General features: G+C 45.7%; 2 protein-coding genes across 4 annotated transcripts in view; one reads left to right on the forward strand and one right to left on the reverse strand.

Annotated features, from left to right (window-relative positions):
• FKBP6 (FKBP prolyl isomerase family member 6 (inactive)) overlaps positions 1 to 1,041 on the reverse strand; it is a 22,913-nt gene extending 21,872 nt beyond the window's left edge. Inside the window, exon 1 of one of the 3 annotated variants that reach the window (XM_075854134.1) lies at positions 891 to 1,041. In XM_075854134.1, coding sequence (XP_075710249.1) covers positions 891 to 1,013 — 123 coding nt within the window. In that variant the 5' untranslated portion in view covers positions 1,014 to 1,041. The other 2 variants (XM_075854135.1, XM_075854136.1) reach the window with 2 other exon arrangements.
• Positions 1,042 to 13,323: 12,282 nt separating this feature from the next.
• On the forward strand, positions 13,324 to 46,303 carry TRIM50 (tripartite motif containing 50). Its single transcript, XM_075850800.1, has 6 exons — positions 13,324 to 13,728; positions 19,603 to 19,698; positions 26,843 to 27,073; positions 43,509 to 43,531; positions 43,610 to 43,734; positions 45,132 to 46,303. The coding sequence occupies exons 1-6, from the start codon at positions 13,324 to 13,326 to the stop codon at positions 45,695 to 45,697; spliced, it is 1,446 nt and encodes a 481-aa protein (XP_075706915.1). The 3' UTR covers positions 45,698 to 46,303.
• Positions 46,304 to 72,089: the final 25,786 nt, after the last annotated feature.

Below are 72,089 nucleotides of genomic sequence, written 5' to 3' on the forward strand. Positions count from 1 at the left end.
TCCAGGAAAGCTTTTCCGAAAAAAGGGATTTCCATCAAGGGCCTGTGCACAGATGTTGACCTGCCTGCATGCGGTTTGCAGGGTTTCTCGTGGCGTTTTCCATCCGCGGCCATTGAGTGCCGCAGGCAAAAAAAAAAAATGCAGTGAAAACCGCTTTCTGTCTCCTATTATTGTCAATGGGAGGTCTGAGACGGAAACGCCCAATGATGGAGCATGTCGCTGGTTTTTACCGCTCGTGGGAAAAAATGCCTCCAACTCACATTTAAATCAATGGGAGATTTCAGGTGTTTTTTGTCGCGGTTTTCAATGCGGTTTCCACGTCCAAATACCCTGTGTGCACATACCCCAAGGGATCTGATCCTGTGCTTGGTAAAAATTATAGCGCTTCAAATACAGCAGTCTGAATGCAGCCCTATGTGTATGGCCAGCCTAAAATAATGCTCCCCAAAACAGCAGTTGTGCCACACAGTGCCCACATAGGTGCAATACAAGGCTAGAAAAGGCCTGTGTGGTGAACTGCATGGCTATCTTGCTAATCATCGTCGGGACAAAGACTGCCTGGGGCTTCTGTAAAAAAAAATAGACGCATTTTGCTGGATAGCGTGTAACGTATATACACGTGTAAGCAGAGTGGAGCTGTTGCTTGTAGCAACAAGATTACAGCAACCAATTAAATGCGACTGATTGTTATGGGCGACTACGCCACTCTGTACCTGAACCAGGTTGTATATATTGATCCCCACGCACTAATGAACATACAGCGTGCTGGACTAGACTACAGTGACTGCCGGCCGCGCTGACGTACTGCGGCCCGCACCTTGTGATCAAGTACAGGAAGACTAGGGACACGCTTTTAACGTTGAGCTGACACCCATGCGCTGTGGGCTCACCAATCCACGGTTGCCAAGTGCCCGCGGGGCACAAGGATGGCTCTGGGTTTGTTTGCCATTACTCCCCTCAGTCTCCATAATAGCTCTTCCCGTCGCAAGGTGACCCTCCAAATCCAGTCTCATCTAGTAACTCGTGAGTACTCTCAGCCAATCAACGCTCAGTTATTCACGTATTGACAGCTACTCATCCAATGAGGACGGACTCTGCCTTCCCGCTTGATTTGAGGATGATGGTGTTTCTGTCAGTCCGAGATGAACTCTTCCTATTTGCTGAATTTATATTATATTATATTATATTATATTATATGAATAACAAAAATGATTAAAAGTGTTGTTTTTTATTGTCTTTAATGGTGCATGTGTAACTGGTGATGTATCACATATTAGGCCAGAACAACATGGCAATACATTGCAACTTTATGGCTTGTCCACAGGTAACGGAATTGCTGCAGAAATTCCGCAGAAACTAGCAGGATTTCTGCTGCACAGAAACCGCAGCATTTCCTGCGTTTTTTACTTCAGAAAATGGTGCCGATTTTGCAATGTTGGGAGATGGTGACACTTTCCGCAGCAGGAAGTGACATGTTTCGGTACGAGAAACACCGCAGGTCAATTTCTGGTTGCAAATTTTCCGCAGCGCGTGTATGAGATTTGTTAATTCTCACCCACTTTGCTTCTACTGTATTCTGCTGCGTATTTTCCAGATGGAAAATACCCAGGAATTCCGCTACGTGTGAATGTGCCCGTAGGCTGGGGCTCTACAAGACATTAAATGCGATTTTGCATGCAATTACATGCAGGAGCCTTCTTCGAAGGTGAAACTATTAAATCGCATTGTGATATAATCTTGACCTCATAATAACGCATTCAATTTTAACACCTTCGCGCACCCATACGTGCTATTACGTCCAGGTGCGGGGAAGATGTTTGGAGGGCGCTCACGTGCTGAGCGCGCTCCATATGCTGCGGGTGTCGGCTGTATTTTACAGCGGACAGCTGGGAGCAGCGATCGCGCTGTTTCTGGCTGTTTAACCCCTTAAAAGCTGCGGTCAATCTGAGGTGTTGAAAAGAGGGGGTGGCCCACCCCCGACAGCTCATCGCCACCCCCCGCAGTGAGATCGAGGGGTGGCGACGGTTGTTATAGCAGCAGTTAATACGTTAGTATTGCAGTATATTGTTCTAACGATCGCTGGTTCAAGTCCCCTGGAGGGGCTAATAAAGTGTGTGGAAAAAAAGTGAAAAAACGTTTTTAGTAGTGAAAAAAAAAAAAAAATATATATATATATATATATATATATTAAAAGTTAAAAAAATCACAATTTTCTACCTAAAGTAATGTAAAACATAAAAAAGTTTAAAAAAATTGGTATCGCTGCATCCGTAAAAGTCTGAACTATTACAATATAGCGTTATTTAATGCGCACAGTGAACGCCATCAAAAATTTAAACCGCCAAAATCGCTGTTTTTTGGTCACCTTAGCTCTAAAATTTTTTTATAAAAGGTGATCAAACAGTTCTACATACCAAAAAATGGTTTCCCGATAAAAACTACAGCTTGTCCCGCAAAAAATAAACACCGCTCAATCGGTGAAAAAATGTAAAACATTCTGGCTCTCAGAATGTGGCGACACAAAACATTTTTATGTTTTTAACAAAAAGATTATTATCAATAAAAGTAGTAAAATATAAAAAAAACTATATAAATTTGGTATCACCGTAATCGTATTGAGCAACAGAATAAAGATAAGTTGTTGTTTTTACCGCACGGGGAAAGACGTAAAAACAAAACCCAAAACAACAATTAATAATCACAGTTTTTTCCAACTTCAGCCCGCAAATAATTTTTTTTCAGTTTCCCAGTACATTATATGGAACTATAAATGGTACCAAAATAAACGACAACTCCTCCCGCAAAAAGTAAGCCCTCACACTACTCTATTAACGGAAAAATAAAAAAGTTATGGCTCTTGGAATGCGGGGAGTGAAAAACAAAAATGAAAAATCAAAAAATGGCTTCCCAAAGGGGTTAATACAACTCTATCAGGGAAAAATTGCATGAAATACTGCGATCGCGTGAAATCACAACCCCGCAGAAATGCATTATACTTGATACTACATTATAGCCTAAGAAATGCAAATTTCTTTCCCCTATAGGTGTTATAGCATGATGGCATTGCGATTTTTTTTTTTTTCGATTTTTTTTTAATCTTAAATAGAAGACAAGGATAAATCTCAAAAATTACACGTGATGTCACAGAAAATCACAATGTACTTATCACATCTATAAAGTACAGTGAAGTTTACCGCTCAGATGGCACTGGTAACAGTCCAATATCATTCAGTATGGGCTCTCTCCCAGAAAAATGCAGTGGACAGTCCGCAATCCAATGAGGGTGTGGATGGTAATTCTTAGGCCTCATGCACACGACCGTGTTTTTGCGTCCGCAATTCCCCCGCAAATCCACGGGAGAATTGCGGACCCATTCATTTCTATGGGCCCATACACACTATCCGTGTTTTCACGGGTCTCCGCATGTCCGCAAATCCGTGCCGCAGAAACTCAGGACATGTCTTATTACGGCCCGCAAATTCGATGCGGACATGCAAATAGAAGTCAATGGGCCCGTGGAAATTGCGGATACACCTCCGTGTGTCATCCGCAGTTTTGCGGATTTGCGGAAGTGTTGCTAGGCAACGACCGGGAATGAGTTCTGTCGTCATCCTGTTTTACCTAGGCTTTTTTTTTTTCATCCGCATTTTGCGGATTACATACGGATGAACTGCGGATTACATACGGATGAACTGCGGATGACATTTCACGGAACGCGGTCCTGGAATTTGCGGACCAGAAAAACACTACGGTCGTGTGCATGAGGCCTTATCCTTGTAGTTCCACCAAGCTCCTTATCGTCTCTCTCCACATTCAAAGAACTCCTGGTAGGAAAAGGATCTTATGTCTCTAATAGATGGAAAAAGGAAGACACATAGTGCAACACCCTCTGCAAAAAGATTGCTCCACGCCAAGTTTAATACATACTCACAGAAGTAACAATGCCCCAGAGGAAGCCGGAAGGGCGAAACCCAGGGTCGGGCGAGAGTGTTTGGCGTGCCGCCTAGAAATTTTAAAGATTTTTACTTACCTTGATGCTTTTATTTCTTGTTACTTCTGAGAGAGATTTTGTGGGTATTTGAGCCAAGAGAAACCACCATTATATTTGTACTTATCACATCGCTTTTCTATGCGACAATCGCATTTTCGCATGCCTGGGAAACGCATTGCGATATCCCAGGCAATGTAACCCTAAGGGGTCGCATAACATGGCATGTGTACATGTCATGTCATGCGTTTACGATATCTTAAGAAATTCCAAGTGTTGGAATTTTTGCAATAATTGCTTAAAACCAATTGAGTACTCTCCCCCTACTTACAAATATCGCAGCTAGAATATCGAATGCGGGTTTGTGCTGCTGTCTGGTCATCTGCTGCCATCTCTGGGTCCTCACCACCATCTTCCTCTCCCTGGTAGTAGGGACTAGAAGTGTTGATGACTAATAACTATGTGCTTCTATCTAGGGTAAGTGACAGTCCCCTCAACTTAAAGGGGTATTCCGGTCTCTGCAAATAAAATTTAATTCATTGTATAATGAAAAGTTCTAACATTTTCCAATATACCATCAATTACTCCGCTCTTGAATGGGACAAGGCTGTTATACTGTGAACCGCCGCTACAAGTGTATCGGCGATTCAGAGTATGAGCAGTTTAAAATTAAGCGAAAGCAGCGTCGTGGCTCCTTCAAAACAGCTGATCGGCGGGGGTGCCTGGAATCACACCCCCACTGATCATGTATTGATGGCCTATTCTGAGGGTAGGCCATTCATTTCTTCATTTCAGGACTCAAAAAACCCTTTAAAAGAAACTTCAATCAAAGATACTTTTTACCTACAAGCAAAACGTTCCTTGGCTCTCATGAGATCCCACATAATACCCCAGATTTTTACCTGAGCCTTACCTACCTGAGGATAGACTATAAATTTCTTAGGACTGCAAAACCCTTTAAGGCCCCATGCACACGATCGTATTTTTCATCCGTAATTACGGACCCATTCATTTCTATAGACCACGGACACCTTCCCGTATATTTGAGGAAAGGTGTCCGGCCCGTAGAAGTATACGTCAAATTATGAAACATGTCCATTCTTTTGATTTTTGCGGGCCGTGCTCCCATACTTTGTATTGGAGCAAGGGCCAAAAATACGAGTGGCTGTCCGCGGCCGTCAGCGGCCAGCCATGCCCATTATCGCGGGCCGTGATTACGAGCACGGCCGTGTGCATGTGACCTTTATTTCTAAAATGGAAACTCAAACTGGGACTTCTTTTTCCTTGCTCGCTCTGATGGGGTTAATGTTGGTTGGTGTTCTACAAATGTATTGTTCCTCACAGTACCTGCTCACCACTATTAGCTCAGAAACAACTGCACCCGCCTCACATGACTGCAAGATAAGGAGGCTCTGGAGTCGTTACACAAACGTGCAATCCGTACATTTCCTAGGACCGTGCCGGCTGCTCGCTGACCTAACAGCAGGTATGTTCTTTATAGACTAGGCAGAAGCCATTCAGAGGTACTTCACATTTCCTCTACTTATCATAAATGTGACCAGTGTTTGACAAAAGTTCATTTTAATACAAAGTTGACCAACACATCACATATATTGCATATTGGGAACAATAGAAGGAACACTGGGCAAACTGCAGCTAAATATATCAGTGTGAGGGTATGTTCACACGTACACGTCCGCTACGCCTGAAATTACGGAGCTGTTTTCAGGAAAAAACAGCTCCTGAATTTCAGCCGTAATGGCATGTGCAGGCGTTTTTCGCAGCATCCATTACGGACGTAATTGGAGCTGTTTTTCTATGGAGTCAATGGAAAACGGCTCCAATTACGTCCCAAGAAGTGACAGGCACTTGTTTGACGCAGGCGTCTTTTTAACGCGCCGTCTTTTGACAGCAGCACATAAAAAAAATGACCGTCGGCACAGAACATCGTAAAGCCAATTCAAATGACTGGGCAGATGTTTGCCGGCACTTTGGAGCTGTATTTTCGGACGTAATTCGAGGTTAAAACGCCCGAATTACGTCCGTAAATAGGGTGTGTGAACCCAGCCTTATATATGTAAGATATCAATGACGTCTATGGTTGGTGGCAGTGCTCTGAGACCCACCTTTACTGCTGGTGGCATTTATGCATTAGGGCTCCCATGCACCCTTTATCTCTTTGAAAGTTAGTTGTTAAAAAGATTCCGTGGAAGAACATATGTTAAAAAACTATGTATGAAATAAAGTGCTTCACTCATCAAAAAGTCAGTATCTCCCTATACATGACCTGATTCTTGGTCCATTCACCCACCACTGGTCATTAAATGGGCCAATTGTAGCCACTGTAAGTAAAGTTTATTTAGTGTTTTACACACTAATATTTTGTGAAAATCTGACTTGTGATTTCATCATTATGCTGAATGTGTTTGTCATTTAGAAGTAATCGATCTTTGAAATGGCTCTCATTTCTGACTAATAGCTGGGGGGTCTAAATAGGGATTGATCCACTATAGACTTATAATACCCTTTTGGTGGTGTAGTAAAGGGCACCTGTTAACTCTCCTGTGGGGTGCAGCAAAGATTACTTTTCCGCTCTCTTGAGTGGTGTATTGAAGCGGTCATGTTAGCTCTTCTGTGTGGTATGGTAAAGATGACCCCCATCTCTCTGCGGTCCCCCGTTCCTCCATTAACTGCTGCTATTGACTGGTCCTCACCTAATTTTTTTCTCACATTTTCATCTGAAAAAGGAAAGGCTGTTTGTTTAGTGTTTGTTTTCGATTAAATATACTTACTGTGACGTAATATATCCGTGTGTTTTTGTTTAAAATTGACCTTGTACACTTGGTACTGATGTGCTATTTACTCTGTATAGGATTGTTTAATACTTTTGTACCGCTCTTTGATATGAGGTCTTAAAGAGGCTCTGTCACCAGATTATAAGTGGCCTATCTTCTACATAATGTGATCCACGCTGTAATGTAGATTACAGCAGTGTTTTTTTATTTAGAAAAACAATCAATTTTGACGGAGTTATGACCTATTTTAGATTTATGCTAATTGCTAATGACTTTCTGAATGCCCAACTGTAGTGAATAGGTCCTGTCAGCTCTCCTGTCTGTTATAGTAAGATGACCCCCATCAGCTCTCCTGTGTAATGCAGTAAAGAGGTCCTGTCAGCTCTACTGTGTGGTGTAGTAAAAAAGACGTGTCAGCTCTCCTATGTGGTATATTAAAGGGGATCTGTCAGCTCTCCTGTGTGGAGTATTCAAGAGGACCAGTCAGCTCTCATGTGTGTTGTGTAGTTTGGAGGAGATGTCAGCTGACCTGTGTCGTAAAAAGGTCCTATCAGCTCTTCTATGTGGTATAGTAAAGAGAACCCCATCAGCTCTCCTGTGTGCTGCTGCAAAGAGGTTCTGTCAGCTCTTCTTTGTGGCGTAGTAAAGAGGACCGGTCAGCTCTCCTGTGCAGTGTGGTAAAGAGGATCTGTCACCTCTCCTTTGTGGAGTAGTCAAGAGGACCAGTCAGCTCTCCTGTGTGGTGTAGTTTGGTGGATAGGTCATCAGTTGTCCGGTAGTGGACAACCCCTCTAATGTAGGTTGGATAGGTTCACACATGATGAGACTCGTACATACACCATGACAGGCCCCAATAATTCCTGTGACATCAAAACAATATCCCACGTGCTGTCAGATCATTTGCAGTGAAATAACTTTCTGGGTTGTTGCAATGTGCACCAATATTCCTGAACAAGCATTTGTAATAAACTAGGCCTCCATGACCCACTCCCCATAGAAATAACCAAGCAGTCTCTAATGTTAACTTAATTATCTTTAACCCCTTCCCGACATTTGACGTACATGTACGTCATGGAAAGCATTGACTTCCCGCAAAATGCCGTACATGTACGTCAAATGTTTGGCACCGGCTCAGAGTCGGTGCCATCATCACCGGATCTCAGCTGTATCTTACAGCTGACATCCGACTGTAACGGCGGGGACCGAAATTAGCTTCGATCCCCGCCATTAAACCCCTTAAGTGCAGCGCTCAAACGCGATCGCTGCACTTAAGGTGTTTGCAGCTCATCGGAGCCCCAGCAATGAAATTGCCGGGGTTCCGGTGGCTGCAATGGCAACCGGAGGCCTAATACTGGCCTCCCGGTCTGCCTAGCACCGAAGCCGGTCAAGATCCGCCCGGCGGCGGAGCCTGATCGGCTTCCGTAGCTGCCGGCAAGATGGCGCCGGGTCAGGAGCTGATCCGGCGTCATCAGCGGTGGATGTCAGCTGTACTGTACAGCTGACATCCACCTGTAATGGCAGGAACCGGAGCTAGCTCCGATCCCTGCCATTAACCCCTTCGATGCAGCAATCGTAAGCGATTGCTGCATCGTAGCGGTTACTAGCAGATCGCCAGCCCTGACAGGCAATCGGGACTGGCGACTGCTGTAATGGCAACAGGAGACACAATGGTCTCCTGCTCTGACATTACGGAAGCCTATTAGGCCCCGCCGGGAGGCGAAGCCTAATCGGCTTGCTGTCAGTGAATGACTGACAGATCTAATACATTGCACTACATAGGTAGTGCAATGTATTAGAAAAAAAAAAATCTGACCGTTGGACCTTCAAGTCCCCTAGTGGGACTTGAAGAAAAGTGTAAAAAAAGTATAAAAAAGTGTAAAAAAAAGTGCAAAAAATAAAAGTTTGAAAACAATAAAAGTTTCAAGTAATCAAATAAAACACAATCCCCCTTTTACTCTTATCAAGTCCTTTATTATTGAAAAATAATAATAAACCATATGTATTTGGTATCGCCACGACCGTAACGACCTGAGGTATCAAAATATTGTATTATTTATTGCACGCGGTGAACAGCGTAAAAAAAACCGTAAAAAACGTTACCAGAGTTTCTGTTTTTTAGTCACTTTGCCCTACAAATATTAGAATAAAAAGTGATCAAAAAGTCGCACGTATCCAAAAATGGTACCTATAAAAACTATAGCTCGTCCCGCAAAAAACAAGCCCTCATACACCTCCGTCGACAAAAAAATTAAAACGTTATGGTTCTCACAACTTTGCGACAGAAAAAAAATACATTCTTTTTACAAAAGTAATTTTATTGTGAAAAAAGTTGTAAAACATAAAAAAATGCTATAAATTAGGTATCGCCAGAATCGTACTGACCCACAGAATAAAGTTAACATGTAGTTTATAACGCATGGTGAACGCTGTATAAAAAAAACGAAAAAAGCTGTGCCAGAATTGCATTTTTTTGTTTACCTGGCATCCCAAAAAATAGGATAAAAGGTGATCAAAAAGTCACATGTACCCCAAAATGGTACCAATAATAACTACAGCTCATCCCGCAACAAACCAGCCCTCATACCGCTACGTCTATGAAAAATAAAATTAGTTATGGCTCCAATAAGTCAGGAAATAAAAAAATATGCAGTTGTGCCCGAGGGGAACATTTCTTCTGTTTGAAGAGGCGATTTATCAAGGACCTAAAATTAGGGAACCAGGAAAGGGAGGGCCCAAACATATCCGCTGGATTCGACGGTGCCCGTATTATACCAGGACAACACTTCCCAGCAAAATTCCTCAAACTACAAAGGTGTGGACCAAAAGGGGGATAAGAAATTACACCATTTATCAGTGCGACACTGGCCTGTGCGGAAAGGATTGCTTCACAGCGTAACACACATCTATGGATTATTATTTTTTTTTCATACCACCTGACTATGCCCCTTATATACTCCGCCCCGCTTACATGTACCCCCACATTATAAAACACCAGCAATACTCAAACAAATTTAGTACCAAGCAAAATCCGCTCTCCAAAAGCCAAATGGTGCTCCCTCGGCTCTGAACCCTACAGCGTGCCCAAACAGCAGTTTCCTTCAACATATATGGCATCGTCATACCCGGGAGAACCCTTTTAACAATTTTTGGGGTGTGTGTCTCCAGTGTCATAAGCTTGGCATGACATATTTGCCACTGAATGGCATATCTAGGGAAAAATATAAATTTTTAATTTGCACCATCCGCAGTGCATTCATTTATGGAAAAGACCTGTTGGGTGAAAATCCTCACTACACCTCTTAATAAATGCCTTGAGGGGTGCAGTTTCCATAATGGGGTCACTTCTCAGGGGTTTCTTTTTATTATTTCACATCTGAGCCTCTGCAGTTGTGAACCAATACTTTGTAAATCGCCAAATTAGGCCTCCACTCCGCATGGTACTCTTCACTCCTGAGCCCTGTCATATGTCCAGGCAAAAGATTAGGGCCACATGTAGGGTGTTTCTAAAACCGGGAAACACCGCATAATAATTAGAGGGCTGTCTTGTTATGGTGGCACAAGCCGGGCACCACATATTGGCATATCTATGGAAGAAAATCCCATTTTCACTCTGCAACATCGAGTGAACACTAATTTCTACAAAACACCTGCAGGGTTAAAATGCTTACTACACCCCTTGGTAAATGCATTGAGGGGTGTCGTTTCCAAAATGGGGTCACTTCTGGGGGGTTTCCACTGTTTTGGGCCCACAGGCGCCCAGAAACCAATCCAGCAACATCTGCACTCCAAATGGCGGTCATTCCTTCTGAGCCCTGCCGTTTGCCCAAACAGCAGTTTATGACCACATATGGGGTATTGCCGTACTCGGGAGAAATTGCTTTACAAATTTTGGGTTCTTTTTTTCCTTTATTTGTTGAGAAAATGAAAAAATTTGCGCTAAAGCTACGTCTTATTGAAGAAAAAGGACTGTTTTTATTTTCACTGCCTAATTCTAATAAATTCTATGAAACGTCTGTGGGGTCAAAATGCTTACTACACCCCTAGATGAATTCCTCAAGAGGTGTAGTTTCCTAAATGGAGTCCCTTTTTGGGCGTTTTCATTGTTTTGTCCCCTCAGGGGCTTTGCAAATGTGACATGGCCTCCGCAAACCATTCCTGCTAAATGTGATCTCAAAAAGCCAAATAGTGCTGTTTCCCTTCTAAGCCCTGCCGTGTGTCCAAACAGCCGTTTATTACCACATGTGGGGTATTGTTTTACTCGGGAGAAATTGCTTTACAAATTTTGTGGTGCTTTTTCTCCTTCAGTCCTTCTGGAAATGAGAAAAAATTAGCTAAACCTAGATTTTTTTTGAAAAAATGTAGATTATTATTTTCAGGGCCTACTTCCAATATTTTCTGCAAAAAAACTGTGGGGTCAAATCGCTCACTATACCCCTAGATAATTTCCTCAATGGGTGTAGTCTCCAAAATGGGGTCACTTGTGGGGGGTTTCCACTGTTTTGTCCCCTCAGGGGCTTCGTAAATGTGACATGGCCTCCGCAAACCATTCCTGCTAAATGTGGACTCCAAAAGCCAAATGGCGCTCTTTCCCTTCTAAGCCCTGCCGTGTGTCCAAACAACCGTTTATTACCACATGTGGGGTATTGTTTTACTCGGGAGAAATTGCTTTACAAATTTTACGGTGCTTTTTCTCCTTCAGTCCTTGTGGAAATGAGAATAAATTAGCTAAACCTACATTTTCTTTGAAAAAATTTAGATTATCATTTTCACAGCCTACTTCCAATAATTTATGCAAAAAACCTGTGGGGTCAAAACGCTCACTATACCCCTAGATAATTTCCTCAATGGGTGTAGTTTCCGAAATGGGGTCACTTGTGGGGGGTTTCCACTGTTTTGTCCCCTCAGGGGCTTTGTAAATGTGACATCGCCTCTCAAACTATTCCTGCTAAATTTGAGCTCCAAAAGCCAAACGGCGCTCTTTCCCTTCTAAGCCCTGCCGTGTGTCCAAATATCCATTTATTACCACATGTGGGGTAGTGTTTTACTCGGGAGAAATTGCTTTACAAATTTTGCGATGCTTTTTCTCCTTTAGTCCTTGTGGAAATGAGAAAAAAAATCGCTAAACCTACATTTTCTTTGAAGAAATGTTGATTTTAATTTTCACGGCCTACTTCCAATAATTTCTGTAAAAAACCTGTGCGGTCAAAATGCTCACTACACCCCTAGATAATTTCCTTGAGGTGTCTAGTTTCCCAGATGGGGTCACTTTTGGGGGATTTTCACTGTTTTGGCACCGCAAGAGCCCTTCAAACCTGACATGGTGCCTAAAATATATTCTAACAAAAATAAGGCCCCAAAATCCACTAGGTGCTCCTTTGCTTCTGAGGCCGGTGCTTCAGTCCAGTAGCACGCTACGGCCACATGTGGGATATTTCCTAAAACTGCAGAAACTGGGCAACAAATATTGAGTTGCATTTCTCTGGTAAAACCTTCTGTGTTATAAAAAAAATTGTATTAAAAAAAAATTTCTGCAAAAAAATATGAAATTTGTAAATTTCACCTCTACTTTGCTTTAATTCCTGTGAAATGTGTAAAGGGTTAAGACATTTTCTAAATGCTGTTTTGAATACTTTGAGGGGTGAAGTTTTTAAAATGGGGTGACTTTTTGGGGGTTTCTAATATATAAGGCCCTCAAAACCACTTCACAACTGAACTGGCCCCTGTAAAAATAGCCTTTTGAAATTTTCTTGAAAATGTGAGAAATTGCTGCTAAAGTTCTAAGCCTTGTGAGGTCATAGAAAAATAAAAGGATGTTCAAAAAACGATGCCAATCTAAAGTAGACATATGGGGGATGTTAATTAGCAACAATTTTGTGTGGTATTACTGCCTGTCTTACAAGCAGATACATTTAAATTGAGAAAAATGCTAATTTTTGCAATTTTTCACTATATTTTCGTGTTTTTCACAATTAAATACTGAATGTATCGACCAAATTTTACCACTATCTTAAAGTCCAATGTGTCACGAGAAAACAATCTCAGAATCGCCCGGATAGGTGAAAGCATTTCAACGTTATTACCACATAAAGTGAAACATGTCAGATTTGAAAAATGAGGCTCTGTCAGGAAGGTCAAAAGTGGCTAAAGAGGGAAGGGGTTAAAGCCAATGTATTTCCATACTTGTCTGTAAATTGTGTATATACAAAAACATATGTTGCTATTACAGGCTAATAGTTCTACCACTACAGCTAGGAATGAGTGCTAATGTTTCTAAAATAGGGTAATATTGTAGATTTATTACATTGAGTGTACTTTTACCATGTACTAGTTTTGGTAAATCTTCCCCAATGTTTGTAATTAAGAACATAACAAGAATTTACAGATTACATTCTCAGTCACTATTAGTCATTTCAGAGCATAGTAACTTTTTTGGGAATTTTGTGCCTATAATCGAAATAATTACTCTATTACTATTTTCTATTGTACTGTTTTATTATAATACTTTTTGTGATGTACTTCTACAGGTCCATATTAAGAAGAATGGCTTGTAATATAAGGCTCCCTGTATTGGAAAAGCAGTTAACTTGTCCAATCTGCCTGGAGGTATTTAAAGACCCTGCTATGTTGCAATGTGGACACTCCTACTGCAGAGACTGCCTATGGGGACTGATGAAGGAATCACACATCCATCTGTTATGCCCTGTGTGTCGGCAGGAAGTGGACTACAGCTCCTCTCCTCCTAATGTTACACTGAAGCGTCTTATTGAGACCTTGAAGATGCTGAGTGAGGAGCAAGCAGCAACAGAGACATGTCCGTATCATAATAATCCACTGTGTTTATACTGTGAACAGGATCAGGAAGTCATCTGTGGCCTATGTGGAACTATTGGGGACCACCGGCAACACCCTATCAAACCACTCACCAGTGTGTATAGTAGAATGAAGGTAAATTGGGTATTTTATGATGTGCAATAGACTAGAAAACGACTTCTTTCTTGGAGAAACATATGTTTAAGGTTTTACTTTAAAGGGGTTTTCCCATAAGGGACATTTATGACATATCCACAGGATATGTCATAAATGTCAGATGCGGGTCCCACCTGGGGGTGTAGGCGGGGCATGTGCCCCAGGTGCAACTAAGACGGAAGGTGGGGGGCGCCAGGGCCGCACCGTCCATGCAGCCTCTCTGAGAGGGTGGCGGCGCCACTGAAACCAGCCGCCGCCACCCCTCCTGCACTATAATTGTACCTGCGTCTATAGGACGCAGATACAATTACAAGCATAAGCGATGAATAGCCGGGTACATTCCGTGTCTGACCATTCAGCCCCTTTAAATGACCGCTTGCGTCTCTGAAAGGCGCTGATTCGCAGGGCAGAATGACTTGCTCTGCCAATCAGCACCTTTCAACCAAACAAGCGGCGCGATGACGTCATCGCGCCGCTTGCATCTATAAAAGCCGCTGATTGGCAGGGCAGAATGATTTGCCCTGTCAATCAGAGCCTTTCAACGACGCAAGCGGCGCGATGACGTCATCGCGCTGCTTGTGTCGCTCAACCCCAACAGGCCTGCTCAGAAGAGAGCAGGTATGCATTGCCATCGGACGGCGCGGGAACGGGATTAAGGTGAGTATGTAAAGTTTGGTGTTTTTTTTGTAATAAAAGTGTGAGTGGCATTATCTACAGGGGGGGCTTTATCTACAGGGGTCAGCTCTATCTACGGGGGGGCTATATGTGGGGCACTATACACAGGGGTGGGCTATATGTGGAGCACTATCTACAGGGGAAGCTATATGTGCGGCACTATCTACAGGGGTGGGCTATATGTAAGGCACTATCTATAAGGGGAGATATACGGTTAGGTCCAGAATTATTTGGACAGTGACACAAGTTTTGGCATTTTAGATATTTAACAAAACAGATTGAATATACAGTAATATAATCAATATGGGCTTAAAGTGCCCACTCTCAGCTTTAATTTGAGGGTATTCACATGCTAATTTGAGGAAGGGATTAGAAATTACAGCTCTTTAATATGTAGCTGTCCCTTTTTCAAGGGACCAAAGGTAATTGGACAATTATCTCAAAAGCTATTTAATGGACTGCATGGGCTATTCCCTCATTAATCCATCATAAATTAAGCAGGTAAAAGGTCTGGAGTTGATTCCAGGTGTGACATTTGCATTTGGAACTGTTGCTGTGAACCCACAACATGAGGTCAAAGGATCTCTCAATGCAAGTGAAACAGCCAATCGTTAGGCTGAAAAAAAAAAGAAGAAATCCATCAGAGAGCTAGCACAAATGTTAAGAGTGGCCAAATCAACAGTTTAGTACATTCTTGAAAAGAAATAGCGCACTGGTGATCTCGTGAACTCCAAAAGGCCTGGACGTCCACGGAAGACGACCCAAGTGAAGAACACTCTCCTGGAAGTAGGTGTATCAGTATCTAAGTCTACCATAAAGAGAAGACTTCATGAGATCAAATACAGAGGGTTCACCATAAGGTGCAAACCATTAATCAGCCCCAAATATAGAAAGGCCAGATTTGACTTGCCAAACAACATGTAAAGAAGCCGCCCAGTTCCGGAACAACATTCTTTGGACAGATGAAACTAAGATCAACCTGTACCAGAATGATGGGAGGAAGAAAGTATGGAGAAGGCTTGGAACGGCTCATGATCCAAAGCACACCACATCCTCTGTAAAACATGGTGGAGGCAGTGTGATGGCATGGGCATGTATGGCTGCAAAAGGCACTGGGTCACTAGTGTTTATTGAGGATGTGACTGAAGACAGAAGCAGCCGGATGAATTCTGAAGTGTTCAGGGATATACTTTCTGCTCAGATCCAACCAAATGCAGCAAGGTTGATTGGACGTCGCTTCACAGTACAGATGAACAATGACACAAAACATACTGCGAAAGCAAACCAGGAGTTTTTTAAGGCAAAGAAGTGGAATATTCTGCAATGGCCAAGTCAATCACTAGATCTCAACCCGATCGAGCATGCATTTCACCTGCTTAAGACAAAACTTAAGGCACAAAGACCCACAAACAAGGAACAACTAAAGACAGCTGAAGTAAAGTCCTGGCAAAGCATCACAAAGGAAGAAACACAGTGTTTGGTGATGTCCATGGGTTCCAAACTTCAGGCAGTCATTGCCTGCAAAGGATTCTCTACAAGGTATTAAAAAAAACAAATTTTATTTATGGTAATGTTAATTTGTCCAATTACTTTTTGGCCCCTGAAATGAGGAGGCTGTGTAGAAAAATGGTTGCAATTCCTAAACGTTTCACAGGATAAATTTTTTCAACCCCTTGAATTAAACCTGAAAGTCTACACTTCAATTGCATCTCAGTTGTTTCATTTCAAATCCAATGTGGTGGCATGCAGAGCCCAAATCATGCAGATTGTGTCACTATCCAAATAATTCTGGACCTAACTGTATGACACTATCTGCCGGGGTGGGCTATATGTTGAACACTATATACAGGGGTGGGCTATATGTGGAGCACTATCTACAGGGGAGCTATATGTGAGGCACTATATACAGGGGTGGGCTATATGTGAGGCACTATCTATAGGGGAAGATATATGTAGGGCACTATCTACAGGGGTGGGCTATATGTGGAGCACTATCTACAGGGGGAGCCATATGTGGGGCACTATATACAGGGGGAGTTATATGTGGGTCACTATCTACAGGGGTGGGCTATATGTGGGGCACTATCTACAGCGGGCTACATGTCTACACTATCTGCAGGGAAGTTATATGTGGGGCACTATTTTCAAAAGGGTCTATATATGAGGCACTATATACAGGGGGCTATATGGGCACTATCTACAGGGGGGCTATATGGGGCACTATCTACAGGGGCTCTATGGGGGTCACTATCTACAGGGGCTCTATGGGGGTCACTACAGGGGGATATAAGTAGGTAACTATTTAAAGGAGGCTCTATGGGGGCATTATCTACAGGGAGCACAGTGTGTGTGTGTGTGGGACACAGTGTATGGTGCTATTATAATTAGAGGTGCAGTGTATGGCACTATTATATTTAGGGGCGTAGTGTCTGGCACCATGAGAACTTTATCTTCATATAAAGGTGCAGAAATGTTTGAAAAGTGAGAAGCTGAAGACATCTGAGCGGCAAAGTGCAAAAATGGGCTGTGGCTGGGAGGAGTCATCATAGAGGTCTGGACCAGATGGAGAAGAAAATAGAAAAATAACAACTAGAATCTGACGTCACCTGTGAGTCACTTAATGTAAATGTTTATTCTGCCTCTAATCAGTACTGTAGTCACTGTATGATCTGCAGCGAGATGATGGGTGGTATTATTATTTTTGTTTTTGTGAAACAGCATCTCCCAGCATACCCTTACCATTTTTTGAGCCATGCTGGGAGCTGTAATTTTACGCCATACAAACCTATACGGCAGGCTTTGCACTAAATTTGTGCTGGTGTTGTATTTATGTACTGAGCTTGGTTCTGGCCCTGTATTTATGTACTGAGCTTGGTTCTGGTGCTGTATATACACTACCGTTCAAAAGTTTAGGGTCACTTAGAAATTTCCTTATTTTTTAAAGAAAAGCACAGTTTTTTTCAATGAAGATAACATTAAATTAATCAGAAATACACTCTATACATTGTTAATGTGGTAAATGACTATTCTAGCTGCAAACGTCTGGTTTTTAATGCAGTATCTACATAGGTGTATAGAGGCCCATTTCCAGCAACCATCGCTATTGACGGAATCTGAGAGCATTTTGAATTCTGGCAGTTGGGGCAGGAGCAATGCTGTGTATAACAGCCGTGCTCCTGTCGCTGATCGCGTGGGTACACTGGCAGTACCCACGAGATCAGAGCGACGGATATATCCGTCGCTCGTCGTTAATGGTTTAATAAGAAAGGGAATAAGTTGGAGGTTCGGCCGACATTTATCTATTATGTATGGTCACCTTTAGTCTATGTTCACACTGAGATTTTTGCATGCAGAATTTCTGCCTCAAAATTCAGTTTGGAAGTTTGAGGCAGATTTTCCTCTCCCTGCACGCCGCGAAAAACCGGCCATTGAGCACCGCGGGCATAAAACTCTGCGAAATACGCTTTCTCTGCCTCCCATTGAAGTCAATGGGAGGTCAGAGGCGTAAACGCCTGAAGATAGGGCATGTCCCTTCTTTCTCCTGTGAGGCGGTTTTACCGCTCGCGGGAAAAAGACGCCTCCCATTGAAATCAATGGGAGCCATTTTCGGGCTGTTTGTGACGAGTTTGGTGGCGCGGTTTCCGCGTCAAAAACTCGTAAAAAAACTCTGTGTGAACATAGCCATAGGTTATGTTCACACGCAGAGTCAAAAACGTCTCAAATTTCAGAGCTGTTTTCAAGAGAAAACAGCTCCTGATTTTCAGAAGTTTTTTGTGCCACTCACGATTTTCGCGTTGTTTTTTACGGCCGTTTTTGGAGCTTTTTTCAATAGCGTCTATGGAAAACGGCTCCAAAAACGTCCCAAGAAGTGTCCTGCACTTCTTTTTCGCGGTAGTTTTTTTAGGCGTAAAAAAACGCTGCGAAAAACGCTCCGTTCGAACAGAATGCCGTTTTCCCATTGAAATCAATGGACACATGTTTGGAGTCTGCTTCCGATTTTTCGGCAGTTTTTCGGGGGCGTTTACTGCCCGAAAAACGGACGAAAATAGGTCGTGTGGACATACCCTAAGGCTGGGTTCACACAAACTATTTACGGACGTAATTCGGGCGTTTTAGCCCCGAATTACGTCCGAAAATGCGGCTCATAAGCGTCGGCAAACATCTGCCCATTCATTACAATGGGTCTTACGATGTTCTGTGCTGACAGTCATTTTTTTTACGTGCCGCTGTCAAAAGGCGGCGCGTAAAAAAGACGCCCGCGTCAAAGAAGTGCCTGTCACTTCTTCAGACGTAAATGGAGCCGTTTTACATGGACTCCATGGAAAAACAGCTCCAATTACGTCCGTAATGGACGCAGCGAAAAGCGCCTGCACATGCCATTATGGCTAAAATTACGGTGCTGTTTTCTCCTGCCGTGTGAACATACCCTTACTTTCTGTGTTGGTGAAGCATCTGCTTGTCTCTGTCTTCTCTGAAGAAGTCCAAGTTAAAGCAATAAGGGTATGTTCACACATTGAGTCAAAAACGGCTGAAGATTACGGAGCTGTTTTTGGAGAAAACAGTCTCTGATTTTCAGCTATTTTTATTTCACGTTTTCAGGTGTTTTTCTAGAACTTTTTGGAGCTCTTTTTCCATTGACTCAATGAAAAACAGCTCCAAAAACGGCTCAAGAAGTGACATGTACAAAATAGGAAAATTTGTTGAAGCAGAACAACAAATAAAATTAATTATTTAATTTTATTATCTAGCCTGGAGAAATTAAACGGTAGAATTGATTTGGTTGCTCTGGGCAACTGCTCCTCATGTTACCTACTCTAATTTTCATTCACGAGGACCCTTAGGCGGTGTGGGACACGTGGAGGAGTTACCCATAGCAGCAAAATAGGTTTCTGCTTTCATTTTACAGAGTTCCTCTGAAAAATGAGAGCTTGGATCTATATTTTCTGTTACTAAATCCGTAACTTTTTTCTATATGTTCAGTTACTAAATCCGTAATTTTTTGGCACGCCACAACAGTTCATTAGTTTTGCTATACCGGACATCAAGTAGTCTGCCCAAAAAAATCCCTATCTCGCTTGCACTATTATGCCAATATTTTTTTTTTAGTTGCTATATTGCTGTTACATGACTGCCACTCTGGTGCCACAGAAGACATTATTCTGTCATGATGCTTTACAGGAAGAAGTGTCTGCACTGATGACTGAGTTACAGAAAGAGAGAAGAGGCCTGGAGGAACAAATAAGCAAACTTACCAACAACAAGACCCGGATCTTAGTGAGTGGGGTGCATTCATTTTGTGTTCACAATAATATTACTAGTTTGGCCTTGTCTGGTGTCTCATGGTAACTTAAATGGAGTTACTCCTATTACAATAAATGAAGAGCTGGAGGTGCACTTTAACTATTATGTTAGAGAAAATGTATTGAGTAATTAGCCCAAAAAAAATCGAATTATCAGAATTTCAAATCAAATGACCATTCGCCAGAATACAGGTATTATAAATGGCAGCATATATTCTGTTAATGGTAATGCAGTGAGTAATGTTACCAAAAAGTGGATTTTGTGCACACTGAATCTTAAAGTGAATATGTCAGTAGTTTTGAGGCCTCCAAACTGCTGACAGAGCGATATAGGGGAGAAGGAGGAAATTGTAAACATACTTTTTTGACCGAGAAACCCTCAATTGATTTTTTTCATGCCGCGGTCCCAAGGGCTACTCCCTGCTCTGTGGCCAATCAGGAGACTGTTAGAGACGTCACTCAAAGCAGAGGGACCGAGCTGGCAGCATGTAGTGAGGAGAAGCCACAAGCTTGCATGACCGTGACAAAGGATATGTTTACAATACCCCCCCTCTCCCCTATATCACTCCGTCAGGAGTTTTGAAGCCTCAAAATTGCAGACAGATTCTTTTTAAAGACAGTTTAGCTTTTTAGCCATTAAATAAAACAAAAGTTACTTTGTAATGTAAACCTTATTTCTATTGTCCATTATTTCCCAGTTCAGAAATGTGGCCAGTAATGTACACAATCAATATTTTCATTTTGGTTGCTTTGGCTATGTCCAGGAACATGTATATATGTATAAATGTATGCACAATTTCTCCTATGGTCTATACTTGATACATACATCCCAACTGTCCCGGATTCAGCGTGGCAGTCACAGATTTTGGGCAGTGTCCCGCTGTCCCAGGCGGCCGGTGGTATGTCTCGGTGTCAACTGTATCTTTGTCCTCAGGACGCAGATATAGTTGAACCCAACGCTGAAGCAGGGAACCGTCAGCTCCCTGCTTTCGCATTAGTACAGAGCGAAGGAGCAGAGGGAGCTCCTCCGCTCGTCGAGGACTCACACACAACTCGCTACTTTAAGCACTGAGCCCGGGAAAGCCCTTGACGCCACTATCCATATATGGACAGTGACGTCAGTGGCTACTCCTGGAGCGGAATTCCCTGCCAGAGCGTGTGACATCAGTGGCTCCTGCAGGTGCCGAATCCCTGGCCAGAGCATTGCCGACGCTCTGGCTGGGGATTCCGCTTTTAGAGCGAACCCCTGATGTCACTGTCCATATACGGACAGTAAAAAAAGTAGAATTGTGTGCAGCACAGCAGAACTAGACCTCCACGGTCAAAACAGGTGCCAGCTTCCAGGAATCTGACTGATGGATGCCCACAATGTAGATGCAAAAAGGAAGCAGCACTCCAGCAAAGATTTCAAGAATCCAGATTTATTCTCCCATATGTGAAACAGAGATGATGCAACGTTTCAGCTGCTCAATGCAGCCTTTGCATCATCTCTGTTTCACATATGGGAGAATAAATTTTGATTCTTGACACATATGGACAGTGACGTCAGGGACTCCTCCTGGAGCGGAATCCCCTAGCTATGGCGTGGCCGATGCTCTGGCTGGGGATTCCACACCTAGAGGGAGTTCCAGGTATCGCTATCTACAGGGGGTGGCGCTATCTTCAAGGATGGTGTGGCATTATTTACATGGGCACTGTGGCACTATATAGGGGCACTATCTACAGGGGACACTGTGGCGCTATCTACATTAGTACTGTGTGTGGCACTATCTACACTGTGGCACTATCTTAGTGGGCACTGGCACTAGGGGCAGCTAAGGGGGCATTATACTGTATGAGGGCAGCTAAGGTGGCATTATACTGTATGGGGCAGCTATAAGGCATTATACTGTATGGAGCAGTTAAGGGGGCATTATACTGTATAGTGGCAGCTAAGGGGGCATTATGTTGTATAGGGGCATTATACTGTATGGGGGCATTTATGTGGGCATTATACTGTATGGGGGCAACTATGAGGGCATTATACAGCATGTGGGCATCTGTGTGGGCCTTATACTGTATGGGGGCATCTGTGTTATACTGTACAGGTGCATCTATGGGGGTATTATACTCTATGATGGCAGCTATGGGGGCATTATACTGTATGGTGGCAGCTAGAGGGCATCATACTGTGTGGGGCAGCTATTTGGCATTATACTGTGTGGGAGGCACTTTGGGAGCATGATACTGTGTGGGCTGAACTGGGTGTGTATGGGTGAGGATTAGAGGTGTGAGTTGGCATGACAGTTGTCCCTCTTTGCGATGCTTGAAAGTTGGGAGGTATGGGTATGTAGATACTATAATATACAGTAGGACTTTTTTGACTAGTGTCAAGTTCATAGATCTTGCCTTGTTTAGAACCTCTAAAGGGCATTCTCTCACCAGACAGGTCCATCAAATGCCCTACCAAGGTGAAGTCTATGTTGCGTTTGTGTTTCTGAATAAATTTACTAAAGTTACTGCCAAGAGAGCACTTTCAGTGCATCTGATTGGCTAAGAGAACGTAACAATGCTAATTTGCTCACAGAAATGGTGATAAAACGTACCCCGTCCTCCTTGTTCATTATGTGGTTTTTTTCAATTGAAACTTTCCATTTTACAATTTTCTGTTGTTTACCAAAATGCCTTGTTTGTGCTAGTACAATGTGAGCTCATTGTGTACTTTCTAGAAGTTTACACAATGACGCTCCCACATGGTGATTAGGTTGCAGTCACACTGAATCACAAGTGTCCTTGTGGCTTGTCCTTCATAGGGTTTGAGATAAGGCTGCTCTGGTCCTACCCACAAACTGACCCCCCTTTCCAAATCCAAGACTATAGAAAAACAAGCAAATCAATGACTCATGTCCTGTTCTAGCTGATATATCTCTTACATTAGAAAAATTATATCGGGACACAGTTCACACAGAGTTGTTCACTTGAGGACAGCAATATCTTTATTAAAGAGCATTCGCACGTATTGACGTAGGTGTAAGGATGACTATATATGAGAGAAAATTCAACCGAACCTACCGAAAGTGATCGGATCACCCCAACAATCTCATGTATATAGATAGGGGTCTGCCAACTGTAGCCCGACGGCAGATGTCAGGGGAAAGATGGATTGGCATGTTAGATATCTACCCTAGATGTCTAGATGTAGATCCCTACTGAAATAAACATACATGCACAAGTTTATGGTGGAATCAACAGAAATCGCTGTTTGTTATTGCATGGTTATGGCCCGCCTGACTTGAAACTTTTAGGAACTTCAGAATTACCTTTGTCATGCTCCTATAATTTGGGGTGAGGATGCGTTGTGACAAAAGCAGCATTCATACGAAATCCACCATCTTCTATTTGATTTCAGCGGAATCGGCCGACTATCTAATGTGTAAGGTGGTCTCCTGACTTTCTCCCAGCGGCAGATGTTGGGGAAAAGAAGGAGCGGGCATGTTGGATTTCAACAGGGGTCTTGCAGCAGCTTATTTCTCTCTCCCATTGAAAAATAAATGCTTTATGATGTAGTCGAGAAGAATAGCTGTCGGCTGAATGAGCGTTAGTCCGACAGCTATCTAAAGTGTATGGCTATATCGCTATCTGCTGTGTAAATGAATGGATAGAAGTGTATGACGCTGATTGGTCACTGATTGGTCAGCGTCATACACTCCTCTGTACAACGCCCACTTGGTCTAAAGTAAAAACACGCCACTTGGGCATTAAGAAACGAATTAGCATAAAGCTCCTAATGTGGTAAAAATAGATCGTTTTTCTAAATAAAAAGGACTGCTGTCACCTACATTATAGCGCCGATCTCCTTATGTAGGAGATAGGCCACTTATATTGTGGTCACAGAGTCTCTTTTGGTTGCCTCATGAAGAGAATATTGTTTATAGTTAAATCCAGCGCTAAATATTAAAAAAATGTTGTATTTACACTTATTAAAAAAAATGCCATATCACCAGATATTTTTACATTTTTTTTAGCATAGCACCACCTGCTGTTTCTACTCATCAGTGTTTCTGCGTCCACCCAGGTAAATGTGCTGAGGTGGACACACATACTCCGTAAGGATTCTCTCTCGGCTTCTCACAGGAGATGCTGAGCAAGTGCAATTGGAGTAAAGGCCCTTATACACGGGCCAATGATCGGGCAGATGAGCGTTCATATGAACGCTCATTCCCCATCATTGTCCTGTGTAAACAGGACAATGATCAGCCTATAAATGAGCAAACACTCGTTCATTGGCTGATCTGCTCGTTTATGCAGCAGAAAGTATTATCGTTGTCGGAAGCACATCTCCCTGTGTAAACAAGGAGATGTGCTGCTGACATGATAGAAATGCATGGGGACGAGCGACCATAGTAAAGATCGCTCGTCTCCATACATTACTGATCATAGCTCCTTGTGAAAGGAGCAAATGAGCACCGATAAACAAGCTGCCTCGTTGATCAGCGCTCGTTTTCACGGCCCATATTCGCCTGTGTAAAAGGATTCCTCTCCTGTCACTTGCTCAACATATCCTCTGATAAGGAGACAAGACACTGCAGCTTCAGAGGGAGCCGGCTCACTACACCAGGGATCCCTCCGCATACCCAGTGGAGCACATAGAGAATCAAGACTGAGCATGTGTGTCTGCCTCAGTACATTTACCTGGGTGGACAGAGATAGGCTGATAAATAGAAACATCAGGTGCCGCTATGCTAACATTATTTCTGGAATATCTGGTGATATAAGCATTTTATTTTAACAAGTTTAAAAAACAAAAACATTTTCATAATTTGGTGCTGGATTTAACTATAAACAATATTCTTCGTGGGACAACCGCTTTTCGTTATTTATTAAAGTCACACAACTGTGGAAGAAAGTAAATAAGGACTTGTGACTGAGGTTACCAGCAGGAAAACCCATATATGTATTGGGTTGTGCTTAAAGGGTTTGTTCAGGCATGGACAACTGGTGACCTATCCACAGGATAGATCATCAGTATATGATTGGTGGGAGTCCGACACCCGGACCCCGCACCGATCGGTTGCCTCCGGATACTGGATGTCCATGCCGGAAGCAGACGGCTCCGGTCACGGAATAGTGGCTGAGCTGCAATACCTCAGCTCTGCTCCCATTCAACTGAAAAGGAGCAGAGTTGCTGTTCTGCAGCATGGCCGCCATGCAGTGTACAGAGCCATCTGCTTCCGGCTCCGAACTCTGCATACCGTGCATAACATCCAGTGCCCGTAGGCAGCCGGAGCAGCTGATCGGTGCGGGGTCCGGGCGTCGGACACCCACCGATTATATACTGATGACCTATCCTGTGGATATGGTCATCAGTTTTCCATGCTTGGACAACCCCTTTAAGGAATCTGCAAATTACATAAATATGACATAAAAACTCATGTAGAATAATAACTCACTTAAAATAATCTTGCCCAGATGACTTTCACATTTTGCATGGTTGGCAACTTTCCCTAATTTCTATGGGCATTTCAAGGTTGCAGTGACTTATTCATTTTCCTGTTTTGAAAACTGAGTACTTCTCTGTCACATTCTCTTATCCTGTATATTGATTTATAGTAAGTATTGATATATTTTTGAGCAGTTTGACAAAACTTGATTATTATCATGCCCAGTCATTGTATTATATATATATATATATATATAGCTGATCAGGTCTTTTATGGGGCCAAAAATTGTCGATAGTCGGTGGCACACCTCTCTGTGTAAACAGGAAGATGTCCTACCAACATGATGCAAATGCATGAGGACGAACGATCATTAATATGGGGACAACTGATATGGGGACAACTGATCGTAGGATATGCCACGGATATGCCATAAATGTCTAAAAGATGCGGGTCCCTGACCCCCGTTCTACTTTCTGTCACAGGGTTTTCTGGAAACAGCTGAGCACATTTTGCTATGCTGTTTTCGGAATGCCCACAGTGTAAAACAGTGAATTCTGGAAACAGTGCATCTATGCTGTTTTCATAACTTCCATTCACTTCTATGAGAGTTCCGGAAACAGCGTAGCTCAGCTGTTTCCGTACTCCCGGCCACTGAGTATCTCAGTTGCTGGAGCCCAGCAACAGCAGCAGGAAATAAGACGGGGATCAGAGGGCACTGTTTCAGAGGTGGGACCCACGTCTATAGGACATTTACGGTATATGTTGTGTATATGCCATAAATGTCAGAGATGGGAATACTCCTTTAAGGGGTTGGTACACTGAACAGTACATATATATAAATATATAAATGGCATGTTGCAGAGGGCGCTAGATGTTGCGAGAAGCTCACCTCAATGTTCTGCATTGTTTTGTAAGGGCAGACAGACATTTTAAGGGTATGTTCACACGGCCAAATTTCAGACGTATACGAGGCGTATTATGCCTCGTTTTACGTCTGAAAATAGGGCTATAATACGTCGGCAAACATCTGCCCATTCATTTGAATGGGTTTGCCGACGTACTGTGCAGACGACCTGTTATTTACGCGTCGTCGTTTGACAGCTGTCAAACGACGACGCGTAAAAATACAGCCTCGTCAAAAGAAGTGCAGGACACTTCTTTGGACGTTTTTGGAGCTGTTTTCTCATAGACTCCAATGAAAACAGCTCCAAAAACGGACGTAAAAAACGCAGCGAAAACGCCGCGAAAAATGCGAGTTGGTAAAAAAACGTCTGAAAAGCAGGGTCTGTTTTCCCTTGAAAACAGCTCTGGATTTTCAGACGTTTTTGTTGACTACGTGTGAACATACCCTAAAGATATATCTTTAGGTGCGACCTCCTTGATGAGTCGAAGGCGCCAAACAGTCGAAGGTTACAAACTCCTGAGATGTACTGTAACTGGTGAATATGCAAGTGGGCAATTACTTACATATATGGGATATCCCTTCTGTCATACAATTCGATAAACTGCATTGGATGATGCTCTTTGCTTTACTTATTGAAGAGCAAAACATAGACTAAAAGGGCTCTTGAGGGGCTACCGAAAGCAGACTCTGTTAAAAAGGGTGCTGAATGAGCAAGATGGGCCCATTGGGCAGCAAATAGTGTATATGGCAATCTCATAGAGTGCCCCCAAAATAATGAATCTCTTATTTTCCATAATGAATCAGATGTGTTTCAGAGATTAATCTGCAGGGAATTCCTTGAGCTCCAGCGATACATTGCAGAAGAAGAGTCTCATTTTCTGAATATGGTGTCCACAAAAGCTACAAAACTCATTAATTCCATCGAGATTCAGTTACTACAAAGAAATGAGATTCTTAGCATTGTACGAGACAAAGAGAGGCAACTGGAGAACCTGGGAAATGAGAATCACTTGCACTTCATTCACGTGAGATGTTACTCTCCATGTCTATGTCTGTGTTATTATATTATACTATATTATTATAGGGTCTATTCACATGTTGCAGTGAAATCGGTTTTTTTTTGCATTTTGCAGTGAACAAAGTCTGAGGCTGGGTTCACACGACCTATTTTCAGGCGTAAACGAGGCGTATTATGCCTCGATTTACGCCTGAAAATAGGGCTACAATACGTCGGCAAACATCTGCCCATTCATTTGAATGGGTTTGCCGACGTACTGTGCAGACGACCTGTCATTTACGCGTCGTCGTTTGACAGCTGTCAAACGACGACGCGTAAATTGACTGCCTCGGCAAAGAAGTTCAGGGCACTTCTTCGCAATGTAATTTGAGCCGTTCTTCATTGAAGTCAATGAAGCACAGCTCAAGATTTACGAGCGTCACAGACGCCTCGCATAATACGAGGAGGAGCTTTTACGGCTGAAACGAGGCAGCTGTTTTCTCCTGAAAACAGTCTGTCATTTCAGCCGTAAAAGCCTCTCACCGTGTGCACATACCCTAAGTGTCTATTCACACATGGAGGAATGGTGTGGGAAAGACCTCAACACTACTACAATGCGGCAGTTTTGTTGTGGTTTTACCGCGATTGCAGTGAGTTTTGGAAACACGCCATTCCACACCGCGTGTACACGGCCATATTTGTTTTCTAATTGAAGTAACATGGTAACATAATTTGTAAGGCTGAAAAGGTCCATCCAGTTTCAAGTCATTGCGTAAGTTCAGACTCTGCATCTTGCTTCGGTTTTCAAACTGCGTTTTTGTGCATCATGAAGAATGCAGAGTCTACATATTACATAAATGTGAATAAGATTTACAAAAATCTCATTCACATTTTGCATTTGAAACCCACAAGTTTCACAGGGCTTAGTTTTTCATACAGTAGCAAAATTGTTGTCTCCCATAGAAACAGTTGCAGGAACATTTTCTAGATCTGTTACTTTAACAAAAATCACCAATGGTATTAAAATTCACTTTTGCTACAGTTTTCACTCTGCAGTTATGCTGTTCTGAACCTCTCCAAAATGTAAAGTCTAAACTAAGGCCACATGCCCACGACCGTATTTTTGCGGCCGCTTTTTATCCACATTTTTGCTGATAAATTGCAGACCCATTATTTTCTATGCACACAACTGTGATTTACATGGATCGGTGCGGTGCGGGGGCAGACCACAAAAACTCAGGACAAGTCATTTTACGGTGAATTGTTGTGGATCTGTGAGTCCGGATGACACACGGATACACAAGGGTTTTTTGCGGTCCGTTGGACCACTACGGACTCGTGGATTTGTGGACCGCATGTGCATGAGGTCTAAGTCTTTCTGCAGCTTTGAAGTATACTAGACAGCAATATTTCTCAATGAGAAATTATTCGTACATAACGCTGTTCTCCAGTGGCCCTTAGGGGCCATTTAAGCAGATGCAATAGTGGATATTATTGAAATAATAATAGCAAGCGTATGATGCTTTTTGTGGGCAACACTACAGCTTTTTCTCTCTATAGCAAAAATATGTCAGCAGCTGGAAGAAGAGAGACATGAGGGATCACACATTCGCAAAGCTGAGCAATTGGGCATAAAATAGCATAAAAGGATGTCCACCCCCTCAGCAATGTTCTAGTGCGGACTTGCAGTGAATGTGGGTGACATACAGATCTCCACAAGAACATGAGAGACTTAGGGTATGTTCACACGCACTAATTACGGACGTAATTCGGGCGTTTTTGCCCCGAATTACGTCCGAAAATAGCGCCTCAATAGCGTTGACAAACATCTGCCCATTGAAAGCAATGGGCAGACGTTTGTCTGTTCACACGAGGCGTATATTTACGCGCCGCTGTCAAATGACGGCGCGTAAATAGACGCCCGCGTCAAAGAAGTGACCTGTCACTTCTTTGGCCGTAATTGGAGCCGTTATTCATTGACTCCAATGAATAGCAGCGCCAATTACGTCCGTAATGGACGCGGCGTTCAAGCGCCTGCACATGCCGTTACGGCTGAAATTACGGGGATGTTTTCAGGCGGAAACATCCCCGTAATTTCAGCCGTTACGGACGCTGTCGTGTGAACATACCCTTACATGTGATGCCCACAGCCTGCTACTTGTGTTGCTATGCAACAACCAAAACATTTTTGGGTCACTATTTAGCAAACGGCAAGGCCATATTATTATTTTTTAAGGAGTCTAAAAGACTTGCCACTTAACCCCTTAGTGCCAAGCCCATTTTAGGCCCTATGCGTTTTTAAATTGACGCCGTTCACTGTGCGGCGTAAATAACATGTTACCTTTATTCTACGGGTCGGTACGATTACGGCGATACCACATATGTAGAGGTTTTTTTATGTTTTACGACTTTTGCACAATAAAAACACTTTTGATCTAAAATTATTTGTTTTTGCATCGTCGCTTTCCAAGAGCCGTAACTTTTTTATTTTTCCATCAATGTAGTGATTTTTTGGGCTTGTTTTCTGCGGGATGAGACATAGTTTTGATTGGTACTGTTTTGGGGTGCATGGGACTTATTGATTCATTTTTATTATGACTTTTTTGGGGGGCAATGGAACAAAATTGCAATTTCGCCATTGTTTTTTGCGTTTTTTTTTACGGTGTTCACCTTGAGGTTTAAATTACATATTAACTTTATTAATGGAGTCATTACTGTCGCGGCGATACCATATATGTGTACTTTTATTTATTTTTTACACTCTTACTAAACATGGTTTTATTTATTTTTTTACTGTAATTTTTATTAATAATCTTTATTTCACATTTATTATTTATTTAATTAGTCCCACTAGGGGACTTTACTGTGCGATCTTCAGATCGCTGCTATGATACTTTGGTATACTTCGTATACCAGAGCATTATTGCCTGTCAGTGTAAATCTACACTGCCTCCGGCGCATCCTAATAGGCATATGTCCAAGGCAGACCTGGGGGCTTTTATCAAGCCCCCGGCTGCCATGACAACCCATCGGAGACCCGCGATTGCATTTGCGGGCCGCCGATGGGTGACAGAGGGAGCTCACTCCCTCTGTAAACAAGTTAAATGCAGCGGTCGGTATTGACGGCGGCATTTAATGGGTTAAACGGCCGCGATCGAAGTAAACTTTGATCGCGGCCGTTGGAGCAGGAGCTCAGCTGTCATCAGATAGCTGAGCCCCGACTCCAGCCTGCATGGGAGACCCGTGCAGGACTTAGACTAGGCTCACGTGAAAAGGCGTCAGCCTAGCCTAAGGCCCCTTAGTGACGAACGTGAAAAGGCGTATTGTTGGTCACTAAGAGGTTAAAGGAGTTTTCCCACAATTAATGTTTATCACCTATTCACAGGATAGCTGATAAATGTTGTACTGTCTTCATCGACCCCGTAGACTTTGAAGGGAGCGGCAGAGCCCGTACGCGAACCGCCACATCATTCAAAATCCTCCTCACTCAATCGTGCAGTGAAACGGAACAGGGTCAGGACCACCATTCTAGAGATCAGAATGGGGGTCCTGTGGATAGGTGATAAATGTTAATTGTGGTAAAGTTAAAGTCTTGTTGCATTCAAATGTGTGTGTGTCTAACGAAAATAAGCTATAAGCATTTTTGGCGGACACGAACTGTGAGTAATAACAGCGCTGCAGAGCATGTTGGAGCCATATAAGAACAAGAAGTAAATGTTGCTAGGCAGTGTAAAGGATCGGTCAGACACAGCTTCTGTGTCGACGCCCGTGGTTACTCAGTCTGCACCTGCTCCTAAGTCTGATAGAGTGACTCCTTCTTCCACCACTCAGGCTGGGAGGCTGAGAAGTGGGAGAGCCTATCACAGCCTGGCCAGACGGAGCTAGCTCCCGCCCTCTGTCTATTTATACCTTCATTTCCTGCTTCTCCTTTGCCTGTGATTCTGCTTGTTTCCTGGCTCTGCTGCTGCTGCTTGTACTATTTATCCTCTGCTTCATATTGACCCTGGCTTTACTGACTACTCTCTTGCTCTGCGTTTGGTACCTCGTACACTCCTTTTTTGACTCGGCTCATTCACTACTCTTGTAGCTTACGGTGTTGCCGTGGGCATCTGCCCCTTTTCCCTTAGCTTCTTTGTACCCTTGTCTGTCTGTTTGTCGTGCACATAGTAAGAGTAGGGACCGTCGCCCAGTTGTTCGCCGTCGCCTAGGACGGGCCGTTGCAAGTAGGCAGGGACTGAGTGGCGGGTAGATTAGGGCTCACCTGTCTGTCTCCCTACCCCGTCATTACATAATCACAGGCCCATATACCTTTTCTACCCTGGTCCCTGACACTACTATGGACCCCCTTGAGACCTTGGCTCAGCAAATGCAGGGCCTCTCCCTACAGGTCCAAGCCCTGACTCAGAGGGGCAACCTGCATGATCCTACCCTGGTAGTGCCCCCCACCTCACCTCTTGAACCCCACCTCAAGTTGCCTGACCGGTTCTCAGGGGACCGGAAGACTTTTTTCTCCTTTCGGGAGAGTTGTAGGCTCTATTTCCGTCTAAAGCCTCACTCCTCAGGCCTTCTCCTTGGCTCCCTGAGCTTTCCTCTGTTGACCTTTTTTTTTCTTCTCTTGAGCTCATATATGACGAGACTGACAAGACTGCCTTTGCCGAGAATCAGCTGGTGACCTTACGTCAGGGTAAGAGACCCGTTGAGGAGTACTGTTCGGACTTTAGGAAGTGGTGTGTAGCTTGAAGTGGTGTGGAATGACCCTGCCTTGAGGTGCCAGTTTAGATTGGGTCTGTCGAATGCCCTGAAGGACCTGTTAGTTAGCTATCACTCTTCTGACTCTCTAGATCAGGTAATGGCTTTAGCGGTACGTCTTGACCGACGTCTCAGGGAACGACGACTTGAACGTTTTTGTGCCTTCTCCTCTGGCTCCCCCATGATGGCTTCCGAGGTGCCGTTGCTTCGTTCTTCCACGGAAAACTCGGATGAACCTATGCAACTCGGGGCCTCCGTGTCTCCCCAACAACGTAGAGAGTTCCGCAGGAAGAATGGTCTCTGCTTCTACTGTGGGGATGACAAGCATCAAGTGAACAACTGTCCTAGGCGTAAGAATAAGCAGCCAGAAAACTAAGTGACCATCGACCGTAGGGGAGGTCGCTTGGGCGCACAGGTATTTCCCGTATACATGAAACCTAATAAGATCTTGCTTCCCTTTCAGGTCTCTTTTGGTGGTAGGTCTGCTACCGGCAATGCCTTCGTGGATTCAGGGTCTTCTGCTAATATTATGTCTGTGGAATTTGCTATGTCTCTAGCTATGCCATTGATTGAATTGCCTAAACCTGTCCCGGTAGTGGGTATCGACTCCACTCCTCTTGCTAATGGTTATTTTACGCAGCATACCCCTGTTTTTGAACTCCTTGTTGGCTCCATGCATTTGGAGCAGTGCTCTGTACTGGTGATGCAGGGATTATCGTCCGATTTGGTTTTAGGCCTACCCTGGTTGCAGATGCATAATCCCACGTTTAACTGGAACACTGGGGATCTTACCAAATGGGGTAATGAATGCATGACGTCATGTTTTTCTGTTAATTTTATTTCTCTCCCTGAGGAGGTGAACACTCTACCTGAGTTTATTCAGGACTTCGCTGATGTTTTTTCTAAAAAGGCCTCCGAAGTGTTACCTCCTCATAGAGAGTACGATTGCACAATCGATTTGGTACCAGGGGCTAAACTCCCTAAGGGTAGGATATTTAATCTCTCTTGTCCCGAAGGTCACTGTAAGGAACCAGTATCCCCTTCCGTTGATTCCTGATCTCTTCAATCAGGTTCAGGGGGCCCAATGGTTCTCTAAGTTTGATCTACGGGGGTCTTATAACCTTATCCGCATCAAAGAGGGGGATGAGTGGAAGACTGCGTTTAACACGCCCAAAGGTCATTTCGAATACCTCGTCATGCCCTTTGGGTTGTGTAATGCTCCCGCGGTGTTCCAGAATTTCATAAATGAGATTTTAAGAGACTACCTGGGGGTATTTCTTGTAGTGTACCTTGATGACATACTGGTGTTTTCCAAGGACTGGTCCTCCCACATTGAGCATGTCAGGAAGGTGCTCCAGGCCCTTCGGGAAAACAAACTGTTTGCTAAAACCAAAAAATGTGTGTTTGGGGTGCAAGAGATACCATTTTTGGGTCAAATCCTCACTCCTCATGAATTCCGCATGGACCCTGCCAAGGTTCAGGCTGTGGCTGAATGGGTCCAACCTGCCTCCCTGAAGGCGTTACAGTGCTTCTGTAATGGCAGGAAGGAGGTGAAGGGAAAGTGAGCCCTAATCTACCCACCGCCCTGTCCCTGCCTACTTGCAACGACCCGCCCTAGGCGACGAGGTACAACTGGGCGGCGGTCCCTACGCTGGCTAAGTGCACAGGAAGACAAACAGGGAACACGCAAGGGAAGGGGCAGTAGCCACGGAACGCCACGAGGAAACGGGGAGGCGAACGAACAGTCAGGACCAGGACGAAGTGAGTACACCCGAGCGGGCACGGAGACAGAAGCAAGCCAGGGCAAGCAAAGCAGGTCAAGCAGAACTGCAGCAAGGCAGAAGCACGGCAGAAGCAGGCTGGAGCAAGCAGCAGTGGGGCCAGGAATCCAAAAGAATTACAAGCACTGAGGGAGAGCACAGGGCAGGTAATAAAGGGCAGGGGGCGGAGCTAACTCCGAGAGACCAGGCCGCGATAGGCTCTCCCACTCCTGAGCCTGCCACCCTGGTTGGTGGGAGATGGTGTCAGTCGAACAGGTCTGGCCTCAGGTGTGGATTGATTAATCCCAGGAGTATAGCTAGATGAAGTACCTGGCAGATCCCTAACAGTACTCCCCCTTTTATGAGGGGCCACCGGACCCTTACTAAGGGGACCCGGTTTAGTGGGGAAGAGGAGGTGGAACCTCCTGATCAATACCCCAGCGTGAACATCACGGGCAGGTACCCAAGTCCTCTCCTCCGGCCCGTATCCTCTCCAATGGACCAGGTACTGGAGGGAGCCCTGGACCATCCTACTGTCCATAATCTTGGCCACCTCGAATTCCACCCCCTCAGGGGTGAGAACGGGAACAGGAGGTATCCTCGAGGGGGACCAGGACGGGGAGCAGCGTTTAAGGAGGGAGGCATGGAAGACGTCATGTATGCGAAAGGATGGGGGGAGCTCCAGACGGAAGGATACAGGGTTGAGGACTTCAATGATCTTATAAGGTCCAATAAATCGGGGAGCAAACTTCCTGGACGGGACCTTAAGGCGCAAGTTCCTGGACGACAACCAGACCAAATCCCCGACGACAAACCGGGGGTTAGCAGAACGTCTACTATCCGCCTGAATCTTTTGTGCGCTCTGGGACGCCTCTAGGTTCTTCTGAACCTAGGCCCAGACAGTGCACAGTTCCCGATGAACCTCCTCTACCTCAGGATTATTGGAACAACCAGGGGAGACGGAGGAGAACCTTGGGTTAAACCCGAAATTACAGAAAAACGGGGAGACCCCTGACGAGTTACTGACCCGGTTATTCAGGGAAAATTCAGCAAGGGGAAGGAATGAGACCCAATCGAATTGACAGTCAGAGATGAAACACCTTAAATATTGTTCCAGGGATTGGTTGGTCCTTTCCGTTTGGCCATTAGTTTCGGGATGGAAGGCGGAGGAGAAGGACAGATCAATCTCCAACTTTTTACAAAAAGCTCTCCAAAATAAGGAAACAAATTGTACCCCTCTGTCAGAAACGATATTGACTGGGGCCCCATGGAGACGCAGGATGTGTTTCACAAACAAAGAAGCTAACGTCTTGGCTTTAGGTAGCTTCTTAAGGGGCACAAAGTGGCACATCTTGCTGAAGCGGTCGACTACCACCCACACCACCGACTTGCCCTGAGATGGAGGCAAATCGGTGATAAAATCCATGGAGATATGGGTCCAAGGTCTCTGGGGAATGGGCAAGGAACGTAGTAGGCCCGCAGGTCGGGACCTAGGGGTTTTGGACCTAGCGCAAACCTCACAGGCGGCGACGTAAGCCCTAACATCTTTAGGCAACCCAGGCCACCAATAGTTTCTGGTAATGAGGTGTTTGGTGCCCAAGATGCCAGGATGACCAGATAGAGCGGAGTCATGGTTTTCCCTGAGTACCCTCAGCCGGTATTGCAGGGGAACAAACAGTTTGTCCCCAGGGACGTTCCCGGGAGCTGCACCCTGATCAGCCGCGATATCAGAAGCTAAATCAGAATCCGTGGCAGAGACGATTATACCAGGGGGTAAAATACAAGCGGGATCCTTCTCGGAAGGAGGATTGGCCATGAAACTACGTGACAGAGCGTCAGCCTTAATATTCTTGGACCCAGCCCTATAGGTAACCAAGAAATTAAATCTGGTAAAGAATAGTGCCCACCGAGCTTGTCTAGGATTAAGCCTCCGGGCCGATTCTAGGAAAACCAGATTCTTGTGATCCGTAAGGACCGTTACCTGGTGTCTGGCCCCCTCCAGGAAGTGCCGCCACTCCTCAAAAGCCCATTTAATGGCTAGAAGTTCGCGGTTGCCAATATCATAGTTACTCTCCGTGGGCGAAAACTTCCTAGAGAAGTAAGCACAGGGGCGGAGATGGGTGAGGGAGCTGGTACCCTGGGACAAGACGGCCCCCACTCCCACCTCGGAAGCGTCAACCTCCACAATAAATGGCTCCTCTTGGTTGGGCTGAATCAGCACGGGGGCCGAGATAAAGCACTTCTTGAGAGTCTCAAAGGCCTGGACGGCCTCAGGGGGCCAATGGAGGACATCGGCACCCTTGCGGGTAAGGTCCGTAAGAGGCTTAGCGACGACCGAGAAGTTGGCAATAAATCTCCTGTAATAGTTGGCGAACCCTAAAAAACACTGTAACGCCTTAAGGGAGGCAGGTTGGACCCATTCCGCCACAGCTTGAACCTTGGCAGGGTCCATGCGGAATTCATGAGGAGTGAGGATTTGCCCTAAAAATGGTATCTCCTGTACCCCAAAGACACATTTTTCAGTCTTAGCAAACAGATTATTCTCCCGAAGGACCTGGAGCACCTTCCTGACATGCTCCACGTGGGAGGACCAGTCCTTGGAAAACACCAGTATGTCATCAAGGTACACAACAAGAAAATTACCTAGGTACTCTCTCAGGATTTCATTAATAAAATTCTGGAAGACAGCAGGGGCATTACACAACCCAAAGGGCATGACCAGGTATTCGAAATGACCCTCGGGTGTGTTGAACGCAGTTTTCCACTCATCCCCCTCTTTGATGCGGATAAGGTTATATGCCCCCCGTAGATCGAACTTAGAAAACCATTGGGCTCCCTGAACCTGATTAAAAAGATCCGGAATCAAAGGAAGTGGGTACTGGTTCCTTACGGTGACCTTATTCAGGTTACGATAATCAATGCACGGCCTAAGACCACCATCCTTCTTCCCCACGAAGAAGAAGCCAGCACCTACAGGAGAAGTCGAGGGGCGAATGAAACCCTTGGCCAGGCATTCTTGGATATACACCCTCATCGCTTCACGTTCAGGACATGAAAGATTAAATATCCTACCCTGAGGAAGCTTGGCACCAGGCACCAAATCGATAGCGCAATCGTAATCTCTATGGGGGGGCAACACCTCGGAGGCCTCCTTAGAAAACACATCGGCGAAGTCCTGAACAAACTCAGGAAGCGTGTTTACCTCCTCCCGGGGAGAAATAGAGTTAACAGAAAGACATGACATAAGACATTCATTACCCCATTTGGTGAGATCCCCAGTATTCCAATCAAATGTGGGATTATGCAACTGCAACCAGGGAAGGCCTAAAACCAGATCAGACGATAATCCCTGCATCACCAGTACAGAGCACTGCTCCAAATGCATGGAGCCAACCAGGAGTTCAAAAACAGGAGTATGCTGAGTAAAATAACCATTAGCAAGGGGGGTTGAGTCGATTCCTACTACAGGGATAGGATAAGGTAAATCAATACAAGGCATCTTTAGAGACATAGCAAATTCCACAGACATGATATTAGCAGATGAGCCAGAATCCACGAAAGCACTGCCCGTGGCAGACCGGCCAGCAAACGAGACCTGAAAGGGAAGCAAAATTTTATTGCGTTTCACATTAACGGGAAATACCTGTGCGCCCAAGTGACCTCCCCGATGATCACTTAGGCGCGGAAGTTTTCCGGCTTCTTATTCTTGCGCCTGGGACAGGTGTTCAGTAGATGCTTGTCGTCCCCACAGTAGAAGCAGAGACCATTCATTCTGCGAAACTCCCTACGTTGTCGAGGGGACATGGAGGCCCCGAGTTGCATAGGTACCTCCGAGTCCTCCGTGGAGGGGCGAGGAGACGGGACCTCGGGGGGAATCGCAGAAAAGTCAGAGGGGAGCACACTGAAGCGTTCTAGCTGACGTTCCCTGAGACGTCGGTCAAGTCGTACTGCTAGGGCCATAACCTGGTCAAGGGAGTCAGGCGAGGGGTAGCTAACCAGCAGATCCTTCAGGGCGTCAGATAATCCTAACCTAAACTGGCACCTTAGGGCCGGATCGTTCCACTGAGAAGCTACGCACCACTTCCTAAAATCAGAACAGTATTCCTCAACCGGTCTCCTACCCTGACGTAAGGTCACCAGCTGACTCTCGGCTAAAGCAGTCCTGTCAGTCTCGTCGTAAATGAGTCCGAGGGCAGAGAAAAAACGATCAACAGAGGAAAGTTCAGGGGCGTCAGGAGCCAAGGAGAAGGCCCACTCTTGGGGCCCTTCCTGGAGTCGGGATATGATGATACCCACCCGCTGGTTCTCGGAACCTGAGGAGTGGGGCTTTAGGTGGAAATACAGTCTGCAACTCTCCCGGAAGGAGAGAAACGTCTTACGGTCCCCTGAAAACCGGTCAGGTAACTTGAGGTCGGGTTCTAGAGGTGAGGTGAGGGGTACTACTAAAGCAGCGTCACCCTGATTGACCCTTTGGGCCAGGGCCTGGACCTGTAGGGAGAGGCCCTGCATCTGCTGGGTCAGGGTCTCAAGGGGGTCCATGATAGCGTCAGCGTAGGAGAAATGGTAGACTAGGTAACGGCTTGTAATTATGTAATGGCAGGAAGGAGGTGAAGGGAAAGTGAGCCCTAATCTACCCACCGCCCTGTCCCTGCCTACTTGCAACGACCCGCCCTAGGCGACGAGGTACAACTGGGCGGCGGTCCCTACGCTGGCTAAGTGCACAGGAAGACAAACAGGGAACACGCAAGGGAAGGGGCAGTAGCCACGGAACGCCACGAGGAAACGGGGAGGCGAACGAACAGTCAGGACCAGGACGAAGTGAGTACACCCGAGCGGGCACGGAGACAGAAGCAAGCCAGGGCAAGCAAAGCAGGTCAAGCAGAACTGCAGCAAGGCAGAAGCACGGCAGAAGCAGGCTGGAGCAAGCAGCAGTGGGGCCAGGAATCCAAAAGAATTACAAGCACTGAGGGAGAGCACAGGGCAGGTAATAAAGGGCAGGGGGCGGAGCTAACTCCGAGAGACCAGGCCGCGATAGGCTCTCCCACTCCTGAGCCTGCCACCCTGGTTGGTGGGAGATGGTGTCAGTCGAACAGGTCTGGCCTCAGGTGTGGATTGATTAATCCCAGGAGTATAGCTAGATGAAGTACCTGGCAGATCCCTAACAGCTTCCTGGGGTTTGCTAATTATTACAGGAGATTTATTGCTAACTTCTCGGTCATCGCTAAGCCTCTTACGGATCTCACTCGCAAAGGTGCTGATCTCCACTGGCCTCCTGAGGCGGTCCAGGCTTTTGAGGTCCTTAAGAAGTGCTTTATCTCGGCCCCAGTGCTGATTCAGCCTAACCAAATGGAGCAGTTCATCGTGGAGGTTGACGCCTCCGAGGTGGGAGTGGGTGCTGTCTTGTCTCAGGGTACTAGGTCCCTCTACCATCTCCGTCCCTGTGCCTACTTCTCCAGGAAGTTCTCTCCCACTGAGAGTAACTATGACATTGGCAACCGCGAACTCTTAGCCATTAAATGGGCATTTGAAGAGTGGCACCACTTCCTGGAGGGGGCTAGGCACCAGGTAACGGTCCTTACCGACCACAAGAATCTGGTTTTCCTAGAATCTGCCCGGAGGCTAAACCCGAGACAAGCTCGATGGGCGTTATTTTTTACTAGATTCAACTTTTTGGTCACCTATAGGGCTGGGTCTAAAAATATTAAAGCTGATGCACTGTCGCGTAGATTCATGGCCAGCCCTCCTTCGGAGGAAGATCCTGCTTGTGTTTTGCCCCCAGGTATAATAATTTCCTCTGTTGATTCTGACCTAGTCTCCGAAATTACGGCTGATCAAGGTTCAGCTCCCGGGAACCTTCCTGAGAACAAGCTGTTTGTTCCCCTGCAATTCTGGCTAAGGGTACTCAGGGAGAATCATGACTCTGCACTATCTGGCCATCCAGGCATCCTGGGTACGAAGCACCTCATTGCCAGAAACTATTGGTGGCCTGGGTTGCTTAAAGACGTTAAGGCCTACGTCGCCGCTTGTGAAATTTGTGCTAGGTCCAAGACTCCCATGTCCCGACCAGCGGGCTTACTATGTTCTTTGCCCATTCCCCAGAGACCTTTAACCCACATCTCCATGGATTTTATCACCGATCTGCCTCCATCTCAAGGCAAGTCGGTGGTGTGGGTTGTAGTAGACCGCTTCAGTAAAATGTGCCACTTTGTGCCCCTCAAGAAACTACCCAATGCTAAGACGTTAGCTACCTTGTTTGTCAAACACATCCTGCGTCTCCATGGGGTTCCTGTCAATATTGTTTCTGACAGAGGGGTACAATTTGTTTCATTGTTTTGGAGAGCCTTCTGTAAGAAGTTGGAGATTGATCTGTCCTTCTCCTCGGCCTTCCATCCTGAAACTAATGGCCAGACTGAGAGGACTAATTAGTCTCTAGAACAATATTTAAGGTGTTTCATCTCTGACTGTCAATATGATTGGGTCTCCTTCATTTCCCTCGCTGAATTTTCCCTTAATAACCGGGTCAGTAACTGGTCAGGGGTCTCCCCCTTTTTCTATAATTTTGGGTTTAATCCACGGTTCTCTTCCGTTTCACCTGGTGGTTCCAACAATCCCGAGGTAGATGTCGTTTATCGGGAACTGTGCACAGTCTGGGCCCAGGTTCAGAAGAACCTAGAGGCGTCCCAGAGCATACAAAAGACTCAGGCAGATAGAAAACGTTCTGCTAACCCCTTGTTTGTGGTCGGGATCTGGTGTGGCTGTCTTCTAAAAATTTGCGCCTTAAAGTCCCGTCCAAAAAATGTGCTCCCCGGTATATAGGGCCGTACAAGGTCATTGAAGTCCTTAACCCTGTCTCCTTCCGACTGGAGTTACCCCCGTCTTTTCGAATACCCGACGTGTTTCATGCCTCCCTCCTGAAACGCTGCTCCCCGTCCTTGGCTCCCTCGAGGAAACCTCCTGTCCCTGTTCTCACCCCTGAAGGGGTAGAATTCGAGGTGGCCAAGATTGTGGACAGCAGGATGGTCCAAGGCTCCCTCCAGTACCTGGTCCATTGGAGAGGATACAGGCCTGAGGAGAGGACTTGGGTACCTGCCCGGGATGCTCACGCTGGGGTATTGCTCAGGAGGTTCCATCTTCGGTTTCCCAATAAGCCAGGTCCACCTAGAAAGTGTCCAGTGGCCCCTCATAAAAGGGGGGGTACTGTAAAGGATCTGTCAGACACAGCTTCTGTGTTGATGCCCGTGGTTACTCAGTCTGCACCTGCTCCTAAGTCTGATAGAGTGACTCCTTCTTCCACCACTCAGGCTGGGAGGCTGAGGAGTGGGAGAGCCTATCACAGCCTGGCCAGACGGAGCTAGCTCCCGCCCTCTGTCTATTTATACCTTCATTTCCTGCTTCTCCTTTGCCTGTGATTCTGCTTGTTTCCTGGCTCTGCTGCTGCTGCTTGTACTATTTGTCCTCTGCTTCATATTGACCCTGGCTTTACTGACTACTCTCTTGCGCTGCGTTTGGTACCTCGTACACTCCTGGTTTGACTCGGCTCGTTCACTACTCTTGTAGCTCACGGTGTTGCCGTGGGCATCTGCCCCTTTTCCCTTAGCTTCTTTGTACCCTTGTCTGTCTGTCTGTCGTGCACATAGTGAGAGTAGGGACCGTCGCCCAGTTGTACGCCGTCGCCTAGGACGGGCCATTGCAAGTAGACAGGGACTGAGTGGCGGGTAGATTAGGGCTCACCTGTCTGTCTCCCTACCCCGTCATTACAGGCAGCAAGAACCCTGGTCAGAGTTGGACTGGCTCACGAGAATACTATAGGATTCTCTAGTGGACACAGCCACAATCATAAAATCTTAATACAACAGAACCCCAAAGGTACAGCAGAGGACCACCCCATTTGGAGCTGACTTTGGAGCCAATCACTTGGGTCTATTTTATGGGGGTTGATTCACAAATGATATGTCCTTTATGTGAAATGATAACAACAAAGATTACTATGAAATTAACCCCCTTTCAGTCACATTAAAATTGGAATAACCGTTCCGAGATTGTAACTTCTTTTTATTGTAGACATTTATGTCTCATATAAATATAGTTTGCGCAATGTTAACCCTCTTAAGGATATCGCTGCTTTTGACCCTAAAGCCCAGTAAAATCTTTGCCCCTCTGCATTTGATTCGGACATAACTTTGTTGTTTTTTTCCTCAATATAGTCGTATAAGGTCTTGTTTTTTTGCAGAACTTGTAGATTTTTAGGAACCATTATCAGGAAAAATGTTTTTTTTAGGAGGAAAATGCATAGTATCCCCAAAAAAATGTATGGTTAATTAGGAAAAAAAAAGTTCATCTGTAACATTTTATTTTGTGCATTTTATTGGAATGGATTAGCATCGGGTTTGAACTAATGAACTAGAGGAATCAAGCATCTGGAAGGCAGAAAACAAGGAGATATGAATGCATGAGGTGAAGAGTGGGGGGACAGAACACATAAAGGGGAATAAAGAGGAGAGGTTAGGGTACATTAATATACTATTATTAATGCAAGTCGCATTAATTTTTACCGCAGTTTTTGCTGCAATTTTGCTGGTGGGTCCTCTGAATCATTTTCTCTGGTGCGCCCAAGGAATCCCAGTATGATACTGGTCGTATTGAATACAGATATATAATATATAATGTACTGTGCAAACGTTTTAGGCTCGTACGAACCGCTTCGCTCCCTTCAAAACAGCTGATTGGCGGGGGTCCCAGCAGTCGGACCCAGACCGATCAGCTGTTGATGGCCTATCCTGAGGATAGGCCATCAATTTATAGGAACTGGACAAACTGGGCCCCAGCAGTTATATTATACTTACCCTCCTCATCGGCCCTGGCCACAGCAGAGGTCCTGACTCCATCTAGAGTCGTGATGTTGTACGCAGCGCACAGCCTTGTGATGTCATGCGCGGCGCAAAGCGTTGTGACATCATGACCTCCGCTACGCTCCGGAATGAGGCGGGTAAGTATACTGTCAGTTACTATAGTAACAGGCTCGTGTAGTTTATTACATAAGCCCCAGTTACTATAGTACATTTTTATAGACGTGGTGTGTGGGGCCGTGGGCCCCCTGGCTTCGAATCCCGGTCGCAATTGCGACCGATGCGACCCCTATAGGTTTCCGCCAGTTCTGAGCGGATGGCACAGCAGGACATCTTCTGATTTCGAAGGGAAGTAAGCATGAAGCGTCTTTGATCTGCTACACTGTTTCCTTGGATGACCATTGCATTTAAGGTCCTCAACGTTGCCCGTTTCTTTGTGCTTCTTCAAAAGAGCTTGAACAGCACATCTTGAAACAGTCTGCTTTGAAATCTTTGCCTCTCACAGATTTTGCTTATGTAGTTTAGCTACCTTGTGTTTTGTTGCTGTGCTCAGTCTTGCCATAGTGGACTTGTGACATGAAACTGTTTTTCACAACCTCACCTTTGTAGCAGAGTTTGGCTGTTCCTCACCCAGTTTTAAGCCTCCTACACAGCTGTTTCTGTTACAGTTAATGACTGTGTTTCAACCTACAAATGATGATCATTATCACCTGTTTGGTATAATTGGTTAATCATACACCTGACTAAAATCCTACAAAATCCATCACTTCGTAGAAGTGTAACTAGAAGAATCGATACTGTTTCGAAGTCAATGGGTGGTCGCACCAAATATTGATTTGATTTATATTTATCTTCTGTTCATTCACTTTGCATTTTGTTAATTGATAAAAAAAATCTTAAGACTATTTTTTAAAGCATCCTTACCTTGCAGCATTTTTCCACAACTCCCGAAAACTTTTGCACAATACTGTATAACATTCTTTATTGGTCTCACTACTGGATTGCATAAACGGACAGGAAACATATTCTTCCCTTGATAATAAATAGCAAATTGCTTCTTTTTAAGATATTTTTTAACCACTTTTCCATTTATTTTTTATGTTGACAGAACTATGCTGTAGTAACTTCCAGGTGAGTGATACAAACATTTGAAACATTTTTAAATGGTCAGGTGACTAATTAAAGTAAAGTTACATCTGTCTCTTGAAGTTGTCAGCCTCCACTCCCTCGCTGTGCCGACACATCTTATAGTGCCGTGTCGTTTAAGCCTGGATTCCGACAAGATGACATCAAACTAACAGTCTGGAAGCGCCTACACCGTCGGATACTGCCCCGTAAGTATCCTCTTATGCAACACATATAACACTCCTGCATACCTCATCTTGAGAACTGTCGACCGGGCTCGGCAATGTGAAGACACAACAAACTACTTTTCTGGACCAAGTTTAGAAATGTTTTTAGGGAAAATCTTCAACACTTTAGGTGCCATGTCTAATGAACCCTAAATGCTGAAGAAATATTCCAGGCAAAATTCTCCCCATCACTGAAGTATTATCTGGAAGGGCGTTGATGCTCCTTGAGTCTGGCAAAACCCAAATTAAAAGTTTTGCTAAGAATATTAATTTAATGCTCAACTAAACATGAAAAAAATAACAAAATCTGCAAACTTTAGTAAAATACATTTAATGGATGAACCATTTAGTTTTAGCAGCATTTTTAAATTAAATGGAACTTTCACTAGAAAAGTCATCTGTCGGATGACCCATGAAAGTTGAATTAGTGGGTGCAACCTATATCCATGACTCCTCAGAAATATGGTCTCTTTTTCAAAGGAGTTTGAGCTGAGTTTGAGCTGTAGTGAAGTAGACCACATCAACCCACCTATGATGGGAGGCTCATATGTAGCAAACAATTTTCTAGTTTCCTTCTCAGAAGACTGTTTAGACAGCAGAATTGTGCCCTCTAGTTTAGCATTTTTAAAGTGAATCTCCACCTTTTAACACCATGTTATTTTTAGGTCCAACATTCTGTGCTGAGTATTTTCTTAATATATCTTTATAGTGGTTGGAGCTCTGTTTTTCTAATACAGAGCTCCAAATCTACTGCATAGACATTTCTTAGTATATATTTATGCAGGTCAAAGCTCCATATTTCTAAAACAAAGCTCCAAATCCTCTTCATAGACATTCTGTCTGCCTGTAGCCACCACTAGATGGGGCTTAGGAGTTTACTGTATTTATTATTGATTTCCATGTATCAACAGTATTCAGTAAGCTCCAAAGCTCCCCCTAGTGGTGACTACAGGGAGCCAGAATGTTATCATTTAACTCTATGGGTGAGATTTATTAAGACTGACGTTTTATACGCCAGTATTAATATACATATCACTGGAGTAAGATGCGCCTAATTTATTAAAAAGCGCACGCCTCTTAATAAATTAGGCGTCCAAAAAACTGCCGTAGAAAAGTTAATAAATTCATCCTATGTCTGTGAAGGAGACTTAAAGCTCTGTATCTCTTTCCTCCATAAATACATGCTAAGAAATGAATTGGCAGAGCTTTGGACATACATAGATTCATTTTAAGGCATCTGATGCCCTAAGCCTGTCCTGGTGACAAGAGAAGAAAAAGATTAAGCAGGTATTTCAGTAGCACCCAGCAAAGTATTTCTTAGTAATTGTTGTATACCTTCTGTACTTTAACATTGTACTTATTTTCTGTAATTTCTGTAGCTCCAGAGATTCTGAAACTAGACCCCTTAACAGCGCATCCGCTTCTGGAGTTGTCCAGGGGAGATACTGTGGTGCAGAGCAGGTCACCTGCTGGCCGCCGAGGCAGCAATCCTGAGGGCTTTGAAAACAGCAGCTGTGTACTGGCAACACGTGGCTTTTCCACAGGCAAACATTACTGGGAAGTAATCGTTGGCACCAAACAGAAGTGGAGAATCGGTGTGGTGAAGGGCACAGTAAGCCGCAAAGGCAAGATGATTCGATCACCAGAGGCAGGAGCGTGGCTCATCGGCCTCAAAGAAGGACGTTATTATGAAGCCTTCACATCTCCCAGTGTCTGTCTGCCCATCCAAACCCGTCCACAGCGCATTGGCATTTTCCTGAATTATGAGAGAGGGGAACTTATCTTTTATAATGCAGATAGTCCTGACGAACTGATACCTCTCTATACATTTCATGCAGAGTTCCAAGGAAAGCTTTACCCAGTTCTGGATGTGTGCTGGCAAGAGAGGGGAACCAATCCTCATGCTCTTATATTGCCGTCTTCAACAGCCATCAAAGCACCATGATTTTTTTTTTGTAAACCTTTCTAAACCAATTCATTTATTATATTGCTTATAATTTTAATTTCAGAAATCACTTTAAGTAATATTAGGGCTTATACAGGCAGATGTTGGATATCAAAACCTCTATATATAAGGAACGTAGTTTGATCAAAGTTCAGGGAAACTTTGAGAAATTGTCTAGAAATATGTTTGAAACTTATTTTTTAAGATATAAGTAGGGATCTGTTCACATCAGAGTTATGGTTTTCGTTTATAATAGAGTTTCGACTCCATGCAACGCTGTCAAATCTGACGGAATCTGCGATACAGATGTTAACAGAGCCTTGAGCCTTGAGCCTCCTGTACTACCCTATCTGTTGGTATCATACGATAGGAGGGTAGATGCTAAGCTTGGGATATATATATCGTTTTCTATGATTTGATTCAATATTTTGATTCCCCCCCCCCCCCATACACACATACAGAGTGACTGACAGTTTTTCTTGTATGAATTTGTATATGTGTGATGGAGGGGGAAGCCGTACTCGCTCTATACATTATGTCAGAATTTTAACAGTTTTTGGCCACTTTTGCACAGCAGTATTTGGTCAGTAATTTACATCAGTATTTGGAAGCCAAAACTAGGAGTGGAACCTACACAGAAATAAAGTATAATGGAAAAATTGTACCTCTTTCCATATTTTGGAATACTCCTAGTTTTGGCTTCCAAATACTGATGCAGAATACTGATCAAATACTGACTAAAATACTGCCGTCTGAAAGGAGCCTTTTACATACAAATATGGAATCAAATAATTGAAAATTATATATTCCGGAATTCAGCGTCTCCTCTTCTTTCTATGCAGGGTAGTATGTGTGACCGGATAGAGCCGCTTTAAACAAATTTGTGTAAAAAGATTTAATAGATCACATAGTCTCAGGATATTAACCAAACCGAAGAGCCTTTCTGACATGGGTACCCGATCCAGATCTCATATTTACTATATAAATGCTCTCCAGGCATTATCAATACCTGCATGGAGCCGGGTCTCGCTGAGGGAGCATAAATACTGTGGACCGATAGATTACAGGTACTCCTTGGGTGTTAGAAATAGACATACATTTATACAGCGTGAGAAAAGGTATACATTACAAAGGTTCAGCACTTTACATTATAAATGAAGGGAAAGATGGATATTGGGTACCAAGGGATTGATGGTACATTGCATACCCCTAAAATGTAAACTTTTTTTGCAGATCGCTTACAAGGTACAAGTTAGTGATGAAGCTCACACTGCTTATGTAGAAAAACGTATCAAAGTGGCATTCATAAACTGTATCTAATTTTGGTAGAGACCTTAAGAGACAACCTCTGTCCATATGCCCTACTAGGGCGCATGGACGACATAGAAGGGGTTCCCCGCTCAGGACTACCATTTGTGAACTAGAACAGAGACCCACACTAGAGGACTTGAGCTGTCTATGTATTATATGGACAAGCATTCATGTGAACGGCCATCATTTAATAATACATTTCCCTGCAGCGGCTTCCCCTGGCAAAATCAGCTGTTTGCCGGGGATACTGGGACCCACAGCGGCACCTATATAATAGAGGTTGTCTTATCAGAGACAATTCCTTTAAGCTAAATTCACACATAAGGCCACATACACACCACCGTAATTTCTATCCGTAATTACGGAATCCGTAATGAAATTGCGGACTCATTCATTTCTATTGGCCACGGACACCTTTCCGTATATTTATGGATGTGTTTACGTGCCGTAGAAATAATCTGCAAAATATAGATCATATCCTATTCTTGTCCGCAATTGCGGCATGGACTCGCCCATAGACGTCTATGCGCACTTCCGTAATTGTGGACAGCTACGGATGTGTATCCGTAGCCATCGGATTCGTATTTGCGGACAGTAAAAACCCTTATGGTCGTGTGCATGAGGCTTAAGACTGTTCAAATATGTGATCAATGCCTTTACTAACCACACACTACTGTAACCTATAAATAAATGTGCCAACACAATAACTCCAACGTGGATCATGAATCTGCTAATTTTTAAAAGTCACTAATATCAATGGAATTCTTGCATCTATAAGCAAGTGAAAACTATGTGTCATCTTACTAAATAACAGCACTGCCGATGTACATTGCAGGTCAAGAACTGATATCTGATTATTTTTTTAGTACACTATATAAAATCAACAGCAATGAGAGTAAGAAAAATAATAGATCCCAATCTGTAATTATTGTTAATAAATCAGCATGTCATATGATTTGTAATATTTGCAGTAAGAAAATAATGTCCCTTCATCAATAAAGGCAACGCTGGTTTATTCACTTGTCTGAATTTTATGAGTTTACAGGGAGATTATTCATCCATAGGTTGAGATGTTAATTGTCTATAGCTGTCCATAGGCACTCGCTGTTTTTGGCAACAAATATAGATCCCGTTGTTTTTGTGGGACCTCTTAAAGGGGCTTATTTTTAGGATGCCTGAATCGATGAACGGGGGCTCCGAGGCCAATAGGTGAGGATCCCAAATGTGGGACCCGAACCTATCTGGTATTTAAGACATTTAATATACCATAAAGGCCCAAGATGGAACTGCTAACAGTCTAATGTGTATGAGCACTGGCACACCATTATCAATTGTCTGGGAATAAATGGATATGTTGTAACAATTTTTTTAGCCAGTCCACTCTGGCTAAATATTATTCACCAAATATAACAAAAAAATTAGCAATTGTATAGATAATGGACATTTCTTAGATAGTAGTCTTCATCACAACTATTGACATGTACTGTATAACCAAGTAGAGCTGGGAATTTGTAAAAAAAAGGAAAATCATTGAAAATATTGAAAGGTTTAACTGATGGGGAATGATTTTGGATTTTTTTGTTAGACTGGATTCCCACAGTGAAGATGTGCTGCAGATTTTGCCTGCATTTTGTAAGCCAAAACCTGAATTGGAACCAACAGGGCAGACCTATAAAGCATTTCTTTATATATTTCTTCTGGAAGGCTGGATTCATACGTGCGTGTTCGGTCCGTGATATACGGACCGTATGTTGGCAGTATTTCCTGGACCGGACACACTGCAGGGAGCCGGGCTTATCTATGACACTAGGAGTCCCTGCCTCGCTGTGGGAAAACTGTCCCGTACTGTAATCATGTTTTCAGTACAGGACAGTTTTCCACAGCGAGGCAGTGACTCCTAGTGTCATAGATAACTATGACGCTAGGAGCCCGGCTCCCTGCAGTGTGTTCGGTCTGGGAAATACTGCTGACATACAGGTTTCCGGCCGGAATGTCCACTGTGGAAAACTGCAGAGAGAAAAAAAAAAGGATACTTACCATGGCGACGTGTCCCTCCGACGTCCTGACGTCAGACGCTCTGCAGCCCAGGGAAGACGTTTCATCCCATGTGACGGCTGCAGCCTGTGATTGGCTGCACCCGTCACATGGGATGAAACGTCATCCCAGGAGGCCAGCCTGGAGGAAGCAACACAGACTTCTGGGTAAGTATAAGATTATTTTTTTTTACTGAGTTCCGATTTTTGTGGCGGAAAAAAAACCTGCAACTTCTGCTATTTATTGCGGGATTTCCCCATTGAATTCATAGGGGAGGTAAAACCCGCAATCAAATAAGCGTTTATACAAATACAATTGACATGCTGCGGAATAAAATTCTGCACCGCATGTCAATTTCTGAGCGTTTTTTCCGCTCAGCATTTACGCAGCGTGTGGATGAGATTTGTTCTATCTCATCCATTTTGCTGCTACTGTATAATGCTTCAGATTTTCCGTTCTGGAAAATCTGCAGTATTTACGCAATGTGTGAACTGACCCTTAGGGTCAATGCACACAATGCATTTTACATTCGGTTTTGCCATGCGTATTTGTGTACAGCAAAACCGCAGAATAATACAGTACCGGCATAGACAATGAGATTCTAGGGAATTTTTCGGTACGTAAATTCACCCGCGGTGCGTATTTTCGAAACCGCGGCATTTCAATTTATCCCGCGATTCGGCTTGCGAATTCTATCTCCCTAGTTCTGGAGAAATATGCAGCAAAACCTGCAGCATGAAAACGCCGCGATTTACACAGAAAAATGTAAAAACCGCACAGAAAAACCAGTGCATTTTTCATGCAGTGTTTTTCACACAGCGTGTTTCCTTTGCATGAAACTCACTGCATGCTCTTTTCTTGTGTGTTTTTTGCGCATCCCGCATCCATTGAAGTCACTGGGTGCGTGAAAATCACAGACAGCACAGAGACACACATCAGTGTGCTGTCCGTGATTCACGCACTAGTTCATAAGAAATGAAGAGAACATTTTTTTAAAAGTACATGTGTACATAAACAGACACCAACAACTGATGCCACACGGAACTGCAACACATGACAAACGTATCAGTTTTTTGCAGACGCAAAATGGACACTTTCATATGAATAAGGCCTAAACCAGCTCTGCAGACCTCCCTTCATTCACAGGAGCGGCGGAGGTTTCGGCCACCTCATCCATGAGAAAGTGATGGCATATCCTAGCGATATGCCATTAGTTTCTGTGATGGGAATAAATGCATTTCCACTTAAAATAAAGTCACAAGCAAATACACAGTTTAGTCACATTATTATGACCACCAGCTAATATCCAGGGTAACCGCCGTATGCAGCACGGACAGCAGCTAGACCGGCTGGGAGTGACTCAATAAGGTGCTGGTTGGTTGTTGCAGGTATCTGGAGCCATGCTGACTGCAGCGCATCCCACATTTGTTTGAGGGTGCGTGGAGAAGGCGAAAAAGACGATCGAGGAGGTCCCACAGATGCTCAATTGGGTTCAAGTCAGATGAATTAGGGGGCCAGGGAAGTACTTGGAAGTCTTGGTCGTGCTCTTCCAACCACTGTCAGACATTTCTAGCCGTGTGACATGTCGCATTATCTTGCCCCAGGGTAGACAAACAGCATGTATGGGTGGACGTGATCTGCTATGATGGATTCATACCCAAATCGGTTCAGAGTTCCTTCCACATGGATGAGTGGGCCCAGAGAACGGCATGAAAAAATTACCCAGACCATAAGGGTGGGTTCACACGACCTATTTTCAGGCGTAAACGAGGCGTATTATGCCTCGATTTATGCCTGAAAATACGGCTACAATACGTCGGCAAACATCTGCCCATTCATTTGAATGGGTTTACCGACGTACTGTGCCGACGACCTGAAATTTACGCGTCGTCGTTTGACAGCTGTCAAACGACGACGCGTAAAATGACTGCCTCGTCAAAGAAGTGCAGGACACTTCTTTGGACGTAATTTGAGCCGTTTTTCATTGAATTCAATGAAGAACAGCTCAAATTTACGGCCGTCAAAGACGCCTCGCATAATGCGAGGAGGAGCAATTACGTCTGAAACGACGGAGCTGTTTTCTCCTGAAAACAGTCTGTAATTTCAGAAGTAAAAGGCAGCTATCGTGTGCACATACCCTAACGCTGCCGCCACCAGCTTGTGTTCTTCCAGCAATGGTTGCAGGGTGTTTGATTTCTGATGTTTCTCGCCTGACACGCAAAACGTCCATTCGTTCGATGAAGCAGAAAACATAAAACATCGGAGAAGGCAACCCTTTGCCAATCAACGGTGGTCCAATTCCGATACTGCTGTGCAAATTAAAGTCTTTTTTTCTGATGCACCTTTGTTAGCATAGGAGCAGTGACCATCCGCCTGCTTCGGAGCCCCATACGCAGTAGAGTTCGCTGAACTGTTGTTTTAGACACACGTCTGGTAGCCCCCTGGTTGATTTTCACAGTGAGTTAAGTCAGGAGTGGGGGGGAAGGGAAAAGATGTGGTCTAGAGATGAATTAATATATAACTTTTATTGATCTGCATTAAAATTGTTAAAAGTCCATTGGTGCAAACTGGTATGTGTGAGTGACCCCCAAACTCACATACCCTTGGCCTAGAATAATATAGTTGGTAATGTATTGAGTGATTACACTGTCACTGTTACTCTATTGTAGTCCACAAATCACTGAGCTGTAAATAATGAATGAAGCTGCAGATGGAGTAGAGTGGAGTCAATGCACTAAATTACAGCAATATTTCAGTTAAGGAAACTAGGTTGTGCTAGAAAGTGGGCTCAAATTGTCTTTGTTGTGCTGTTGTGACAATAGGCAGCAAAGTTGATTTCAAATTGGCCCTGCAGTGAGTATTGATTTGGTGAGCAGATATGATCTCTGCCAAGTGCACACCTTGCGTTATTGCCGTGGTGTTGGTGAGCAGTTATTGTAACAAACGCACCCTCACGCCGGTGTACTGCTCTTGGAGCAGCAGCGTGGGGAGCGGCTGTATTGTATGCTGCTGCCGCCCTCAGTTGTCAGCCCAGAGGCGGCGGATTGCAGCTGTCCTCCAGGTCGACTCTGCTATGAGAGCGGTTGTGAATAGGTCCAGTGACCTCGCTCAGCTGTCAGCTGAGAGGCGGTCTGCAGAAATAACCCAGTATGTGGGCTGAGTTAATGAGCGGAGCGGTGAGGGCTCGATTGCCGAAACCCCACAGCCACCCCGCAGCGGACCTGCGGTCTGTACTCGTGGGTGAATAGGATATCACCCCGGGAGGACCGCACTGTGAATCACCAACCGTCAGGACAAGACGTGGCGATAAGCAGGAGAAATGCCCCAGCTGTTCAGTATTACACAGCGGGACGCGCTGCAGACAAGGTAGTGTAGCAACACTTGAGCAGCTGGCAGCTGTCAGCCGCAATGTATATCGTGATCTGACCTGAGCTGAATTGAGACAGCTCGGGCCAAGTGTTTGCACCAAGGGATTGTGGATTATGCACCTGACGCGCGTTTCGCCAGCATTCTGGCTTCTTCCAGGGGTGGGAGGCCGCCATTGTAACGCCCTATAAATAGGGTCCTAATTGACTGACAGCCTCAATAACCAATCAGAGACCTTGGTCTCGGCTGGTATAGTATTAGTGGAGTTCTCAATAGAAATTTTATGAGAACATGCAATAGTTATTGGTAGGGCACCATACAACTATCTAAATACGAACTCAAATGAAGTAAAATAAAATAAACGGCATATAGGTCCTGCGAATATGAAAATGGTGGTAACCGGACAACAGGAGGATTGGGAAAGATAATGGAAAAAATATATATTGGAAAAAATATATATATATAAGATGGAAAAAATATGATGGAAAAAAAATATATATATATATAACGATAAACCACTATCCATCGTGTCAAAGGAAGCAACCAAAACCAAAGTTTTCATTAAGTCCAAATGGACTCACTGTTTTCATATTAAAGATCCATTCACTTTCCTTTTTCAGAAGTGCCTGATCTAAGTTGCCCCTTCTGATGCCCAGATGTATTTGGCACAGGGCCCAGCCTTTCAGGGCTGTCCAATTGGAATTGTGTACGTCCCCAAAATGTCTGGCTATTGGAGCTGGATTAAATGGTTTATTCTTGATCCTGCAATCATTCTCATTTTTTTCAAAGTTGATTATAGAGTTAATGTGCTCACGGATCCGTATGCGCAGTTCTCTCTTGGTTTCCCCAATGTATTTGAGACCGCATGGGCATTCAAGGCAATAGATCACACCAGGGGTGGAACATCTTATGTGGTCTGAGATCCGATGGAGGGTACCAAAGGCATCCACAAATTCTCTCTTGTCCACTAGTACCCGACAGGCTCTACACATTCTGCACGGATAGAAACCAGGATTAAGTACTAAATTGTTCTTATTTTTTTCTCAAAAAGTGGCTCTGTACCAAAATATTTGAAATGGTTTTACATTTCCTGTATCCCAGAGAGACTTTGCTGGCAAGAAGATTTTTGAGTACTGGGTCACTAAGTAAAATGTTCCAATGACGGTTCAGAATGTGTGTCATTTCATCCCAGCTTTCATTGAAGTCAGTGACAAATCGTGGTTGGGATCGTTCTGTGTTAACCCTTATTTTTGGGGTCAACAGGGTTTCACGATCAGTCCTCAGCGCCCAGTTATAGGCTTTCTTGATGTTCCTTTTACTATAGTTCCTACCTGACAGCCTGTTCTTCAATTCTGTTGCCCGAGTCTTAAATAGCTGGAAGGTGGAGCAGTTCCGTCTAAGCCGCAGGAATTCTCCCTTTGGAATGCCTCTAATAGTGTTGACAGAATGTGCACTTGTTGCATCCAAAAGGCTATTAGTGGCTGTTTTCTTACGGTAAAGGTCTGTCTCAATTATGCCACGCTCGTTGGTAAATAGCCTCACATCCAGGAAAGGGATTGACTGTTGGTCATATGTGAGAGTCAATTTGAGGTTAAAGTTGTTGGTGTTCAGGACCTCAATGAACTCTTCAAGTTCCCTAGATGAACCATTCCAGATGAGCAATATGTCATCTATAAATCTGCGCCAGATATTGATCCTGGAAGTGAATTTGTCCATTTCGGGACAAAAAACGTGACATTCTTCCCACCAGCCCAGATATAGGTTGGCAAAGGTGGGTGCCACCGCTGCTCCCTTTGCCATTCCTCGTAGCTGCAGGTAAAACCTGCCATCAAAGAGGAAATAGTTGTGCTTCAGAATAAATGTAAGTGCACGTGGGACAAAGTTTTTCCGAGATGGATTGTAGCCCTCCTTTCTCTGCAAGAAGAATTCCACCGCTGTGCAGCCTACCTTATGGTCTATACTCGTGTAAAGGGACTCCACATCACAAGTAGTGCAGCGATTGGTGAAGATCACCTGTCTCACCGGGGGAAAGTAGGTCAGGGGGACCACATTGGTGTACACCACCGTATTGAGCTGAGTTAAGTCAGTATTTCTCATACCACATAAGATGTTCCACCCCTGGTGTGATCTATTGCCTTGAATGCCCATGCGGTCTCAAATACATTGGGAAAACCAAGAGAGAACTGCGCATAAGGATCCGTGAGCACATTAGCTCTATACAGTGAAGGAAATAAGTATTTGATACCTTGCTGATTTTGTAAGTTTGCCCACTGTCAAAGTCATGAACAGTCTAGAATTTTTAGGCTAGGTTAATTTTACCAGTGAGAGATAGATTATATATTTTAAAAAAAACAGAAAATCACATTGTCAAAATTATATATATTTATTTGCATTGTGCACAGAGAAATAAGTATTTGATCCCCTACCAACCATTAGGAGTTCAGCCTCCTCCAGACCAGTTACATGCTCCAAATCAACTTGGTGCCTACATTAAAGACAGCTGTCTTACATGGTCACCTGTATAAAAGACTCCTGTCCACAGACTCAATTAATCAGTCTGACTCTAACCTCTACAACATGGGCCAGACCAAAGAGCTTTCTAAAGATGTCAGGGACAAGATCATAGACCTGCACAAGGCTGGACTGGCTACAAAACCATAAGTAAGATGCTGGGTGAGAAGGAGACAACTGTTGGTGCAATAGTAAGAAAATGGAAGACATACAAAATGACTGTCAATCAACATCGATCTGGGGCTCCATGCAAAATCTCACCTCGTGGGGTATCCTTGATCCTGAGGAAGGTGAGAGCTCAGCCGAAAACTACACGGGGGGGGGGGGGGAACTTGTTAATGATCTCAAGGCAGCTGGGACCACAGTCACCAAGAAAACCATTGGTAACACATTACGCCGTAATGGATTAAAATCCTGCAGTGCCCGCAAGGTACCCCTGCTCAAGAAGGCACATGTACAGGCCCGTATGAAGTTTGCAAATGAACATCTGGATGATTCTGAGAGTGATTGGGAGAAGGTGCTGTGGTCAGATGAGACTAAAATTGAGCTCTTTGGCATTAACTCAACTCGCCGTGTTTGGAGGAAGAGCAATGCTGCCTATGACCCAAAGAACACCGTCCCCACTGTCAAGCATGGAGGTGGAAACATTATGTTTTGGGGGTGTTTTTCTGCTAAGGGCACAGGACTACTTCACCGCATCAATGGGAGAATGGATGGAGCCATGTACCGTCAAATCCTGAGTGACAACCTCCTTCCCTCCACCAGGACATTAAAAATGGCTCGTGGCTGGGTCTTCCAGCACGACAATGACCCGAAACATACAGCCAAGGCAACAAAAGAGTGGCTCAAAAAGAAGCACATTAAGGTCATGGAGTGGCCTAGCCAGTCTCCAGACCTTAATCCCATCGAAAACTTATGGTGGGAGCTGAAGATTCGAGTTGCCAAGCGACAGCCTCGAAATCTTAATGATTTACAGATGATCTGCAAAGAGGAGTGGGCCAAAATTCCATCTAACATGTGTGCAAACCTCATCATCAACTACAAAAAACGTCAGACTGCTGTGCTTGCCAACAAGGGTTTTGCCGTTTTGCCACCAAGTATTAAGTCTTGTTTGCCAAAGGGATCAAATACTTATTTCTCTGTGCAAAATGCAAATAAATATATATAATTTTGACTATGTGATTTTCTTTTTTTTTTTTTTTATATAATCTCTCACTGGTAAAATTAACCTAGCCTAAAAATTCTAGACTGTTCATGACTTTGACAGTGGGCAAACTTACAAAATCAGCAAGGGATCAAATACTTATTTCCTTCACTGTAATCAACTTTGAAAAAAATGAGAATGATTGCAGGATCAAGAATAAACCATTTAATCCAACTCCAATAGCCAGACATTTTGGGGACGTACACAATTCCAATTGGACAGCCCTGAAAGGCTGGGCCCTGTGCCAAATACATCTGAGCATCAGAAGGGGCAACTTAGATCAGGCACTTCTGAAAAAGGAAAGTGAATGGATCTTTAATATGAAAACAGTGAGTCCATTTGAACTTAATGAAAACTTTGGTTTTGGTTGCTTCCTTTGACACGATGGATAGTGGTTTATCGTTATATATATTTTTTCCATCTTATATATATATATTTTTTCCAATATATATTTTTTCCATTATCTTTCCCAATCCTCCTGTTGTCCGGTTACCACCATTTTCATATTCGCAGGACCTATATGCCGTTTATTTTATTTTACTTCGTTTGAGTTCGTATTTAGATAGTTGTATGGTGCCCTACCAATAACTATTGCATGTTCTCATAAAATTTCTATTGAGAACTCCACTAATACTATACCAGCCGAGACCAAGGTCTCTGATTGGTTATTGAGGCTGTCAGTCAATTAGGACCCTATTTATAGGGCGTTACAATGGCGGCCTCCCACCCCTGGAAGAAGCCAGAATGCTGGCGAAACGCGCGTCGGGTGCATAATCCACAATCCCTTGGTGCAAACACTTGACCCGAGCTGTCTCAATTCAGCTCAGGTCAGATCACGATATACATTGCGGCTGACAGCTGCCAGCTGCTCAAGTGTTGCTACCCTACCTTGTCTGCAGCGCGTCCCGCTGTGTAATACTGAACAGCTGGGGCATTTCTCCTGCTTATCGCCACGTCTTGTCCTGACGGTTGGTGATTCACAGTGCGGTCCTCCCGGGGTGATATCCTATTCACCCACGAGTACAGACCGCAGGTCCGCTGCGGGGCGGCTGTGGGGTTTCGGCAATCGAGCCCTTACCGCTCCGCTCATTAACTCAGCCCACATACTGGGTTATTTCTGCAGACCGCCTCTCAGCTGACAGCTGAGCGAGGTCACTGGACCTATTCACAACCGCTCTCATAGCAGAGTCGACCTGGAGGACGGCTGCAATCCGCCGCCTCTGGGCTGACAACTGAGGGCAGCAGCAGCATACAATACAGCCGCTCCCCACGCTGCTGCTCCAAGAGCAGTACACCGGCATGAGGGTGCGTTTGTTACAATAACTGCTCACCAACACCGCGGCAATAACGCAAGGTGTGCACTTGGCAGAGATCATATCTGCTCACCAAATCAATACTCACTGCAGGGCCAATTTCAAATCAACTTTGCTGCCTGTTGTCACAACAGCACAACAAAGACAATTTGAGCCCACTTTCTAGCACAACCTAGTTTCCTTAACTGACACATTGTTGTAATTTAGTGCATTGACTCCACTCTACTCCATCTGCAGCTTCATTCATTATTTACAGCTCAGTGATTTGTGGACTACAATAGAGTAACAGTGACAGTGTAATCACTCAATACATTACCAACTATATTATTCTAGGCCAAGGGTATGTGAGTTTGGGGGTCACTCACACATACCAGTTTGCACCAATGGACTTTTAACAATTTTAATGCAGATCAATAAAAGTTATATATTAATTCATCTCTAGACCACATCTTTTCCCTTCCCCCCACTCCTGACTTAACTCAGTTCAATACGGTGGTGTACACCAATGTGGTCCCCCTGACCTACTTTCCCCCGGTGAGACAGGTGATCTTCACCAATCGCTGATTTTCACAGTGAGCTGCTACAGAGTCCTCTGTAGAGTGTCGTTTGGCCCCCGCGCACCTTCGTAGCCGACGTTCACCTCGCATCAATGGCACGTGGTGCTCCTCAGTTTCTTTCTACGTTGGCTATTCCCAATGGTGCCATTTGTCCACTCACGATACACTTTCACCACAGCAGCACATGAACAGTTCACAAACTGCACTGTTTGAGAAATACTGCCACTCTTGGCCTGAATGCCAATAATCATCCCATTTTGCAACTCTGATAAATTGCCCCTTTTAACCATGACAACAACGAGTGATATGTGTTCAGACAGCCTATTGCATACCTTATATACCCACCAATCCAGCCCACAACACATCACTTCCTTCATGGGCTACTGACGTTGAAAGTAGGAGGTGGTCATAATAATGTGACTTGACTGTGTATAAGTCCTTAAAGGGAAGGTGTCATGAAATTTATTTATTTTTTATCATATTGCTTTTAATATGATATTAACATAACTTTTATTTATTTGTGTTCTCATGTTCTACTTTTTACTTTTTTCTTACTTTTACTTCTCTATGGGGGCTGCCATTTTTTTTCATCTCTGTATGTGTCGATAAACGACACATACAGAGATGGAATACGGCACATACAACCTTATAGGAATAGGAACAGAGGCGGCGGCAGGAGAAGGTAATTTATGTTCGTGTATGTGATGTGTGTATTATGTTCGTGTATGTTCGTGTTATACTGTCGTCTGAGCACTGTATCTAATCCTCCTACACTGTGCAGTCGCTCAGAAAATGGCGGCACACAGTGTAGGAGGTTTGAATATTCCACCCCCTCCTTCTTCTGGCACTAGCCAGAATAAGGGAGGGGGGATTGTGTGAGGACACTAGAGTGATTGTGTCTACCCCAAATTTGCAGCATAAAGCAATGAGGTTGCTTTACCTCATTGACCATGCTGCAATTTTGGGAACTGATCCCTCTAGTGCTCATTACATGGAAATGTTATAAAATAGAATCGAATTTATAATATTTCCTGACTTGTGAAAAAATTTAAAAAGTTAAAACAAAGAGTAATCACTTAAATAATATTTGTTTAACTAAAAAAAAAGAAAAAAAATTCTAGCGACACATTCTCTTTAAAGGAGTTGTCCAGTCTCTAAACATTGATGGCCTATCCTCAGGATAGGCCATCAACATCTCCTGGGACCCCCGCCAATTAGCTGTTTTGAAGGGGCTGCAGCGCTAGTACAAGTGCTGCTTCCCCTTAATTTCCTTTACTGCTCACTGTGAATCACTGACACACTTGTAGCGGCAGTTCACAGTATTAGGGTATGTTCACACGCTTACTAAAAAACATCTGAAAATACGAAAAAAAGCTCCTGATTTTCAGAAGTTTTTTAAGCAAACTCGCAGCGTTTTTTACGACCGTTTTTGGAGCTGTTTTTCTATATAGCCAATGAAAAACGGCTCCAAAAACAGCTCAAAAAGTGACTTGCACTTTATTTTCACGGCCGTTTTTTACGCACCGTGGAAACAGGACACCGTTTTTCCCATTGAAATCAATGGGCAAATGTTTGGAGGCAATCTGCTTCCGATTTCTGGGCCGTTTTTTGGTAGTTTACGGCCCGAAAAACGTCCGAAAATAAGCCGTGTGAACACACCCTTACAGCCTTCTCCCATTCACTTTGTACGAGCACTGCGGCCCCTTCAAAACAGCTGATCGGCGGGGTCCCGAGTGTCAGACACCGACCTATCAGATATTGATGGCCTATCGGGGATAATAGAGCCAAAGGTAAGGGCAAGCGGCTGAGGTTCATTAAGGGTCTCAAGCAAGAGGTCAGGGCAGGCGCAGGCAAGGATCGTTAAAGGTACAGGCAGAGGTCAATCATAGGAAATCCAACAAGGTATAATGCAGGGAATCACTAGACAAGCTAGGTGTCACGTTGGGTACGTGGACCCACTGGACCGTAACGCCTTAATGGTATGGCAGCTGGCCAACAGGACACAGGTCAAAGTCTATAGTTCGTATAGTTGTACCTGAGGTAGCTTCGGACAGTCGCAAGGCTGGCTCGGATGGAACTTTGGCAGCAGGCGGACACCAGGCGTGGTGTAACAGGATAGGTGTGGTATATGGCACAGCACGACTCCAACTCGATACGGCACTTGACCAGGATAGCACGGGATACAGGATACAGGTAGCAAGAACGGAAAACTCTGGGAACTGGAAGACACTAGGAGACCATTTGCAGAGACAAACTAGGGTAACGACAACAAAGGTCAGGCAATACAGGAAGGGGCAGGGCCCTTCTTATAGTCCAGGGTGCTCTGGGAGCAATCAGCAAAATCTCACACCTGTGTGCGTTCTGGCTCCTTAAGTCTGGACTGAGCTCACTAACGCACCCTGGTGGTCACTGTGGAACAGGCCGGCCGCATGTGCAGACATCTCTGGAGAGAAGGGCGTCGACCAGATGGAAGGAGTTTGTGGTCAGCAACTACGAACGTTACAGTATCCCCCCTCTTATGCTCCCTCCTCTTGGGACCAGAACGAGAGCGAAACTTCTTAATGAGGGTTGGAGCATTGAGATTCTCTTCTGGCTCCCAGGACCTCTCTTCTGGACCAAACCCCTTCCAATCTACTAAATAAAAGGTTCTTCCTCTTACTTTTTTAGTGTCCAGGATCTCCTTAACCTCAAAAGTATCTGATGAACCACTGGGAGCCACTGCAGGAGTGGAAGTCTTGGAGTAGCGGTTCAAGATCACAGGCTTCAGCAGGGAGACATGGAAGGAGTTGGGGATCTTGAGGGTAGGAGGCAGCCGAAGCTTGTAGGAGGCAGGGTTGATTTGTCACAAAATCTCGAAGGGTCCGAGGTACCTGGGGGCAAACTTATACGATGGCACCCTCAACCGGATATCCCTGGAGAACAGCCAGACCTTGGTGCCTGGAAGAAACTGGGGAGGCTCTCGTCTTCTTGTGTCTGCCTTCTTTTTCATGCGGTTGACCACCAGTAGAATAAAAGATCAGGTCCGCTGCCAGATCTGTAGAGACTACCAGAATGTAGAGTCGGCTGCAGGCACCTCGGACGTAGTGAAAACAGGGAGAGGTATTCGTGGGTGTTGGCCATAGACAATGAAGAATGGACTGGAGGCGGTGGACTCACTGGTATGGTCGTTGCAGGAGAACTCAGCCCAAGGAAGCAGCTGCACCCAGTCATCATGCTGCCTGTAGGTAAAGTGTCATAGATAGTTCTCCATAATCTGATTAATTCTCTCTACTTGACCATTGGACTGGGGATGGTAGGCTGAGGAAAATGCCAACTTCACACTGAGGAGTCCACAGAGGGCTCTCTAGAACTTTGAGGTGAACTGAACCCCCTGATCTGACACAATATGCAGAGGCAAGCCATGCAGATGGAAGATGTGTTGGATAAAGAGATTGGCCAGTCGAGAAGCAGAAGGTAGGCCGGTCAGTGTAACAAAATGAGCCATCTTGGAGAATCGGTCCACCACCACCCAGACCGTACTGCAACCAGCAGAGGGAGGCAGATCCGTAACAAAATCCATAGCAATATGTTGCCAGGGGGCATCTGGCACAGGCAGTGGCTGGAACAAGACAGCCAGTTTGGAGTGGGCAACTTTATTTGCTGCGCACACCGTGTATGAGGAGACAAAGTCCGTGATGTCTTTGGGAAGCGTGGGCCACCAGAACTGATGGGCAATCAGGTCTCAGGTCTTACGGGCACCCGCGTGACCTGCCAGTTGGAACTGTGTCCCCAGTGGAGGATTCTTCTTCTGTCAGCCTGACACACAAAAGTTCTTCCCGGGGGAATGTCTCTAAGTTGCAGAGGGTTGACAGGGATAATGCAGGATGGATCAATGATATTCTGTGGAGGCTCCATAGTGTCCTCTGTCTCGAATGACCTGGACAAGGCATCGGTCCTCACATTCTTGTCGGCCGGACGGTAGTGGGGCTCAAACTGGAACCGGGCAAAGAACAGCGACCACCTGGCCTGACGGGGATTCAGTCATTGGGCCATTTGGAGATAGGTGAGGTTCTTGTGGTCCGTGAATATGAGAATGGGATTAACCATTGTCTTGCCCTTGGTACCTCTCTGGAACAGGAGTGCACCAGCACCGACAGTGGAGGCATCCACCTCCAATGAGAAATGTCAAGATACATCTGGATGATGGAGGAAAGAGGCTGATGTGAAGGCACTCTTCAGGCTATTAAATGTGGATTCCGCCTCAGAAGTCCATACCTTGGCGTTCATGCCTTTCTTGGTGAGGGTAGAGATAGGAGATGTCAGTGAGAAGTTTGGAATGAACGGTCTGTAGAAATTAGCGAATCCCAGGAAGCCCTGTATGGACCTCAAGCCTTGAGGGCGTGGCCACTCCAGGACAGCCTTTACCTTCTCAGGATCCATCTTGAGGCCTTGATCCGAGATGATGTAGCCCAGGAAGGGTAGAGCATCTTTCTCAAACACGTACTTCTCCAACTTGGCGTACAAGCGATTATCCCTTAACTGCAGCAAAAATTGACAGACATGTCTCCGATGAGTCATTGGATCTGGAGAAAAAATCAAGATGTAATCAAGATAGACCACAACACAAAGATAGAGGAGGTCACGGAAGATGTCATTAACAAACTCTTGGAAGACCACGGGAGCATTACACAGGCCAAAGGCCACTACTAGATATTCATAGTGTCCGTCACGGGCAGTTAAATGTCGTCTTCTATTCGTCACCCCGGCGAATCCGGATTAGGTTGTAAGCCCCCCATAGGTCCAGCTTCGAAAAAATCTTGGCTCCTCGTATACGATCAAACAGTTCAGAGATCAATGGCAACGGATATCTATTTTTTACCGTGATCTGGTTGAGACCACAGTAGTCGATGCAAGGACGCAGAGAACGATCCTTTTTCTTGACAAAGAACCCGGCTCCAGCCGGGGAGGATGACTTCCGTATGAAACCCCTCTCCGAGTTCTCCTTAACATAGGCGGACATGGACAGAGTCTCTGGCAAGGAGAGAGGATATACCCTACCACGGGGAAGGGATGCACTAGGAACCAGCTCGATAGGACAGTCATATGCCCGGGTGGGGGCAGCGTCTCCGCCTCTTTCTTGCTGAAGACATCCAAGAATGCAGAATAATGACAAGGCAATCCTGCCATGGACCGAGGCAGAGGAGGTTGAGCCGAACTAATCTGTACCAGGCAGCGGTTGAGACACTCGGAACCCCACTGGAGAACCTCTCCAGAATTCCAGTCCAGGACTGGGGCATGTAGTCGGAGCCAGGGCAGGCCTAGCAGAACAGGGTTGACGGCTTTAGCCAGGACAAAGAACGAGATTGTAATGACGGGGTAGGGAGACGGACAAGTGAGCCCTAATCTACCCGCAACCCAGTCCCTGCCTACTTGCACGGCCCGTCCTAGGCGACGGCGTACAACTGGGCGACGGTCCCTACACTCAATATGTGCACGACAGACAACACAAGACAGGGTACACAGACGAGAGGGAGTGGGGCAGTTGCCCACGGCAACACTGTGAGCAACAGGAGTAGTGAACGAGCCGAGCCAAACCAGGAGATTACGTGGTAACAAAAGCAGAGCAGAAGAATAGTCAGTCAATCAAGCCAGGGTCGATATGAAGCAGGTCAATTGTAAGTAGCAGAAACAGCAGAGCCAGGAACCAGAGAGAATCACAGGCACAGGACAAGCAGAAAATGCAGGTATACATAGACCAAGGGCGGGAGCTAGAGGTTCTCCCACTCCTCAGCCTACAAGCCTGAGTGGTAGCAGAACGAGTCACTCTAGCAGAGCTAGGCACAGATGCAGGCTGATTAACCACGGGCGTCGACACAGAAGCTGTGTCAGGCAAATCCTTTACAGAGATGAGCTTGGAATGGAGGGCTCCCACTTGGAGCCTCAGTGGCTTGGTCACAGCTATAACCAGGTCTGGCAGAGGTAGCCCATTCACAGATGCAACCATCAAAGGCCTCTCCAGAGGGGTTGTGGGCAATTGGAGAAGATCCACAGGTCTCTTCTAATTAAATTAGCAGCGAATACAGAGTCCAGATAAGCAGAGACCTGGTGCGTTTTTTCGCCGGACACTATGGTCACGGGAATGGACAATTTAGACAAAAGTCCTTCTTTGCCCAGGGTTGTCTCTCCCACCAACCCTAGGTTCTGGGGATTTTGGGGGCCCAGACGCATAAGATGGCCTCCGAGGCCGCAATATAGACAGAGTCCCGAGGTGTGTCTGCGTCGTCTCTCCTGGGTAGACAGCTTAAACTAGTCCATCCTCACAGACTCCTTTGGAGGATCAGCATCTGAGGACAGCAGGGGTTGCTGCAAAGTAGGAACCGGGCTAGGGAATTGTCCCTCCCGACGAGCTTCTTGGAACCATTCTCGGATCCTTATATCAATCCGGGCAGCCAGAAGGATGAGGTCATCCAGGGTAGACGGTAGATCTCGGACGGCAAGCTCGTCCTTAACCTCAGGAGACAGTCCCTGCCATAATGTAGCCACCAGGGCCTCATTGTTCTACAACAATTCTCCCGCCAGTGTGCTGATGTGGATAGCGTACTCGCACACGGAGGTGTCCCCCTGGCGTAGGTTCAGCAAGGAGACAGCTGCAGTTGAGACTCGTCCAGGCTCCTCAAACACCATGCGAAATGTCCGTAGGAACCCCTGGAAGTCACTGGTCTCTGGTCCTTGTCTCTCCCAGATAGGGTTCGCCCATTCAAGGGCCCTGCCAGTGAGCAGAGAGAGACGATGAAAGCGACCCTTGCGCTGTCAGACGAAAATGCCCTTGCATACAGGCTAAAGTGGATCTGGCACTGGTTCAAAAATCCTCTGCAGGTCTTCACGTCTCCATCATAGCGGTCAGGAATCGGCAAAGAGAATCGGGGATCAGCACTGTCAGGAGGTGTAGTCGGAGCATCTGTACTGCCAGGAGGTGTAGTAGGAGGAACGGCAGCTTGCACAGGCCTTACTGGTAGGGCAGCTGGCCAACAGGACACAGGTCAAAGTCTATAGTTCGTAAAGGTGTACCTGAGGTAGTTTCGGACAGTAGCAAGGCAGGCTCGGATGGAATTTTGGCAGCAGGTGGACTCCAGGTGTGGTATACGGCACAGCACGACTCCAACTCGATACGGAACTTGACCAGGATAGCACGGGATACAGGATACAGGAATGGGAAACACTGGGAACTGGAAGACACTAGGAGACCATTTGCAGAGACAAACTAGGGTAACGACAACACAGCTCAGGCAATACAGGAAGGGGCAGAGCCCTTCTTATAGTCCAGGGTGCTCTGGGAGCAACCAGCTCAATCTCACAGCTGTGTGCGCTCTGGCTCCTTAACTTTGGACTGAGCTCCCACGCGCACCCTCGTGGTCACTGTGGAACAGGACGGCCGCATGTGCAGACATCTCTAGAGAGAAGGGCGTCGACCACATGGAAGGAGTTCGTGGTCAGCGACCACGGACGTTGCACTAGGATGAACCTAATTGCTCAGGCATTGGAGCGGAGTGGGTGAAACCCTTTTATAGCGCGGGAAAGCTGGGTGGAACATTGGCACACACAGGCCCTTGAAGAAGAGACAGGTCAGAACGCTCCCTATCAGCAGCAGTACACAAGGCAGGAGGTGAACGGCGGCAGTTGCGTGGTCGTCAATAGCAGAAGCACGCACATTTCAGTGGATTAGAAAAATTTAATTTAGTACAATTATTATTTACAATCGACTTTTATGGTCGGTCAGAACTCTAGGATGCAGGTTGGCCAAACGTTCATAAAGGAGACTTTTAGCCCGGCTCGCTCCATTGAAGTCTATGGGAGTTATGGAAAGAGCTAGGATGGGATTAATCCTTTAACATTATTTCAGACCACCCAAGCAGTGACCGATTGGGGTCCCTTGGACCCACCAGGGGAGATGATTCTGAGGGCCACCCTCCATTTATACAGAAATGTGCACGTCCACTTTAAATTGTATCATGAATTTTGTTGTAATCATACACACTGGACATATCATCAATAAGATTTAAAAAGTTATTTGTGAATCATCCACTAAGAAATTGACCCTAGAGGCAATTGGCTGATCACCTCCAAATAGGGTCGTCTTCTGCTGGATCATTGGGGACCATTATTGTCAGAGCCAGGGCCCACTGCAGGGTCCCCCAGTAGCTTTGTGGGCCAGTCCAACCCTGCCCTCAAGTGTACCTATTTAAGAGGTACTGTGTCTATTTTGACTAGCCTGTACTGCTCAAATCAAGTCATACCTATTTAATCACCATGTAACACAGAGCAGGGGTTTGTAAAATGTTCTTCCAGCTCTTTAGGGTCAGTTCACACTGAGTTTTTTTTACATGTTTTTTGACGCGGAAAACGCGCCAAAAAACGGTCGAAAATGCCTCTCATTGATTTCAATGGGAGGCGGAGGTTTTTTTTCCCACGAGCGGAAAAAACGGCTCGCGGGAAAAAGAAGGGACATGCCTTATCTTCGGGCGTTTATGTCTCTGACCTCCCATTGACATCAATGGGAGGCAGAGAAAGCGTATTTCGCTGTGTTTTTTGTCCGCGGCGCTCAACGGCCGTGGGCGAAAAGCGGCTTGAAAAACGCCGCAAAAATCGGCATGCAGACATAGCATAATCTGCCTCAAAATTCCAAACTGAATTTTGAGGCGGATTTTCTGCCTGCAAAAAACTCTGTGTGAACCCAGCCTTAGGGTATGTTGAGACAGAGGTTGTTTTCACTCTGATTTTGATGCGTTTTCTGTGTCAGAATCCATGTCAAAAACTGACAAATTTGCCTGCCATTGATATCAATTAGAAAGTGTTTTTTATTTCAGGATACAGGGGCTGTGTGTGACACTATCTACAGGGGCTGTGTGTGACACTATGTAAAGGGGGCTGTGTGTGACACTATCTACAGGGGGGCTGTGTGTGACTATCTACAGGAGCTGTGGGGGCAGGTATGGGGGCATTATATTTTGCGTGGGTAGCTATGGGGGGCATTATACTGTGTGGGCAGCTATGGGGGCATTATACTGTTGTGGCAGCTATAGGGGCATTATATTTTGAAGGCATTCATGGGGTCTTTCGGGCATGGCGGCTGGGCATAGGCGTGCGCAGGAGTCTGGTGGTGTTGGGGAGGGGTAGGGAGGCCCAAGCTGAATTTTTGCACCAGGGCCCATGAGCCTTTAGCTACGCCCCTGCAATATTAAAGGGATACTGGTGCGGTTACTGTTATGTGGTACACTGTTATCACATAGCTCCCAGCTGTCCCGAGGAGGTCTAGCAGCGGCGTTCTGACTAGTGTCGATGCCGGCCCGAGCGTAGACCAGTCCAGTCACCTGATCTGTCATCTGCCTTTACCGGTCAGGTGACTGAACTGGTCCACCCCCAGGCCGGCATCGACACCAGTCAGAACGCTGCTGCCAGACCTCCTGCCTTCTTCTAACGGTTAGTAACGTGAAGGCAGAGTGGAGAGTGGAAGCAGTAGGCTACCTCAACCGCTCTGGCAGCATTGTGGCACAAAGTATAAGGGGTAGGGGGGTTGTGTGGCACTATGTACAAGGGGGAGGGGAATTGTGCAGCACAAAGTATAAAGGGGAGGGGGTTGTGTGGCACAAAGTATAAGGGGAGGGGAGTTGTGTGGCACAAAGTATAAGGGGGAGGGGAGTTGTGTGGCACTATGTACAAGGGGAAGGGGAGTTATGTGGCACAAAGTATAAGGGGGAGGGGGTTGTCTGGCACAATGTATAAGAGGGAGGGGAGTTGTGTGGCACAAAGTATAAGGGGGAGGGGGTTGTGTGGCACAAAGTATAAGAGGTTGGGGGGTTGTGTGGCAATATATACAAGGGGGAGGGGGGTTATGTGGCACTATGTATAAGTGGGGAGGGGGATTGTGTGGCACAAAGTATAAGGGGGAGGGGAGTTGTGTGGCAAAAAGTATAAGGGGGAGGGGGTTATGTGGAACAATGTATAAGAGGGAGGGGAGTTGTGTGGCACAAAGTATAAGGGGGAAAGGGGGAGGGGGGTTGTGTGGCACAAAGTATAAGGGGGAGGGGGGTTTGTGTGCCACTATGTACAAGGGGGGTTGTGTGGCATTATGTACAAGGGGGGTTGTGTGGCACTATGTACAAAGGGGAGGGAGGGTTGTGTGGCACTATGTACAAGGGGGGTTGTGTGGCATTATGTACAAGGGGGGTGGTTGTGTGGCACTATGTACAAGGGGGGTTGTGTCTCGCTTTGTACAAGGGGGAGGGGGTTGTGTGGCGCCATGTACAAGAGGGGGCTGTGTGTGGCGCTATGTACAAGAGGGGGTTGTGTGTGGTAATATCTACAGAGTGGCTGTGCGTGGTGCTATCTACAGGGAGCAGTGTGTGGTAATCTCTACAGGGGGCTGTGTGGTGCTATCTACAGGGGGCTGTGTCTACAAGGGGCAGTGTGTGACACTATTTACAGGGGGCTGTGTGTGACGCTATCTACAGGGGCTGTGTGTGGCGTTACCTACAGGGGGCTGTGTGTGGCGCTATCTACAGTGTCTGTGTGTGACACTATCTAAAGAGGGCTGTGTGTGACACTATCTACAGGGGGCAGTGTGTGACACTATCTACAGTGGCTGTGTGTGACACTATCTACAGGGGCTGTGTGTGACACTATCTACAGGGGGGCTGTGTGTGGAGCGATCTACAGGGTGGCTATGTGTGACACTATCTACAGGGGCTGTGTGTGACTATCTACAGGGGCTGTGTGTGACACTATCTACAGGGGCTGTGTGTGGCACTATCTACAGGGGCTGTGTGACGCTATCTACAGGGTGGCTGTGTGTGGCGCTATCTACAGGGGCTGTGTGTGACTATCTACAGGGGGGTTGTGTGTGACACTATCTACAGCGGATGTGTGTGGCGCTATCTACAGGGGCTGTGTGTGACACTATCTACAGGGGCTGTGTGTGACACTATCTACAGTGGCTGTGTGTGACACTATCTACAGTGGCAGTGTGTGACACTATCTACAGAGGCTGTGTGTGACACTATCTACAAGGGCTGTGTGTGACACTATCTACAGGGGCTGTGTGTGACACTATCTACAGGGGGGCTGTGTGTGACACTATCTACAGGGGGCTGTGTGTGACACTATCTACAGGGGCTATGTGTGGAGCGATCTTCAGGGGGGCTGTGTGTGACACTATCTACAGGGGCTGTGTGTGACTATCTACAGGGGATGTGTGTGACTATCTACAGGGGCTGTGTGTGACACTATCAACAGGGGCTGTGTGTGATACTATCTACAGGAGCTGTGTGTGACACTATCTACAGGGTGTCTGTGTGTGGCGCTATCTACAGGGACTGTGTGTGACGCTATCTACAGGGGCTGTGTGTGGCGTTACCTACAGGGGGCTGTGTGTGGCGCTATCTACAGGGTCTGTGTGTGACACTATCTAAAGAGGGCTGTGTGTGACTATCTACAGGGGGCTGTGTGGCGCTATCTACAGGGGGGCTGTGTCTACAAGGGGCAGTGTGTGACACTATCTACAGGGGGCTGTGTGTGACACTATCTACAGGGGCTATGTGTGGAGCGATCTTCAGGGGGGCTGTGTGTGACACTATCTACAGGGGCTGTGTGTGACTATCTACAGGGGCTGTGTGTGACTATCTACAGGGGCTGTGTGTGACACTATCAACAGGGGCTGTGTGTGACACTATCTACAGGAGCTGTGTGTGAAACTATCTACAGGGTGTCTGTGTGTGGCGCTATCTACAGGGGCTGTGTGTGACGCTATCTACAGGGGCTGTGTGTGGCGTTACCTACAGGGGGCTGTGTGTGGCGCTATCTACAGGGTCTGTGTGTGACACTATCTAAAGAGGGCTGTGTGTGACACTATCTACAGGGGTTCTGTGTGTGACACTATCTAAAGGGGGGCTGTGTGTGACACTATCTACAGGGAGGCTGTGTGTGACACTATCTACAGGGGCTGTGTGTGGAGCGATCTAGAGGGGAGCTGTGTGTGGAGCGATCTACAGGGCGCTGTCTGTGGAGCGATCTACAGGGGGCTGTGTGTGACACTATCTACAGGGGCTGTGTGTGACACTATCTACAGGGGCTGTGTGTGACTATCTACACGGGGCTGTGTGTGACTATCTACAGGGGCTGTGTGTGACTATCTACAGGGGCTGTGTGTGACTATCTACAGGGGTTGTGTGTGACACTATCTACAGGGGCTGTGTGGCGCTGTCTACAGGGTGGCTGTGTGTGGCGCTGTCTACAGGGTGGCTGTGTGTGACTATCTACAGGGGGGCTGTGTGTAACACTATCTACAGGGGGGCTGGGTGTGACACTATCTACAGGGGGGCTTGGTGTGACACTATCTACAGGGGCTGTGTGTGGCGCGATCTACAGGGGCTGTGTGACACTATCTACAGGGGGCTGTGTGTGGCGCTATCTACAGGGGCTGTGTGTGACACTATCTACAGGGGGGGCTGTGTGTAACACTATCTACAGGGGGGCTGTGTGTGACACTATCTACAGGGGCTGTGTGTGGAGCGATCTACAAGGGGGCTGTGTGTGGAGCGATCTACAGGGGGGCTATGTGTGGCGCTATCCACAGGGGGCTGTGTCTGGCGCTATCTACAGGGGGGCTGTTCTGGCACTATCTACAGGGGGGCTGTGTCTGGCACTAACTACAGGGGGGCTGTGTCTACAGGGGGCAGTGTGTGACACTATCTACAGGGGGGACTGTGTGTGGAGCGATCCACAGGGGGCTATGTTTGGCGCTATCTACAGTGGGCTCCGTCTGGCGCTATCTACAGGGGCTGCTCTGGCACTATCTACAGGGGGGCGGTGTCTGGTGCTATCTACAGGGGGCTGTGTGTGACACTATCTACAGGGGCTATGTGTGGAGCGATCTACAGGGGGGATGTGTGTGACACTACCTACAGGGGCTGTGTGTGACTATCTACAAGGGCTGTGTGTGACTATCTACAAGGGCTTTGTGTGACTATCTACAGGGGCTGTGTGTGGCACTATCTACAGGGGCTGTGTGTGGCACTATCTACAGGGGCTGTGTGACACTATCTACAGGGTGTCTGTGTGTGGTGCTATCTACAGGGGCTGTGTGTGACACTATCTACAGGGGGCTGTGTCTACAAGGGGCAGTGTGTGACACTATCTACAGGAGGCTGTGTGTGACACTATCTACAGGGGCTGCGTGTGACACTATCTACAGGGGTGATGTGTGTGACACTATCTAAAGGGGGGCTGTGTGTGACACTATCTACAGGGGGGCTGTGTGTGACACTATCTACAGGAGCTGTGTGTGACTATCTACAGGGGCTGTGTGTGACACTATCTACAGGGGCTGTGTGTGACACTATCTACAGGGGCTGTGTGTGGCACTATCTACAGGGGCTGTGTGACACTATCTACAGGGTGTCTGTGTGTGTGTGGTGCTATCTACAGGGGCTGTGTGTGACACTATCTACAGGGGTGATGTGTGTGACACTATCTAAAGGGGGGCTGTGTGTGACACTATCTACAGGGGGGCTGTGTGTGACACTATCTACAGGGGCTGTGTGTGGAGCGATCTAAGGGGGGCTGTGTGTGGAGCGATCTACAGGGGGGCTGTGTGTGACACTATCTACAAGGGCTGTGTGTGGAGCGATCCACAGGGGGGCTGTGCGTGACACTATCTACATGTGCTGTGTGTGACTATCTACAGGGGCTGTGTGTGACTATCTACAGGGGCTGTGTGTGACTATCTACAGGGGCTGTGTGTGACTATCTACAGGGGCTGTGTGTGACACTATCTACAGGGGCTGTGTATGGCGCTATCTACAGGGGCTGCGTATGGCGCTATCTACAGGGTGGCTGTGTGTGGCGCTATCTACAGGGTGGCTGTGTGTGACTATCTACAGGGGGACTGTGTGTGACACTATCTACAGGGGGGCTGTGTGTGACACTATCTACAGGGGGGCTGTGTGTGACACTATCTACAGGGGCTGTGTGTGACACTATCTACAGGGGCTGTGTTTGACACTATCTACAGGGTGTCTGTGTGTGGTGCTATCTACAGGGACTGTGTGTGACACTAACTACAG

This window comes from Rhinoderma darwinii, chromosome 2 (genome assembly GCF_050947455.1).
Source record: "Rhinoderma darwinii isolate aRhiDar2 chromosome 2, aRhiDar2.hap1, whole genome shotgun sequence".
In the NCBI taxonomy this organism is placed as follows: Eukaryota; Metazoa; Chordata; class Amphibia; order Anura; family Rhinodermatidae; genus Rhinoderma; species Rhinoderma darwinii.

What these genes read in the sequence shown, in the direction of transcription:
- TRIM50 (XM_075850800.1), top strand. Translation starts at nt 13,324, where the DNA reads ATGGCTTGTAATATAAGGCTCCCTGTATTGGAAAAGCAGTTAACTTGT. An exon ending in ACAACAAGACCCGGATCTTA is followed by an intron (nt 19,699 to 26,842) that starts GTGAGTGGGGTG and finishes CTTATTTTCCAT; the next exon opens with AATGAATCAGATGTGTTTCA. An exon ending in ACACCGTCGGATACTGCCCC is followed by an intron (nt 43,735 to 45,131) that starts GTAAGTATCCTC and finishes TAATTTCTGTAG; the next exon opens with CTCCAGAGATTCTGAAACTA.